At 39.2% G+C, this 72,089-nt stretch overlaps 2 protein-coding genes and 1 long non-coding RNA gene across 8 annotated transcripts in view; all 3 read left to right on the top strand.

Moving 5' to 3' along the window:
• LOC116756049 overlaps positions 1 to 3,952 on the top strand; it is a 6,540-nt gene extending 2,588 nt beyond the window's left edge. Inside the window, exon 3 of the long non-coding RNA XR_004350514.1 lies at positions 3,860 to 3,952. This is a non-coding gene — a long non-coding RNA (uncharacterized LOC116756049). The remainder of the gene's footprint in view (positions 1 to 3,859) is intronic.
• A 44,017-nt stretch (positions 3,953 to 47,969) lies between these two features.
• On the top strand, positions 47,970 to 59,040 carry NDUFB6 (NADH:ubiquinone oxidoreductase subunit B6). Of its 3 annotated transcripts, XM_032634885.1 has the most exons (4): positions 47,981 to 48,287; positions 50,223 to 50,315; positions 55,394 to 55,438; positions 58,862 to 59,040. In XM_032634885.1, the coding sequence occupies exons 1-4, from the start codon at positions 48,108 to 48,110 to the stop codon at positions 58,928 to 58,930; spliced, it is 387 nt and encodes a 128-aa protein (XP_032490776.1). In that variant the 5' UTR covers positions 47,981 to 48,107; the 3' UTR covers positions 58,931 to 59,040. The 3 variants fall into 3 exon arrangements, with proteins under 3 accessions (XP_032490777.1, XP_032490774.1, XP_032490776.1); XM_032634886.1 differs by lacking the exon at positions 50,223 to 50,315 and having other exon boundaries at positions 47,970 to 48,287; XM_032634883.1 differs by having other exon boundaries at positions 47,970 to 48,287; positions 55,394 to 59,040.
• A 679-nt stretch (positions 59,041 to 59,719) lies between these two features.
• On the top strand, positions 59,720 to 70,697 carry TOPORS (TOP1 binding arginine/serine rich protein). 4 transcript variants are annotated; one of them, XM_032634881.1, is made up of 4 exons: positions 60,185 to 60,383; positions 61,526 to 61,720; positions 66,351 to 66,463; positions 66,906 to 70,697. In XM_032634881.1, the coding sequence occupies exons 3-4, from the start codon at positions 66,422 to 66,424 to the stop codon at positions 69,840 to 69,842; spliced, it is 2,979 nt and encodes a 992-aa protein (XP_032490772.1). In that variant the 5' UTR covers positions 60,185 to 60,383; positions 61,526 to 61,720; positions 66,351 to 66,421; the 3' UTR covers positions 69,843 to 70,697. The 4 variants fall into 4 exon arrangements, with proteins under 4 accessions (XP_032490770.1, XP_032490772.1, XP_032490773.1 ...); XM_032634879.1 differs by lacking the exons at positions 60,185 to 60,383; positions 66,351 to 66,463 and adding an exon at positions 59,720 to 60,049; XM_032634882.1 differs by lacking the exon at positions 66,351 to 66,463 and having other exon boundaries at positions 60,187 to 60,497.
• The last annotated feature ends 1,392 nt before the right edge of the window (positions 70,698 to 72,089 follow it).

Genomic DNA, 72,089 nt, shown 5'->3' with positions numbered 1-72,089 from the left:
TGATTTGCAGTGTTGTGTTAGTGTCTGGTGTATAGCAAGTGATTCCGTTTTATATATATATATATATATATATATATATTCTTTTTCATATTCTTTTCCACTATGGTTGAAAAAATTAATAATAAATTACAGGATATTAAATATAGTTCCCTGTGCTATACAGTAGGACTTTGTTGTTTATCTATTTTATATATAGTAGTCTGTATCTGCTAATCCCAAACTCCTAGTTTATCCCTCCCCTACTCCCTTTCCCATTTAGTAACCATAAGTTTGTTTTCTATATCTGTGAGTTGGTTTCTGTTTCATAAATAAGTTCATTTGTGTCATATTTTAGATTCCACACATAAGTGATATCATATGGTATTTGTCTTTCTCTGACTTACTTGGCTTAGTATGATAATCTCTAGGTCCATCCATGTTGCTGCAGATGACATTATTTCATTCTTTTTTGTGCTAAAAGCCCTAATTTAACTGATGATGAGATTATTCCAAATAAGTAAAGCATGTTTGAGCAACTGGCTTATCAATGAAATTCACATTAATTGCCTTGGAGGAAAATTTGTAAATCTCATGTTGGTATAATAAATAGCACCTTTTCTGTTAAGCTTGATAAATGTTATTTCTTTAAAAAAAAGAAGAACCATTTTCACTTTATTAATCTCATTAGTCTACTGAAATAGCCCAATGACCTGAACATTGCTCACTTCATGGCTTTACTTGTACCTCTGAGAACTGGTGACCATGCTTCCTTCTTGAAACACTTTCTTCGTTTGGCTTGAGACATCACTTTCTCTTGGTTCTCCTTCTATTCCACTGGCTGGTCAATTCCCCTTTATCTTCTGACTGCTAAGTGTTAAAAATTTCAGGGTGTAGCCCTAAAACCTTTTCATTTCTTGCTCTTTATTTATTCCGTCTGTAATACCATCCCCAGTCTCTTAGCTTTGAAAGCATCTATACACCAATGATTCCCAAATTTACATTTCTAGCCCTCTTTCCTAAATTGAGGTCTCATGGTCAACCATCTACTCAAATCTTGACTTAAATATCTAGTAGGGATCTCAAACTCAACCTGTCCAAAATCAAACTCCTGATTCTCCACTGACATCCTTCATCTCAGGAAATGCTAGCTCTGTCTTTCTAGCTGCCAAAACCTTATTTTCTGTCTTCCTCTGACACTCCACCTCCATCAGTAAATCCTATTGGCTTTACCTTGAAAATACTATTTATCAAAAATCTGAGCACTTTTCACCACTTCCATTGCTATTTTCCTGGTCTAGGCTTCCACTGTATTTCACTCCCTCACCTGAAGTATTTCAAAAACTCCCCAACTGGACTCCCCCCGACTACAGTCTGTTCTCCACATAGAAGCAACAATGATCTAAATTGCAGGTAAAATCAAGTTACTCTTTTGCTCAAAACTTTTAATGGCTCCTCATCTCATTCAGAGTAAAATCCAAAGGCAATATGACCTGCAAGGCCCTACATGACCTTGCCCTCAGCTACCTCATACTTTTATCTCTTGTTGCCTGCCTCCTTGTACATATTCTGTTCCAGACACACCCCAGATTTCCTAGAACAAATACCTCTCTCACTTTTCAAGGTTATTTGCTCCTATGTTATCATTTTGGAAATATCTTTCTTGAGTACTCTTTCCCTCCTCCCTGGTCTTCCTGTATCCTTTATTCCACCTTATTTTTCTCTATAGCGCATTTTACCACCTGACACAATATATATTTACTTGTTTATTTTCCCCATTAGAGTATTAGCCTATATTCCAGATTCCAGGACTGGCATACTAGATGATTCCAACCAAGCCTCCCAGTTGAAGGCAATTTAAAAAGCTGAAACACACACACACACACACACACACACACACACACACACACACACACACACACACACATTCTTACAAGCATCAGAGACCTACCGAGATATTAAGAGATTAGAACAAGGAAACAATTAGCATTAAAGAGGTGAGTCAAAGCCTTTTTGGACAGGATGATTTACTGATGATGAGAAGAAAATTGACAAGCAGAGGTTCACTGAGACCTTGGGAAATGACCCACTCTGTAACCCAAAGGCCAAGAGCTGAAATTTGGCTCTGAGGCTCTTTGGCAACTCACTGGAAGCAGTTGAGACACAAAGCTAAGCTTTTGAGGACTCAGATGCGTGAAGATTTGGAAACTGGCATTCATCTCCTTCAAAACAGAGAGGCCGTAGTATAATATCCCTTTTTCTGACTTGAAACACTCAAAGGCTACATCCTGCAGGCATGGGATCTGGATTTTAGCCCAATCTGCACAAAAACTCAAATCTTGGTCCTAGACTGCTAATCTACTTAGGTGTTTTGCAGGGGGAAAATACACTGTGGAGGAAAATAACATCATTCTAGGTCTTAAATTATCACCAAATGTAATTTTAATTTGTCCAGCAAAGTATCAAAGGTTATAAAACAAATGAAGATTCAAGACAAATGCCAACTAATGTAGTTCCAAACCACCTATCCACTCAGCATATGAAAAGGTGCTCAACATCATCAGACATCAGAGAGATGCAAATTAAAACCACAACAACATATCACTACCCATTAAATAAAAAATAAAGGAGCTGCTGATAACACTGAGTGCTGGTGAGGATACAGAGCAATTGGAACTCACATGCATCACTGGTACTAGTGTGAAACAGTACAGACACTTTGGAAAACAGCTTGGCAGTTATTAAAGAGTTCAATGTACACTTACCATATGACCCAGAAATCCCACTTCCAGATACTTACCCAAGAAAAAGTAAGATATATATCCACACAAAAACCTGTTCACAAATGTTTACAGTGGCTTTATTCATACTTGTTAAAAAATGGAAATGTTTATCAACTGGTAAATGGATAAACAAACTGCTATAAACATACAGTGAAATAGTACTCTAATATTTGCTGAGTATATTATTTAATAAGTATTATTAAATTATTAAATAAGTATAATATTTAACAAGTATTAATATTATATCTAAGTTTAAAAGGAGAATTCCTTTTTAAAAAGCCACATTGACCCTTTCAGCACTGGTCTGACATTTCAGTCACCTTTGTGGACAGCTGACAGAACATATGGAAGTTTTTTGAGAGCCGGAGAATGATGGACCTTTAATTCAGAGAGGGCAGAAGGCTTATCACTTCACATTTCTCCCTTCCATTTGGCTCTCTTACTTCCTCATCTGATTCAGTGCTCCTTTGGTCCTTCCTTCTGTCATCAGTGTTTGGGCTCATGGTCCCCTCTGATATGGCCAGACAGCCAAGGATGTTCTCACATGAAGGGCATTTGCCGTGGGCTCAGCTGCCTCACTAATTTGGCTGATGTTTTACATCCCCTGGAGCAGGAGGGAGAAGTAGACTTGTAACTTGAGGACAGGACCTTGTCTTGCGCTTCTGTAGTGACCCACCATGGCCAAGCACAGAGCCTTAGACGTGGTAGGTGCCCAATACATGTTTGCTTTGTGTACAGATTTGGTTTTTTTAAAGATACTAAATGTAGTTCCTAGCATCCTCAAGTGTACTGAATGCAAGTTAAAATTACTCTGGCAGGAGTCATACTTAATTCATTGGAAGAGAAATAATAACTTTGATGTCCTCAATTTAAGAATATCAGCTATGTAATATATTTTCATTCATTCATGTATTCAGCAAATATTTATTGAACATCTACTATGTCCTAGATTCTATGCTAAATTATTTAAGTTAAAGGGATACATATCCAAGAACAAAAATCAATTGTTAATTACAAGTTTCAAAGATATATATTGGTCTTTGCATATTTTGTTTCCTGGTGAATTTATTTTTCCTTTTCTTTTTTTTTTTTCCTGTAAGGAAAGAAGTAGATGTTATACACAGATACCCTGGAACAGTGATTGGTGGCTGTCTCTTCTGTCCCAGTATGCTTAGAGGAGTCAGTTCATTTCTGTGAGTAACAGTAGCTTTCCATCATGGGGTATCTAAATATGGGCAGATTGTTGGGGGTGGGAGTGAAGTATCAGAACTCAGGAGAGTTAGGGGAGCCTGTGTAGTTCCAAATTACTTATCCAGCACCCCCAACCCTTCCCGCTGCATCCTCCTTACCGCCGCCACGCTGTGAGGATCAGCTTTTTTTAGTATCTGTTTTGTCCTGAGGGAAGAAGTTTCCCACATTTACTTTCTTTTTCTCAGTGGGAAAGATTCTATTGTTTGACTCTCATGTTTTTGCTACTTCATGTTTTCATTTAAACAGTAACTGAATTCAGGAAATTAAAGATACACAGTTAAATTGTCTGTTACTAACTGTAGTTTGTTTCCATCCTCCCTCTCTCCCTCTCCCCGGAATGCAAGTACTTCTTTCTTCTTGTGTTTTGATGGTTTTGCTTTGATTTTGGTTTGTTTAGTTTGGGGTATTGGCATTGATTTTTTTTTTTTTTTTTTTTTTTTTAATTTATGTATATTTATTTTTGCCGTGTTGGGTCTTCGTTTCTGTGCGAGGGCTTTCTCTAGTTGTGGCACGCGGGGGCCCCTCTTCATCGTGGTACGCGGGCCTCTCACTATTGCGGCCTCTCTTGTTGCGGAGCACAGGCTCCAGACGCGCAGGCTCAGTAGTTGTGGCTCATGGGCCCAGTCGCTCTGCGGCACGTGGGATCCTCCCGGACCAGGGCTCGAACCCGTGTCCCCTGCATTGGCAGGCGGACTCTCAACCACTGCGCCACCAGGGAAGCCCGGCATTGATTTTTAATAAAATTATGGTTGGGATTCCATAGAAATGAAATATCTAACAATGCTTAAAGACTTGCATGTGGATGATAGAATTGCGTTCATTTTTATTGATGCTAAGTGGTGACTGAATCACTTTGGAGAATGATAAATTTTGTAGTTGATAAATTTTGTTTTACTTAAAAAGAGAGTAGACAATGTAACATGACAGAAAACAAAAATTTGTATGTTTCCATTATAAATCTCCCCCAAATTTTCTAGTTTCCACTAGCATACGTGCTTTAATTTATCACAGCTATGATCTTGGTGGTTGTGGAGTGCACAGTAGGAAAAAAGAGGAATGGAGGGAACGTTCTAGATTGAGCCCAAGTGGTGTTCATTGCTGGGATTCAGGTACTTCCGGTATTTCCATCTGGAGGATTGTTAACACGGTGCATTAGGGGCCTTCTGAAGAAAAAAGTCCTAAGGAAAGAGCAAAACCAGCGACGAGTTTGGCCAGTAAAAAAGGCTGCAGCAGTCAGAGGTGAGGTGGGTCTTCTGAGGATCATGGAATGGGGAATCGCCAATTAGTGAAGCAGTAGGCTTTCGGTCATTGGAATCCAGCCTTCTAACGGCCATCTACTGCTACTCAAGCATTCCCAGGAGGAGTCGAACCTCCAGACCTCACTCGAGGTGATTATGTTACCCAACCAAACTTGGGTCCCTTTGCCCACTTGCAGTAAAGCCAATCTATTGACACTGGGTTGTGATGAAGAAAAGTGTAGCATTTATTGCAGGGCGCCAAGCAGAGTTCAGGCAGCTAATGTTTAAAAGGCCTGAACTTCTTGCTTGGCGCCCTGCAATAAACAGTACCCTTTCCTTTACCACAGCCTGTTGTCAATAGATTGGCTTTACTGCCTGTGGGTGAAGGGACCCAAGTTTGCCTGGGTAACAATTTTGGCACCCCAGATGGGATGGCAGTCCCGAGTGGGCACCTCACCCATGGCACATTGGCTCCTGGCCAGTGGCAGCTCTTGGATTCAGTCCAGCAGCAACCTGAGCACCTTTGTCTCAGGGACAGTCCCAAGTGTTCGCCACCGACCAGGTGCTGCTGGCCCACGGCACTGTGATGAAGGAAGCAAGAGGAAGGCGATATTCACGGGGGACAGTTTGTCCTGGGAAGGCCCCATAGGGCTCAGTTACAATTATTATTCATTAAACAAAATATATCTGCTCATATGGGTAGAGAGAAGATTCTCCTTCTGGGAAGGTAAGCTGATCTCTGTATTGTAATGTATACAACAGGCAGAATAGCGCTACATCTCTGAGAAGAAAGCATGCCAGAAACACTCCTTTCCAGCTACATGCTGAGCTTAGGCTCCCCTGACCTCTGAGAACACCACTGACACTGTGTGATTGGTTTGGGATCTGTGTGCTTGTTTGTTTTCATGGGAAATGGGTTCATAGCTTCCATTAAATTCTCAAAGGTGTCTGAAACCCCACAAAAACTGACCACTGTTTTATATGTGGTCTCTGCTCGGTCTCATCAACACACATAGCTTCATTTGTTACCTACCTAATGATTCTCTCAAGTATATATTCCCAAACCATTTACTCTTCAGAAATAAAATCTGTAGATAATATAACCATTCTACAAACACAAAACTAAGCTTAGTGCCTTAACTGTAAAGTAAAGGCAATATCTTAAAATGAATTATGATAAAAATTGTATGCATTTCATGCTGGAGAGGGTGTGGAGAAAAGGGAACCCTCTTGCATTGTTGGTGGGAATGTAAACTGATACAGCCACTGTGGAGAACAGTATGGAGGTTCCTTAAAAAACTAAAAAATAGAATTACCATATGACCCAGCAATCCCACTACTGGGCATATACCCAGAGAACACCATAATTTGAAAAGACACATGCACCCCAATGTTCATTGCAGCACTATTTACAATAGCCAGGTCATGAAAGCAACCTAAATGCCCATCGACAGACGAATGGATAAAGAAGATGTGGTACATATATACAATGGAATATTACTCAGCCATAAAAAGGAACGAAATTGGGTCATTTGTTGAGACGTGGATGGATCTAGAGACTGTCATACAGAGTGAAGTAAGTCAGAAAGAGAAAAACAAATATCATATATTAACGCATATATGTGGAACCTAGAAAAATGGTGCAGATGAACCGGTTTGCAGGGCAGAAATTGAAACACAGATGTAGAGAACAAACGTATGGACACCAAGGGGGGAAAGCGGCAGGGGGGTGAGGGTGGGTGATGAATTGGGAGATTGGGATTGACATGTATACACTGATGTGTATTAAATTGATGACTAATAAGAAAAATAAAATTGTATGCATTTCAACCACAAATGCTTGCCCATGACTACATGGGAGGACATAGTGAAGTGGTCAAGGGCCAATGCCAAAATGCCGTGGACGTGACAGCTACACATACAGCTGAGCATTTGTGTATTACTGGCAGCTCAGATACCACAAGAAGCATTGCCACTGGTGACAAGATTTTCCAAAATGGAGACAAGTCTTGGTAAAGCTCTAGACAAAACAAAGTTCCCTGATTTATAAGGAAGTTTCATTCCTGAAAAATCTAGTGTACGAAATCCATACAAAACAAACAAAACCACGGCCACCACTGAGTTAGGTTCTCAGCTCAGACCATTATAAACAGATGTACTGCCCATGTGAATCCTCCTGAATCCTTCTGAATATGGAAGAGTTTTTCATTGTGTGCGAGTGTCCCTCTCATTTCAGGATGCCCAGCATCCTTGATTCTTGTCCACTAAATAAATACCAGTTGCACATCCCCTCCCATCATTTTGACAACCAAACACTCCATACACAAAGTCCAGAATGCCTCCAGGGAGGTGATGTCACCTCCACTGAGAACCACTGACCTACCGGCTACAGTTGAGACTCTTGAGCTTTGCACACAGGTCCTTCCTGATCTGGCTTCTGTCTCCCTCTCCATTCCCACCATTCATGCACCCTCCATCCTGCATTTCAGACTGCAAGAAGTTCCCTGACCTGGTGGGCCTTTCCTTGCACATGTGGGGTTCCCTTTGCCTGGGAACGCCCTTTCCTAGTCAAACTTGTCATCCCCTCTTCTCCAAAGCCTCTCAGAATGCGTTGGTACTCCCTCATGTCTCCCACTTTGCTTGCTTACCTCTCTACAACCCTCAGCTCATTTCTTCCCAGCTCCACGCCCAGACTGAGAGCAGGAGCCAGGTTTCCTGTGTCTTTATAGTCTGGGGTGGCCCGCCCTGGGGGGTTCAGTTCATGTTGGTTGTTGGGTGACATCAGTGTGCTGAGAGGACCCTGGACTTCTCTCAGTTCCAGGCTCTGTTCTGCTTCCAGGTCTCCCACATGGTGTTCCTTCTTCCTGGAATGTGCTCCTTGTTCCCTCATCTCCTACCTCAGCCCAACTAAATCCTACTCTTCTTCATGTCTCTTGTTAAATGCCACTTATTCAGGGCTGCTTTCCTTGACCCCCTCAGCTGGCTCACCAATTATATTATTTGCCCTCACAGTACTCTGCACTTCTCTTTCTTTTTTTTTTTTTTGCACTTCTCTTTCTTAACACTACACAGATGATCACCAGGTTCCTTCGCAAGGACCAAGCCAGAATCCTCCTTTTCATTGGATCCTGTAAGCCAGAGGTTCTTCAATCACCCCTAAATGACTAATAATGACTTCTTAGAGAATGAGGTTCTCAAGCTCAATTTATCTTGATTTGGAAAAGCAAAGAAATATGACCGTCTTTTTTTTTTTTTAATATTTATTTATTTATTTAATTTATTTTGGCTGCCTTGGGTCTTAGTTGCGGCACGTGGGATCTTTGTTGCGTCATGTGGGATTTTTAGTTGGGACATGCGGGATCTTTCAGTTGCGACATGCAGGCTCTTAGTTGCGGCATGCGAGCTCTAGTTCCCCAGCCAGGGATCGAACCTGGGCCCCCTGCATTGGGAGCGCAGAGTCTTACCCACTGGACAACCAGAGAAGTCCCAGAAACATGACCTTCTTGCTGGTACATTTCTTGGTCTGAAACTAGTGTATAATAGAGGATCTATATAGAAGTTTAATCAATAAAAAGTCAGTCACAGGTTCAAGTAGACTTTTTTATATGACCCAGAAAAGGATACAGGCACTCAGATAACCAACATGTGCATCTGATCCTGCAGAAATCTCAGTGCTAATGAAAACATTAGCATATAGAAGGGAAATGGACTGCATACAACTGGATAAATAGAGGGGTAAGCACTTTATTGTTGAAAAAATGATTAAAATTATATTTGGAGGGCTTCCCTGGTGGCGCAGTGGTTGAGAGTCCGCCTGCCGATGCAGGGGACACGGGTTCGTGCCCCGGTCTGGGAGGATCCCACATGCCGCGGAGCGGCTGGGCCCGTGAGCCATGGCCGCTGAGCCTGCGCGTCCGGAGCCTGTCCTCCGCAACGGGAGAGGCCACAACAGTGAGAGGCCCGCGTAACGCATAAAAAAAAAAAAAAAAAAAAAAAAAATTATATTTGGAGATGTGTAAATTTTTATTTTATTAAGTAAAGAAAGAAATTCTGCCACTCTATCCTCAAGACTTCTCCACCTGGGAGGCGGGGGGCAGGAAAGCGGGGCTCTGATTTACCTGCCTAAGGGGTCAGCCATCTCCATTTCTCAAAGTTGGAGGCTGCTTGTTTTGTGTGCCTCATGTGTGATCCTTGGAACTAGTCTAGGAGTTTGAACTTTCTTTGAATTTTTGTCTCTATTATTCTTTTTCGAAAATACTTTATATTGGTTTGCCATTCAGTGTTCAGTTCCATATATGCCAATCATTCTGCAATTCCAGAAAAAAGTTCACATCCTAAGTGATCGAAAAAAAAATGTGTTAATTCTAAAAACTCTTTAGCAGCCTACAGTCAGTTGCTATTAAGAGTTCTTTCTTATTATATTAAAAAAAAGAATGCCTCTTTAAAACAAAGCAGCATGCCTCACTAATGATATCCCTGGGTTTTATCTTCCTGCATACTTCATGTCAAAAAGCCCAGGCAAGCTTTTTCTGAGGTTTTAATCTCAATGTAATTCATGCTTTTTTCTTATTTTCATTGCTGTTATTAAAATAAAATTTTAATGTATATACAAAGTGAGGAATACTGACTATGCCTAAAGTTAGATATAAGTTCTTGCTTATCAATCTAAAATAGAAATTGCTTTCATTATACATATATCAATTAGCCATCCCAAAATATTTACACATGGGATACATGCAAATAATCACTAATAATGCATATATATGCTTTAGAAGATGACTTTCCTGAATAATCTGGAAGTGCTTCAATTTATAGATTAGGAAGCTAACATACTTTGGAGCTGAGTTAAACAAAATAATTTTAAAAATCAATTATTCCCCATACATAGAAGTAAAACATGACTTACAAATGTATAGTCAACTTACATGTGAATATTTGTAAACCATGAGTGATTTTAGAAAGAATGGATTCTATTTATGGATTAATTAACACCACTCTAATGGATGATATTTATATTTTTAAATGGAATTTTGCAATAAAGAAAAATTATGAGAAATAATATTGTGGAGAATAACAGAAGAATCCCACAAAGAATTCCCTATGAATTCCTATTTACATGGTATATGTATACTAATTACCTTAAAAAAAAAACTAACTAACTAACTACTTTGTCTAAAGAGTTATTTTCATGATTAATTGTTGCTAACAGATGATTTTTTAAGCCATCTGTAGGTCATTTGATTTAATACATATTATTAATTTCCTAAAGGAAAAGGAGAAGCAATTCTGAATATGTTGTTAAGCACAAAAGAACAAGAAGCAAAGAAATTTTTCTACAAGTACAATAAATGAGGAAAAAGACTGATGGAAGCAATTTTCACATATTGAGATATGGGGAAGTCTTTTTGGCTTATACATGATTTGGCTTAAACTTTATGCTAACTAGAACAGCCAGTTTTGTAGTCTTTTAAACATGCATTCTGTATCTGCCTTAACCATTAAAGAAAAGAATGCTTTTAAAAATAAAAATGAAGTAACTGTGGTCCAGGTGTCCAATGTGGAGCCAGGTGGCCATTGTGCATGTGATTTCAGGCACATTCCTGCATCACCGAGAACTTCTAGTTCCCTCATATCTCCCTGGTTCTTGATGTCCAGTGGGAGGTGAAGATGATAACTGGCAAGCTTGGGACATGGGTCATCTTTGGATGAGGGTCTCTGAGTCAATAAATGCTTCCTTTAGCTTGTTTGGTAAGGTCAGTTGATATCCTTTCTATACCACTTGACATCACAGAAGGTTGACAGCCTCCAGTTATGACCGTGGGAAACTTTTTGTCAGTCTCTACCCCCCGGGGGCAACACTGCATCCCTCAGGGAGGGTCAGCACTTTGATAGCCATCCTGTGTGGTTTTTATATTTTATAGTATAATTTTATATATTATTATTACCGGCAGAATGGCTCAGGGAGCCCAGATTCCGACATAAATGTGGTTACCTCCTGTTCTTGTTCAGCCCAGGCTCTGGGAAAGGTGGTGGGACATGGTGGGGAGGTAGGAGGAAGGCCACGTGACAAGCCACCCTATCTAGGGAAATGGAGAGGCGAAAATGGGTTCCCATACCTTCATTATGCTCCTACCCAGTCTCCCCTAAGTAAGGGAGCCAATGAATCTGAGGAGTTTTGGAAGCACTGCCACTGTTCTAGAAGCTGCCGGCCAGTAATATTTAAGCTGGAGTCGGTTTCTGCCACCAGGTGGCGCCAAACTGAAGTTAGGACTAGGTTGGATTTGGGTCTCGAAACTGGACCTCAGCTCCAGATGGCATCACTTTATTAACCTCACAGTAAAGGAAACTCACATCTTGGGCTGCTGAACTTTTTAGACTCTACTTACCATACTAAGGTGGAATTTTACTGAATGTGTTTGTATGTATATTATCATTTTTTAGAAACAGAAATGTGATAATGTTGTGTGTATTGCTTTGCATCTTATTTTTCTCCCCACAAATATGTCTTGGATAGCTTTCCATAATGTAAATCAATTGTTTTTAATGGTTGAATTGTATCACATTACATAAATGTAGCATCATTTACTTGACTCATCTAACAATAACAAAATTTTTTTCTACCTTTGTGACTGTTTTTGCTGTTATTACAAATAATGTAATGAGAATTCTTGAATATGTCTTTGTGACATTTGAAAGTATAGCTGTAGGACAAATTCTTAGAAGTGGGTTAGAGATACTCAATGGAGAGAACAGGACTCTCCATAGGAGTTGACAAGGGAGTGGGGTGTCTCCAGTCAGAGCCTCCAGGAGCATCATGTGTAAAGCACAGGAAAGGAAGACACAAAGGTAAGGGACAGGGAACTGGTATCCTAAGAGAAACAAAATCAAGGAGCTAGAGGTAGGATGGTGAAGACATTGCTTAATGATATAGATTCAAAATTTAAGTAAAGAAAAAGGTCTTCATATTATGCTGTTAATTCCAGTGCTGTCTAAGGGGTGCAAAATTTTTCTGTTTACAAATTCTAACTGTAGAGGGCATGTATACATACATAGTTATATCTCTGGATGCCAAGAGATATTTATAAATTGAGAGGCAGATGGCTGGGATATCAGATGCTGAACGATTGAATCCTAGTCTCTACCAAATACTGGTCCCTGCATGGTCCCAAGAGGAAATAACAGATACTATGAGGTGAGTTCCAAGCCCCAGAGCAGAAGTCCAGTTAGGCTGAACCATATGGAGGACTCCTTTTAAATACTGTATCTTTATTTTTTTTCAAATTTAAATACTTTCTCTTTATTCTTTTATAAAAGTAATATATGATTGGGGGAAGGGGAAAATGTTAAGCAGAAAGTGAAAGTCCCCCCCCCAACTCTAGGCCTCAGGGATAGACATATAACCAACTTGGTTTATATCTTCCAGGCATCTCTTTTAATAACTGGTGTAATGCCATTGGAGGGATGCGTGTGTTTTATTTAACCAGTCCTATGCTGATGAGCATTTAGACTGCTACCAGTTTTTCTCTGTTACATATAACTCTACAGAAAATATCTTTGTACATAGATCATCGTGCCCTTAATGGGTTATTTCCTTAGAAGGAATGCCTAGAAGTGAAATTTTTAGATCATGAGTCTGAAAATTTTATATTTGGATGCATATTGCCAAATTACCTTTCAAAAAGGTCACACAGACTCTGCACTCAGCAGTAGTATAGCAATGTTGGTTTCCCTATGCTCTACTTGCAAGATTGAAGATTCATTTTTATGTATAGATTAGATATTTTCTTTTTATGTGGAATGTCCGTTCACATGTTGCTGAGCCATTGTTCCAGTTATCTATTGTTGTTTAACAGACTACCCCAAATAAAACAACCACTGTTTTATTATATGTCATGATTTTGTGGGTTAGGAATATGGACAGGACTCAGTCAGGTGACTCTTCTCTCTACATGACGTTGAGTGGGGTCACTTGATGGTATGGAGCCATGCCTGGGGTGGTCTGGAGGGTCCAAGATGGCTTCATTCATTGTTGGCGTCTTAGTGGGGATAGCTAGAAGGGTGTACACAGCCAGACCCTGGTTCTTCTCCATGTAGTTCTCAGAGCCTTTCTGTGTGGACTCCCCAGTAGGGAAGTCCATCTTCTTACAGGTGGTTCAGGTATCCAGGAAACCAAAATGAAAGCTGCCAGTCCTCACAAAGCCTAGACCCATAACTGTCATAGTGTCACATCCACCATTCTAAACTGGTCAGTGTGGCCAGGTTGTCCCAGATTCAAGGGGAGGCCCAATAGACCCTACCTCTCATTGGGAGGAGCGTCAAAGAATTTGTGGCCATATTTAGTCTGTCTCAAATGCTATTATTAGTATGTTCCCATTTCTTGGGGAAATTTTACTTGGACATGGTGAAAAGTCCCTAAAAATGTTCTTTAATTTCATTTGTAAGTATTTTACCCAAGGTTTTTGCATCCATATTGATATATAAGATTGGTTGTTGTTTAGAGTTATTGTTTTAAGTTTTGGTACCAAGGTAATTTGGTACCAAGGTAATTTTTTTAAAAATAATTAATTAGGTAGTTTTCCATATTTTTATCTTTGAAGGAGTTTACAAAGGATGAGAATCATGTGATTTCTGAACATTTGAAAGGCTTACTCACGAAGCTATCTGGGCCAGGAGGTTTCATTGGAAAGAATTCTCTGATCATTTTTTAATTTTGTTATTGGCATGCAGATTGGATAACTGAGTTAGTTACAGTCATTTAATGTTTTTTTCATTTTAAGTCTAAAATTGTGCATTGTGGCTTTGTATGTGAACTTGGAAAGTACTTTGTAATATTAAGGAAGGGAACAAAGTGCTCAAGAAATGTGGAAAGGTAGTACCTTCTGGTATATTGCAGGTACAAGAAGCTAATTTTAGCCCTCATCTTATTGTTTTCATAAAATTCAAGGGGATACAGACTCCTTGAAATTAAAAAAAAACATGAAAGGAGAATTTATAAGATACTGAGATGAGACCTGAGCTTGAGAGGCAGGCAGAACAAGAAGCCAAGTCAAGGCTCTTAGGAGCATCCTTACTCCTGGCAATAGGGGGGACAAAAGCATATTAGTTGCTGAATATGTGAAGGATGAATCAATGAATAAAAGATTAGGAATATCAGCGTGGTTTGGTCTCATGGAAACTGTAGGATCGTGAGTGGCCATCAGAGACCTTGGGAATATACTCTGCCTCATGCTTTTGTTGCATGCTTGGCTCACTCTACCCCACATCCCCTGGAGCTGTCACGTGTTTATTCTCCAGGCAGAAGTCCAGCATGACTGACTCTCGGTTTTCCCATCCCTGAGTGTGGCACAGGCTATGGCTGTTTTTAACCGCTTAATTTCCCCAGCCACGAATCAGGTGTGTCCTCGAATTCTAGATTTTCTCAGGCTACACAACAAGTGAAAAACACGCTTAGATACATGGAAGGCTGTATCTAGCTGGAGGAAACTGCTGAGCTGATGGTAGGAGCAAGATTTATTTAAGAGTATATTTCAAGAGGCCTGAGTGTGGTTATCAGAAAACAAAAGACCTCATCTGAGGTAAAGTTATCAAATTAGAAGGCAGCTGTGCTATGAGGATGGACACGTGAGAAGTAAAAAATCACGAACCTAAGATCTGAGCCCTTTGCAAGCTGAGAACAAGTATTTTCTTCTCTGGTACCTCCAGTACCTACACTGTCCCTGGCCCAGCCTGGCCTTGCTCATTTAGCCTATTGTGCCTGCCAGTTAAGGATATATATGCTGCTTCCACTGGCGTTTTAAATTTGTACAATTCAATAATTCTTAGTAAATTTACAGAGTTGTATAACCATTACCACAATCAAAATTTTAGAACATTTCCATCACCACACACACACACACACACACACACACACACACACACACCCTCAAGCTTATTTGCAGTCAGAATTCTCGCACCCCACCCCACCCTACCCCTACTCCCATTCCTACCCCCAGCCCTAGGCAACTACTAACCTACTTCCTGTCCTTATAGATTTGCCTTTTCTGGGTATTTCATATAAATTAAATTATACAATATGTGGTGTTTTGTCTCTGGCCTCTTTCATTTAACACAACGTTTTTGAGATTCATCCATGTTGGAACATATTATCAGTACTGGGTTACTTTTTATTGCTGGAATAGTACTGCACTACATAGATATACCACATTCTGTTTATCCATTTGCCAGTTCATGGACATTTGGGTTGTTTCTACTTTTTGGATATTCCTGTCCATGTTAATGTTCCTATAAACATTCACATACAAATCTTTGTGGGGCATGATGTTTCATTTCTCTTGGGCAGATAACTAGGATTGGAATTGCTGGGTCATACAATACCTCTATGTTTAACATTTTAAGAAACTGCCAGATGTTTTATAGAGTGGCTACACCATTTTACATTCCCAGCAGCAGAGTCAAGAGTTACAGTTTCTCTACATTCTCACCAACACTTGTTAGTATCTATCTTTTCATCTATTGGCTTTGTGAATATTGTAAAAACTGTGTGGAACCCCATACCACCTTCCTAGATCATTACGTGGAAGCTGCAGTCCTGAACCATATTTTAAGAAATAGATTAATTATCCTTTGTAGGCACTTAGGACCTATGTATACCTTCCAGCTGTTGTATTAAACTCTAGAAACTTTAGTACATTTGTAAAAACATCAAACTACTTAAAGCTCATTGTGTGTGTGAATCAGAGACTGTTAATTATACGCCAATATCCAGTTTTCCCTTTTTACATAGAAATAGAATTATCGGGTGGATACATCCAAAAAGTACATTTCCCATCCTCCTTTGCAGCTAGATGTAGCTACAGAACTAAGTTCAGGTGAATGGGTTGTGAGCCAAAATGTTATGTGTTCTTAGAAAAAAGTAGTGAGCCGACATTTACCCTTTTCCACATCTTTCCTGGAAAGTGGAAATGATGGTAAAGGCTGGAGTTGCCCTCTTGTACCAAAGATGGACACCATCTGCTGAAGTGGGCAGGGCATCAAAATAGAAGCCTGGGTCTCTGATGATTGCAGGGCCACCATACCAGCCCAGATTGCTTAGCTGAACTTTAACAAGAGAGGTAAATGTCTTGTTTAACCCAGAGCTATTTTGAGGCTCTCTGTTACAACAGCTAAAATGTGAAGTTACTAACATCTAGAAAGTCCCTATAGAAACATGGCTACAATATGAGAGCCTCCACTGATGAATATGATCACACAAAGAAAGTCAAGGTAATGTATTAAAAAGAGCACCGGACTCAAAATAAGGTTACTAGAGGTTTATTAGTATTGACTTTACTTCTAGTCAGCTTTGTGACCCCAGGGAGGTCTCTGTATTTCTTTGAGTCCTCATCCATAAAACCAGGTGGTGGTTTTATACAGTTAAAAATAAATTTTTAAAACTTGAAAATAAAGAGCATATGGTTTCAGAAGTACTTCACTATATTCGTGTTCATTGCTAAAGCAACTCAATAGAAATTTAAAATGTATAATCTTGAACCTTTGGTACCAGACTTCTCTAATAAAATAGTGTGATGATAATCATGTTCAGTGGCTGTGTCATTTGCACAGGGCTAATAATTCCCTGTAGATTAGCTTGTTTTTAATCTTCCCAATGGGTGCCATTATTATCCCCATTTTACAGATATGGAACCTGATGAGGGTAAGTACCTAGCTCTGTCATGCAGTTAGTTAGTGGTGGAGAGACTTCCCTGGTGGTCCAGTGGTTAAGAATCTGCTTTCCAATGGAGGGGACGTGGGTTCGATCCCTGGTCAGGGAACTAAGATCCCACATGCCACGGGGCAACTAAGCCCGCGTGCTCTAGAGCCCTCGCACCACAACTAGAGAGCCCATGTGCTGCAACTACTAAGCCCGTGCACCACAACTAGAGAAGCCCACACGCCACAAGGAAGACCCGATGCAGCCAAATAAATAAATAAAAGGAAAAAAAAACTTAGTGTTGGAGACAGGAGCTCAACCACTGCCACCCTGCCCCCATAACTATACATAACTAGTCATTGTGAAGCATATGAGGAAATCAATGGTATTTATTGGCCGTTGGCTCACACAGTCTCTTTAGTCACCGTGACTAGGAGGCATTCGTACACTTTAAAATGAATAAACAGCTCTTGCAAATGTGCTCACTAGGTTAAGGTGACATGTGGAGCAGTCATTGTGAATCATCTAAGGAACACAGGGAGACTTGAGCTAATGGTGAAGCACATCTGCCAAGTGCTGAAAAGAGGATAAGCAGCTCTGAAGAACCGGTGACCTGCAACACTGGGCAGCGTGGTCGCTGGACTCCAAGGACCAAGCCTCCTGGGTCTGGCTGGCAGCTGTAATTCAAGGGAGGTCAAGCCCCAATATGTGCTGTTTGCTGCCTGATGCACTTCGCAGAGGCACATCAGAGAAGCTAAGCCTGATGGACTCCGAACACTGGTTGGTTTTTTGAGTTTTTTTTTTCTGGCAACAAAATTAAAGCTGCACCTAAGGATTTATCCACCCTTTTGCTTATCTCTATGTGAACTGTGCAGTGAAATCCCTGTACACAGCACTGACTATCTCCCAGGGTGTTGCTTAAAATGTGGCTGAGCACAAATGGAAAACATCAAGTCTTCTTGAAGTAAGCACACAGAATTAATCTCTTAAAGTGATAAAAGACTTAGTTTCACTCTGTAAGATAAATAAATGCAAAGTATGGTAAAGTCAGAGGTGCTCAGCTCATCTGCTTTTAGAAGGAGACATCTTGGGAAAGGATACTGTGTACTTGGGACACATTTTAATGCCACTCTGATACCTTATGTGATTGTGAAAATGCTTTGAATTTCTTTTTTAAATGTATTTAATATATGAGGCTTTTAACCTGCCCCTATTCACCTTCAGTGCTTTTTAACATTGGGAAAGGTAAAAGCAAAGTGTCCTGGCTTTTTTCTTAGCTCTTAAGTATAATAAGTATATTATTTAAGTAAATATGATATTAGGAACCTTCTCACTATTTAAAGCCAATACAAAATAAGGCTCTCTGCTTTCCACCCCATCCTTAATTTTATTTTTACCTTGACTCTGAATTTCATGCTTTGTTTTTTTTCTAAGTTTGGTTCATGAACCATCCACTTGGAATCACCAGTAGTGCTTGCTGCAAAGTTGTTCTGAAACTTTGGGGTAAAGGAAATAAGATCAGAGAACATTTCTCCCTCAATACCTAATGAAACGAACAAAAATATTTTTCAAAAGGCCAAAAATTCAGCAGCAGCAATCAAAATTGAAAAAGGATAAAACTTCATGTAATAAAGTTTGAAAAGTAGCTCTTAACCTTGCTTACCACGCCCGCTCCTCAGAAAGAGAACTGAGAGAGGTGAGTCAACAAAATTCTGATACTCTGAATTCACCTTGATTTGAAGAGAATTGGCCAGAAGGGTGAGTTACTGTGGAAACTCTGAGCATAGGAGCCACTCTGCACCATCGCAAATCCTGGCTGAGGAAAGAGGGGTTGACAGGGCCTGCCAGTTCTCCAAGGTCATTGCTGAGTTGGAGGAGCCAACCAGAGCCCATGGATTAGGAGATTCCTGGCCCTCACTGGGAAGACTGGCCCTGGTAAAGGACATTCGCTGGGACTCAGAAGAGAGAATGCAGTCGAGGATCCCAGCAAGGGCTGCAGGCAGGTCCAGAGGAGCTCTTCTCCTTCCCCTCTCAAGTCTCCTGCTGCAGGAAAGTAAATAGAAAATGACATCCAGCCCCCAAGTTGCTATCCACTGGGCTGATAGTTTCCGGGGAAGGTACAAAGAAGGTCAAGGAGAAGTACAGTAGGTCAGAGAGACTGGAGAGTATACAGAACTGCCCAACTGTAGCTTGAGCAAAATGAAAATAAATGGCATGTCCCAAAAAAAAGGCATGTCAACCTTGTAAATGTGCCAGAGAGAGAGACAGAACCAGACACAAAGGAAACAGCCTGGAAGAAAACAAAACCCCCAAAACAGAAGAAAACTCCCCCAGATTGTCTTGTGCTAAAGAAAAACTTTAAAATATGCTATCAATAAATAAGAACTCAAAGACAAAATGCTGATACAACAGAAAGAGATGAAAGAGACTTGCAAGGCTGAGGAAACCCATCAGAACCAAAATAATACTATTACAGATCTAACAAATAAATTAGAAACCAAAGAACAGTCTAGACACAACTGAAGAGTTACTGGCATTGAAGAATGACTTAAAATAATCACAATGAACACAGCAGAAAACTACAAAGAAATTAAAACAATTAGAGACAAAATAAGATGTTCAGATCTAGATGATACAAAATACAGATAATTATTGTCCCTGAAATAGCATACTCAACAATAGAAGATAAAAATTATTCAGAAATACAATGAAGGAAAATTCCCCTGAAATGAAAGAATGAAATCTCCTATTGAAGTGGTGGTACACCATATACCCAGAGATTATTTGATGTAAAACAATAGACATTGAATAAGATATTTAACTTTAGGGATAAAGAAAGGTTTCCTGAGGCATTCAAGCAGAAAAGGCTATCTACCTACAATGGGGAAAGGTCAGGCTGTCCCCCTACTTTTCCACAAAAGACAGGTGAGCAGTACCTACAGTTTCTGCCAGAAAGAATGTAAGACCCAATGATATTATACCAAGCCAAATTGTCTTTCGAGTTGCAAGGCAAAAGGCAGACATTTCTAAACACAAAAGAAAATAAAGAGGGGTGTGTGTGAAGAAAACGGAAGGAAGGAAAGAAGGAAACAAGGAAAATAGAGCCCTAAACACACGTGCACACACACACACTTCTTTGACAATAAAATCAAGCCAATCAAGAGATAAGGTTAAAGCACCTAATTTTTCTATCAACTTTTTTTTTCTGAGATTGTCAAGGATGATATTTTCAAATTTCAAAGGAAACCTCACCTACTTCAGGGCATCAAGAAGGAGGAGGATCAAAATGTTGGGGATAAGGGAGTGGGAAATAGGTAAAAAGGAACAAAAGCATAAGAGCCAATCTTTAAGTTGACAGTTTTGCCAAGGGTTAACCCTCCCTGTGCTTCATAGCCTCATTGGTAACATGAAAATAATAATCTCTGCTTCATAGGGCTGTTGCGGGGAGTAAAAGAGAAAAAGTTTGTAAAGACCAGACCACAGAACCTCATACATTCTAACTGCTCAGTAATTGTAATCTCTTTTCCACCCCCATCCCTTTCTCAGAGCCCTAAACACAGGTGTTTGCTTTGTTTTGTTTGTTCACTCAGGCTTACTTTATATTATGCAACTGTAGTTTTCCAGGTTGAGTAATTTATGGCTTAACACTAAGTATTTTCTAACAAACTCTTCATAAAGCAGCATGGCGAAAATCATGTGGCATTAGAACTACGTTTCAGTCCTGGGTTGCCTCTCTCATACACATAATGAGAAAATCTGAAGGAGAAGAAAAAAAAGGAACAGAAGCAATATTTGAAACAATAATGACTGACAATTTCCCCAAATTAATGTCAGACAGAAGACCACACAGATCCAGGAAACTCAGAAAACATCATATAGGATAACCTCCCCTGTCTGCCTATAAACCACCTAAGCATATCTTATTCAAACTGCAGCAAACCAACATAGAGGGAAGAAACACCTTACCTGTAGAGGAGCAAAGATAAGAACTACATCCAACTTCTCCTCAGAAACCAGGCAATCAAAAAGAGAGGAGCGAAATATTTAGTGTTGTGAGAGAGAGAGAAAAAAACAAAAAAACAAACAGCAACCTAGAAATCTGTATCCTGTGAAATTATCCTTTAAAAATGGAGACATCCTTTCTTAGATGAATAAAACTTGAGGGAATTTGTTGCAAGTAGACTTGCCTTGCAAGAAATAGAAAAAGCTCTTCAGAGAGAAGCAAAATGATATAGATCAGAAACTGAGATCTACATAAAGAAAGAGCATTAAAAAAGGAATAAGTGAAGGTAAAATAAAAACTTTAATTTTGTATTCTTAATTTATCTAACAGATAACAGTTTGTTTGAGAAAATAATAGCAGTGTATTTGATGATTATAGTTTATGCATAAGTGAAATGAATAACAGCAATGATACAAGAGATGGGAGGGAGGATTTGGGAATATTGTGCTATTATAAGGTACTTGCACTACCCGTGAAGAGATATGGTGCTATTTGAAAGTACACTTGGATTAGTTGTCAATGTATATTACAAACTCTAGGCCAACTACTAAAAAAAAAAAAACAATAATAAAGAAGTAAAATTGGGGCTTCCCTGGTGGCGCAGTGGTTGAGAGTCCCCCTGCCGATGCAGGGGACACGGGTTCGTGCGCCGGTCAGGGAAGATCCCACATGCTGTGGAGCAGCTGGGCCCGTGAGCCATGGCCACTGAGCCTGCGCGTCCGGAGCCTGTGCTCCACAACGGGAGAGGCCACAACAGTGAGAGGCCTGTGTACCGCAAAAAAAAAAAAAAAAAAAAAAAAAAGAAGTAAAATTGATATCAATTATAATTGATATAATTATTAAGACAGGAGATAAAATTGTATAATATAAAATGCTGAAATAAAACCACAAAAGAGGGACTTCCCTGGTGGCACAGTGGTTAAGAATCTGCCTGCCAGTGCAAGGGACATAGGTTCAATCCCTGGTCCAGGAATATCCCACATGCCATGGAGCAACTAAGCCTGTGTGCCACAACTACTGAGCCTGCGCTCTAGAGCCCACGAACCACAACCACTGAGCCCACGTGCCACAACTACTGAAGCCCGTGAGCCTAGAGCCCATGCTCCACAATGAGAAGCCACCGCAATGAGAATCCCGAGCACCAAAACGAAGAGTATAGCCCCTGCTCACTGCAACTAGAGAAATCCCACAAGCAACAACAAAGAACAAATGCAGCCAAAAATAAAAATAAATAAATTTATTAAAAAAACCCACAAAAGACAGAAAAAGAGTGGAAGACAAAAATAAGAACTAATAATAAGGTCAGTAAATAGAAAATAGTAACAAATATGTCAGATATTAATCCAACTGTATCAATAATCACTTTAAAATGTCAGTGGTCTAAGTATACCTGTTAAAAGGTAAAGATTGGTAGAGTGGATCAAAAAAAAAATACCCAACTATATGTTGTTGAAAAGAAACCTACTTTATTATTTTTTTGACCACCTGGATTTTTATTATTTATTTTTTTATTGAAGTATAGTAGATGTACAATATTATATAAATTATAGGTGTACAAATATAGTGATTCACAATTTTTAAAGGTTATACTCCATTTATAGTTGTTATAAAATGTTGGCTATAGTCCCTGTGTTGTATAATATATTCTTATAGCTTATTTTATACATTATAGTTTATACCTCATAATCCCCTACCCTTATATTACCCCTCCCCCTTCCCTCTCCCCACTGGTAACCACTAGTTCATTCTCTATATCTGTTCCTTTTTAGTTATATGCACTAGTTTGTTGTATTTTTTTAGATTCCACGTATAAGTGGTATCATACAGTATTCATCTTTCTCTGATTTATTTCACTTAGCATAATACCCTCCAAGTCCATCCATGTTGTTGCAAATGGCAAAACTTCATTCTTTTTTTATGGCTGAGTAGTATTCTTTGCATGTATGTGTATGTGTGTGTGTGTGTGTGTGTGTGTATACACACACAAATGTATATATGTATATATACCACATCTTCTTTATCCATTTATCTGTTGATGGACACTTAGGTTGTTTCCATATCTCGGCAATTGTAAATATGCTGCTACAAACGCTGGGGTGCATGTATCATTTTGAATTAGTGTTTTCATTTCTTTTCTGGATATATACCCAGGAGTGGAATTGCTGGGACGTATGGTAGTTCTATTTTTAGTTTTCTGAGAAAACTCCATACTATTTTCCACAGTGGCTGCATCAATTGACATTCCCACCAACAGTGTATGAGGGTACCCTTTTCTCCACATTGTTGCCAACATTTGTTATTTGTGTCCTTTTTGATGATAGCCATTCTGACAAGCGTGAGGTGATATCTCACTGTGGTTTTGATTTGCATTTCCCTGATGATTAGCTATGTTGGGTGTCTTTTCATGTGCTTGTTGGCCATCTGCATGTCCTCTTTGGAAAAATGTCTATTCTGGTTTTCTGCCCATTTTTTAATCAAGTTGTTTGTTTTTTTGATGTTGAGTTGTATGAGCTGTTTATATATTTTGGATATTAATTCCTTATCAGTCATATCATTTGCAAATATTTTCTCCCATTAAGTAAACTGTCTTTTCATTTTGTTGATGGTTTCCTTTGCTGTGCAAAAGCTTTTAAGTTTAATTAGGTCCCATTTGTTTATTTTTGCTTTTATTTCTTTTGCTTTGGGAGATGTTTCCAAAAAATATTGCTACGATTTAGGTCAAAGAGTGTTCTGCCTATGTTTTCTTCTAGGAGTTTTATGGTTTTCAGTCTTACATTTAGGTCTTTAATCCATTTTGAGTTGATTTTTGTATATGGTGTTAGGTAATGTTCTAATTTCATTCCTTTACATATAGCTGTCCAGTGTTCCCAGCACCACCTATCGAAGAGACTGTCTTTTCTCCATTGTATATTCTTGCCTCCTTTGTCATAGATTAATTGACTATAAGTGCATTGGTCTGTTTCTGGACTCTCCATTCTGTTCCATTGATCTGTGTGTGGCTGTTTTTGTGCCATTACCATACTCTTTGATGACTGTAGCTTTGTATTATAGTCTGACGTCAGGGAGTGTGATTCCTCCAGCTCTGTTCTTCTTTCTCAAGATTGTTTTGACTATCTGTGGTCTTTTGTGTTTCTGTACAAATTTTTAAATTATTTGCCCTAGTTTTGTGAAAAATGCCATTGATATTTTGACAGGGATTGCATTGTACCTATAGATTGCCTCGGGTAGTATGGTCATTTTTTTTTTTTTAAAGAAGATGTTGGGGGTCGGAGTTTATTAATTAATTTATTTTTGCTGCGTTGGGTCTTTGTTTCTGCATGAGGGCCCCCTCCAGCTGCGGTAAGTGGGGGTCACCCCTCATCGCGGCATGCGGGCCCCTCACTATCGCGGCCCCCCCCCACTGTGGAGCACAGGCTCCAGATGCGCAGGCCCAGCAGCTGTGGCTCACGGGCTCAGCCGCTCCGCAGCATGCGGAATCCTCCCAGACCAGGGCCCGAACCTGTGTCCCCTGCATTAGCAGGCAGACTCTCAACCACTGCGCTACCAGGGAAGCCCTGTATGGTCATTTTAACAATATTAATTCTTCCAATCCAAGAACACGGTATATCTTTCCATCTGTTTGTGCCATCTTCAGTTTCTTTCACCAGAGTCTTATAGTTTTCCTAGTACAGGAAACAGGTCTTTTACCTGTTTAGGTAGGTTTATTCCTAGGTATTTTATTCTTTTTGATGCTATGGTAAATGGGATTGTTTCCTTAATCTCTCTTTCTGATAGTTTGTTGTAAGTGTTCAGAAATGCAACCAATTTCTGTGTATTAATTTTATATCCTGCAAGTTTACTCAGTTCATTGATGAGCTCTAGTAGTTTTCTGGTGGCATATTTAGGATTTTTCATGTATATTATCATGTCATCTGCAAACAGTGACAGTTTTACTTCTTCCTTTCCAATCTGGATTCCTTTTATTTCTTTTTCTTGCCTGATTGCTGTGGCTAGGACTTGAATAAAAGTGGCAAGAGCAGCCATCCTTGTCTTGTTCCTGATCATAGAGGAAATGCTTTCAGTTTTTAACCATTGAGTATGATGTTAGCTATAGTTTTGTCATGAAAAGAAACCTACTTTAAATATAAATATAGATTAATGTAACCCTGCTCTGTCATCCTGCTCCCAACCCCCCTCAACATTTAGACATTGCCAAATTTGTTTTGCTCATTGGTTCAACATCTCCAACAAAAAGTATTGGAATCCACTCTTTGATTCCCCTGCCTACCAGTATTCTGGCTCAATTCTCTCAAGACAGGCACTGTTCTATTTTCCTAAACATCCATGTGTATGTTTCCTCCTCTGGTTGCTCCTGAAATCTTAATTACTCCCCATGTCTCCTTTATTGGCAAAGTTCTTGTGCAGTGGTCACCAGCTCTTTGAGTTGCTAGCAGTCATATTCCTTGTTTCAGTTAATGGCTCCACCATCCACCTGATCATACAGGCTATAATCCAACATTGTTGCTTTCACCACCTGTGTTGTATCATCCAAGAACTTCAGGTAAAATGGATCTCACAGCACCACAGATTGTGACCTACCAATAGCCTAGCTTCATAGGGTGACCTCACCTAATTAGAGTTGATGGTTCTGCTATGATTCTCCTGGCAGCCTGTTAACAAATGATACTTATTGTTGGATGTGTGCATTTCTTTTAGCCTAACTTTCTAGGGGCCTGGATGCCCCTCTTAATGCCCCTCTCTCCTTCACACACGGTCCATTAGTAAGTCTTGTGGGTGCTACTTCCGAAACATCTCACACATATGTCACACTTATGTCTCCTTACCTTAGAGGAACACTTAACCTCCTTGTGGGTGGATTGTTGTATTTGCCTCCTGACTGGTTCTTTTTGCTTCCAAGCTCTTCTTTCTCTTGGCTGGCCTCTGCATTGTTGGGTACATTTTGTTTTTACAAACAAACCCTATTACTCTGATCATAAAACTTCATGGATGGCTTACAGGAAAGTCTAAACTCCTGGTATGCACAATTACTCAGTGTCTACCATATCAGCCTCAGCACCCATCACTCTCTCATGTACCTTCCAGCCTCACTGAACATCTCTCCTTTTCCAGAATACTCCATGTAGCTTTAGGCCTCTGTCCTCCTGTTCACACTTTGTCAAAATACCCTTTCCTTTCTTCTTCACCTAGATAATTGCTCATAATTTCAAACCTCATTAAGAAGTTTTCTACTCTGATAATGCCCAGGAAGTCTAATTCAGGAGTTCCACAATGCACAGTCCTGGGCCTTGCCCATTATCTCTACTCTTTTCCTGAGTGATGTCATTCATAACAAGGCTTCAATTATTGGCATACATATGATCCACAAATTTATATCTCTCACACAGACTTTTTCTCTGAGTTCCAGGCTTATATATACAACCACCTACCTGACATTGCCTTTTTTATATTCAAGAACACTTTTAATCTTCATAAAAATTATGACATAAGCACTATTATTATTCTCCTTTTGCAAACTAGAAAACTGGGGCTCAGAAAAGTGAAATATATTGTGTAGGTTTGCATAACTGATTAATGTTTGATGGAATTGGAACCCAGAACTCTCTGCCCTCAAACTGTTTTCTTTTTTTGGCCGTGCTGCATGGCATGCGGGATCTTAGTTCCCTGACTAGGGATGGAACCCATGCTCCCTGCAGTGGAAGTGTGGAGCCCTAACCACTGGACTGCCAGGGAATTCCCTCTGCCCTCAAACTTTATGCTTTTATCTAACATATTGTTATTGCCTCTGAAAATTTACATCAGGGAAATGGAGGTAGCTTGCTTGAAATAATAATAATTATAATAGTAATAATAAAGCTACTACTGTTAAAAAATGGAAACAATTTGTTTGAATAGGAATAAATCAACACTCTAGACAATTCAAAACTTAGACAATATAATAGAACCTTAGGGCTGGATGGCATTTTGAAGGTCATTCAGCCCATCCATCTTTCTTTCTTACTTGATTCTGGGACCTTTTTGAGGTCCTAGTGTTTTTTTTAAGAAATATTTTTCATTTGAATGGATTAATATTACTTTTTCTGAGCAATGAGGAGAGAAAATGAATCACCTTAATATTATTTCAACTCTGACTCCAGTTGTGTCTGATGACCTACCTCCATGATTTCTTCCTACCTTGCAATTTGTGCATTACTAACCCTTCATTATCCTTTTTTTTTTTTTTAACTCGTTTGGGCTGAGATTCTCTCATTTACTTGATATTGCCTTTTGGGTGTCTGAAGCCATTTCATGGTAAACAGGTTGAATACTAAAACAAATTATTTTCTCTGCCAAACAGGTCCTCTCGCTGTGTTCCCTTTCCCAATGGTTGGTACCACCATTAGTCCAGTTATGCCAGTCAGAAACCTAGGAGTCATCCTAGATCCACTTCTCTCTCACTTCCCACATCTGGCTACCATCACAGCCTGTCCTATATACCTTCTACAGAACTCTTGACTATCCTTGTCTCTCCACTTCTACTGCCACCACTTGAGTCAACCTCTAGCCTGGATCATTGGAGTAGCCAAGTAACTGATCACTCTACTTCCTTTTCTTGTTCCTTCCATTTTTTTCTCCAGAGTGCAAGTAATCTTTTAGACACACAAATTCAATTATCTCATTCCTTGCTTAACATCCCACAATGGCTTCTTATTGCACTTGGAAAAGTCAAAACCTTCAAACATGGTCCTCAAGGTGCTGAATGGTCCACCCTACTTTCAGTGCCTGATATGCATCATGCTCCCTCCTACCGTGGGACCTCAGAACATGAAGTTTCCTCTTCTTGGAACACTGGTGAATGCAAAATGTTGCCTGTCATTTCGGTAAACAAAGAATGTTGCAGCCATAAGCCACTACCACCGCCCCCAATGGTGAACCTGAGGGAACTCAGGGTGGAAACAAAGAGGATGCCCACCATCAAGCCCTCAGCTACTACAGCCACCCCCAACGGTGCATCCTGAAGGGACTCAGGATGGGAAAGAAAAGGATACTGGCCCTAGATAGCTAAGGTGCATATCAAAGGAATTATTTCAATGAGCCCAGTCTCTTGCATGTTCCCATACATAGAAAAGTGCTAAATTCATTAACTTGAGATGTCTGGTTTTCTTTAATTAACAGTAATCTTTCGATGTTCCCACTACCTGGTCTTTGTTGCAAAACTCCTATAAATCCTGGCTCCTCCCTCACCTCTTCAGGGCAGTCCCTCAAGGCAATCTGAGAGGCTGCCTCTTGGGCCTGAAGTCCTCTGAAAGTCTGCCAAATAAAACATAATTCTCAACTTTTAGGTTGTGCTCTTTTTTTGTTGACGCACTCTTTTCTATTAACAAAGACTCTGCCCCCTAGTACAAAAAACCAAAGGGGGAGAAGACCATTTCTTCTGCCCACATCCAGGCAGGCACATGATCTAAGCCTGGACAAGCAAATAAATCTTGAGGGAAAGTTGCAAAAAGCACAGGGCTGATTAGAGGCTGGGCAGAGGGAGAGTTCAGTGTCGTGGTGGCAAGTATCCATGGGTGGCAGTCATTAGGGGCAGATGCTAGTTCCTGTAGCAGAGTCTTGACTATGCCTAGCCTCTCTTGGTTCCTGCCTTAGTCTGGCTCTTTAACATTTCTATCAATTCTGTGAGTCATCTGATACTCTTGCAGGAGGTCATTTTTCTGCTTAACTTAACCAGAGTCAGTGTCATGTTTATAATCAAGAATCCCAATGAGTAGTGCAGTGTGATTCCTTTATTAATGGCCGACTCATCTGTGGGAGAGGGAGTTCTGTGGCTATTTTGCCCATCATTGTGTTCAAAGCCCTTCATACAATGCCTGGAATATAATTAGGACCCAATACATGTTTTTTAGATGAGTAGATAGATCCTTCTCGATATTTCAGCAGCACTTTGCGCTGATGACTTTGTATTGTAATCCTGGTTTTGCCTTTAAAGACACATGCCTTGTCTTATTCATCTTTATGTTTTGCCAAGAGACTGACACTGCCCGACTCACAGTAGGTGCTCTAGGTGTATATGTTGATTAAATGGGAACCACAAATTAACTTGCTTTGTAGAGCTGGCTGGGAGATGCTTATCTTAGCATTGCATTCCAAATCCACGTCTCTTTCTTCCCCAGCCCACCCCATCTCAAGCATCTGAAGTAGGTCGCATACCGGGATACCCTTTGTACCTTAGTTAGTTCACTCTACACTTTCCTTTCCTACCAGCATAGGTCAGATTAAAGATTCCAATTGTCTAGGGAACTCAGCATTGGAATTCCAAAGAATGTATGTATATTTTTGTCACCATCCTTATGCAGTGGACTTTGTGGATTTTTCACCTCTCTATATTTAAAAAAAAAAATCAAAAATAAAACACTTCATTGAGGTATAATTTATACACAATAAAATCCAGCAATTTAAAGTATATACTTTACTGAGTACTAACAGATACATACTGTTATGCAGTCGCTACCACAATCACAATACAGAACATTTCATCACGCCAAGACGTTCCCTGTGTCCCTTTGCAGTCAGTCCTCACCTCCCAGCCCTTAGCCCCTGACAATCATTGATTTGCTTTCTATCCCTATAATTACACCTCTTCTAAAATTTCAGATAAGTGGACTTATACAATATGTAGTCTTTGTGTCTGGTTTCTTTCACTCTGCATAATGCTTCTGAGATTCGTCCAGGTTGCTGCTTGTATCACTAGGTTGTTCCTTTTATTGCTGAGTGGTATTCTGTTACCTGGACATGGCACCATTTGTTTATCCATTTACCAGCTGATTCATTAGGGTTGTTTCCAAGGTTTGACTGTTATGAATATAGCTGCTATACATATTTGTATGGACACATGTTTTAATTTCTTTTGGGTAAATCTAGGAGTGGGATTGCCAGTTCATAAAGTAAATGTTTGTTTAACTTTCTAAAAAACTGCCAAACTGTTTTCCAAAGTGGCTATGCCATTAGGCATTCCCACCTCCAACATATGAGGTTGTGATTGCTCCACATCCTTGTAACATTTGGCATTATCATTCTTTTTAAATTGCATTGTGTTGTGGGTTTTTTGCTGTTGTTGTTGTTTTCATTTCTCTAATGCCTGATGATGTTGAACATTTTATTATTTATAACTCTTCTTTGGTGAAGTGTCTGTTTCAGATCTTATACCCATTTTAAAAATCAGATTTTTTGTGTTCTTATTATTGAGTTGTAAAAGTTGCCATGCCTATTAAAAATCTGCTGGTATTTGGATTGGGGTTGTATTGGCTCTATAGATCAAGTTGCAGAGAATTGTCATCTTAGCAATATTTAGTTTTCTGATCCATAAACATGCTGTATCTTTGCATTTATATAGGTCTTTAATTTCTCTCAGTAAAGTTTTGTAGTTTCTCAGTGTGTAGCTCTTGCAATTATTTCATTAGATGTATGCCTAAGTATTTAAGATTTTGGTGTTCTTATAAATCATGCTTTTAATTTAAATTTCTAATTGTTCATTCTGGTATATAGAAAAACAAGTGATAGGACCTTGTATCCTGCAATCTTGCTAAATTATCATTTCCAGTAGCTTTATTAGACTGCAGATAAAGATGGTTTTAGTTCTTCTTTTCTGATTTGTTTATCTTTTATCTCTTTTCTTAGCCATGGCACTGGCTAGGGCCTTTAGTACAATATAGTACAATATTGAATAGAAATGGTATGAGTGGGTATCTTTGCCTTATTCCCAATCTTAAGGGAAACCATTAAGTCCTTCTCCATGAAGTATGATGTTAGTCATAGATTTTTCATAGATGCTGTTTATATGGTTTAGGAAGTTCCCTTCTTCTAGTTTCCAGAGAGTGTGTGTGTGTTTATGTGTGTGTGTGTATTTGTGTTTTAAGTCATGAATGGGTATTAAATCTTGTCAAATGTTTCTTCCTCGTCTAGTGAAGTGATTATGGATTTTCTCTTTTTTTATATAAATTTATTTTATTTTATTTTTGGCTGCGTTAGGTCTTCGTTGCTGCGTGTGGGCTTTCTCTAGTTGCAGTAAGCGGGGGCTACTCTTTGTTGCAGTGCACGGGCTTCTCATTGCAGTGGCCTCTCTTGTTGTGGAGCGTCGGCTCTAGGCACGCAGGCTTCAGTAGTTGCAGCTCTTGGGCTCTAGAGCACAGGCTCAGTAGTTGTGGCACACGGGCTTAGCTGCTTCGTGGCATGTGGGATCTTCCCGGACCAGGGATCGAACCCGGGTCCCCTGCATTGACAGGCAGATTCTTAACCACTGCGCCACCAGGGAAGTCCCTGGATTTTCTCTTTTAGTCTGTTAATATGATGAATTCCACTGACCAATTTTTAGAGAATAAACCAAAATTGTATTCTTGAGATAAGCCCTATATGGTCATGATGTTTTTATCATTTTATTGGGTTGACCAAAAAGTTTGTTCGGGTTTGTCCATAAGATGGTACAAAACCCCGAACGAACTTTTTGGCCAATCCAATATATACTAGAGGAGGTGATTTGCTAAAATTTTCTTCAAAATTTTTGTATCTATATTATAAGGGATGGTGGTCTATAATGGTGTTTTTTCTTAATGTCTTTGGTTTTGTTATCCCTCATAGAATGACTTGGGAAGTGTTCCCTCCTCTTCTATTTTCTCAAAGAGTTTGCATAAAACTGATGTTACTTCTTCCTTAAATGTTTTATAGAATTCACCAGTGAAGCCATATTAAGCTGAAATTTTCTTTGTGGGCAGTTTTTAAACTACAAATTCAATTATCTTAATAGATATAGGGCTACTCATGTTATTTCTTTGTTACTGTGTGAGTTTTGGGAGCATGTGTCTTGCAAAGTATTTGTCTATTTCATCCAAGTTGTTGAATTTATTGGCATGGCATTGTTCATTACACTCTGTTATCTTCATTTTCATGTATGCAGGATCTGTAGTGACATCATCACTTTCATTTCTGATGTTGGTGAATTGTAACCTCTCTATAGTTTTTCTCATCAGTCTGGCTAGAAATTTATAATTTGCTTTTTATCTTCTCAAAGAACAAAATGTTAGTTTCATTTATTTTTCTCTACTATCTTTCTGTTGCCTCTTTCATTAATTTCTGCTCTTTTTTCACCTTTTGCTTACGTTAATTTGCACTTTTAAAAAAATTTCTTAAAGTGGAAAATTAGATAATTGATTTAAGGCCTTTCTTCTTAAATATTATTGTTTAATGTTATAACTTTCCCTCGGAGCACTGCTTTAACTGTATCCCACAAATTTTGATGTGTTTTTTTTAACATCTTTATTGGAGTATAATTGTTTACAATGGTGTGTTAGTTTCTGCTTTATAACAAAGTGAATCAGCTATGCATATACATATATCCCCATATCTCCTCCCTCTTGCGTCTCCCTCCCATCCTCCCTATCCCACCCCTCTAGGTGGTCACAAAGCACCAAGCTGATCTCCCTGTGCTATGTGGCTGCTTCCCACTAGCTGTCTATTTTACATTTGGTAGTGTATGTATGTCCATGCCACTCTCTCACTTCGTTCCAGCTTATCCTTCCCTGTTCCCGTATCCTCAAGTCCATTCTCTACATCTGGTCTTTATTCCTGTCCTGCCACTAGGTTCTTCAGAACCTTTTTTTTTTTTTTTAGATTCCATATATATCTGTTAGCATACGGTATTTGTTTTTCTCTTTCTGACTTACTTCACTCTGTATGACAGACTCTAGGTCCATCCACCTCACTACAAATAACTCAATTTCATTTCTTTTTATGGCTGAGTAATATTCCATTGTATGTATGTGCCACATCTTTATCCATTCATCTGTCGATGGACACTTAGGTTGCTTCTATGTCCTGGCTATTGTAAATAGAGCTGCAGTGAACATTGTGGTACATGACTCTTTTTGAATTATGGTTTTCTCAGGGTATATACCCAGTAGTGGGATTGCTGGGTCGATGTGTTTTGTTTTTTACTTTCAGTGAAAAGTGTTCCTAATTTTTTAATTTTTCAAAAAAAATTTCTGATTTTTATTGTGATTTCTTTCTTGATCCATGGAATATTTAGAAATGTGCTGCTTAGTATCTAACTAGTCGGGTATTTTCCAGTATTTTTTTCTGTTATTGATATCTAATTTAACTCCACTGCAGTTACAGAATATATTTTGTATGATTTTGATTCTCTTAAATTTGAGACTTACTTTGTCACCCTGAATATGGTTTATCTTCGTAAATATTCCACATGCATTTGAAAAGAATGTGTCTTCTGCTACTGTTGCATGGTATGTCTTATAAATATCAATTAGATCAAGTTGTTTGGTACTTGATCACTCACTGTGTACTCACTGATTATCTTGATATTTGTTCTATAAACTACTGACAAAGGAGTGCTGAAGTCTCCAGCTATAATTATATATTTATCTGTTTTTTCTTCCATTTCTTTTTTTTTTTTTTTTTGGCTGCATTTGGTTTTTTTTGGTTTGCAGCACACGGGATCTTCAATGAGGCAATGCAGGATCTTTCGTTGCGGCGCGCGGGCACTTCATTGTGGTGTGCAGGCTTCTCTCTAGTTGTGGTGTGCGGGTCTTCTCTTCTCTAGTTGTGGCACGCAGACTCCAGGGCATGTGGGCTTTGTAGTTGTGGTGCACAGGTTCCAGAGTGTGTGGGCTCTGTAGTTTCCAGCATGCAGGCTCTAGTTGAGACGCGTGAGCTCAGTAGTTGTGGCACATGGGCTTAGTTGCCCTGCAGCATGTGGGATCTTAGTTCCCTGACCAGGGATTGAACCCGCGTCCCCTGCATTGGAAGGCGGATCCTTTACCACTGGACCACCAGGGAAGTCCCTCTTCCACTTCTATGAATATTTTCTTGATGTATTTGAAGCTCTGTTATTAGGTACATACACATTTGTCATTATCAAATGTCTCTTTTTGTTCCAGATATTATTCCTTGTTCTGAAATATACTTTGTCTGAAAATACTGGTGTCTTCATGGTTTATCTTTTCTATCCTTTTACTTTTAATCTATCTGTGTCTTTGTGTTTATACTGTTACAGTTTATGTGGGACTCCAGTTTCACATATTGATATTGTCTCCCAGGACACTGATGCTCTGTTTATTTCTTTCAGTATTTTTCTCTCTGTGTTATTCATTTAAGACAGTTTCTATTACTGTGTTTCAAGTTCACTGATCTTTTATTCTACAATGTTTAAGCTGTTGCTAATGTTGTATTTTTCATTTCACTGATTGTTGTCTGATTTTCTAGAAATTCTATGGTTCTTCATTTATATCTTTCAGTCTCCTGTTCATTCTTAACTTTCTTCTCCCTTCTTTAATATATGGAGCATTTTTACAATAGCTTTTTAAAACATCCTTCTCTGCTAATTCCACTATTTTTGTCATTTTTGGCTCTGGTGATGAAACTTATTTTTCCCCCCATTATAGATCTTAGTTTTTCTGCTCCTTTGCATGCCTGGTGATTTTTTTAAAAAATTGAGTTCTGTACATCATGTTGTTTACTTTGTTGGATGATGCATTTTGTTGTGTGCCTTACGTAGTGTTGGACTTTTTTCCTGATATATAATTATGTTACTTGGAATTAGTTGGATTGTTTCAAGGCTTGCTTTAAAGCTTTGTTAGGATGAATCCAGAGTAGCCCTACTACCAAGAAAGCAATACGCTCTTCAGGTCATTACCTGATGTCTCTTGTATTCTGAGATGTTTTCACTATTGCTGGTAGGGAACATGAACTGTGTGAGCTGCAGGCGCTGTTTGGTGTATGGCTTCCTTGGGTTTCTTTCTCTGGACTCAGGTGGTTTTCCCTCACACATGCATAGATCATTACCCAGCTGAAGACTTCAGAGCTCTCTCTCCACTAGCCCCCTCCTCTTGGAAGGAAAATCTAGCTGCCTTGGCCTCCGCAGACTTCAATCTCTATCTCCTCAACTCAGTGAGACTGCTGCGCTCTAGATTATCATTTTGTGTTGTACAACGTAGAAACTTCTTCCAGGCAGAAAACTGGAGGAATTATAGTGCTCGCCTCATTCATTTCCCTTCTCTTGGGGATTATAGTCCTATGTTGCCTAGTGTCCAATGTCTGAAAACCATTACTTTTGTTGTCTGATTTTCTGTTTAAGGCAGAAAGGTAAATCCAGTACCTGTTACTTCATTGTGGCCAGAGGTGGAATTACATACACATTAGCTTGGCCAAACTTAATCCTTCAACTCTCTGGACACACAAATGTGGAATTTTTGTGGTCTAGAATTTAATGGTTAAGGATATATATGACTGCCATAAGTTTGGAAGAACCAGGATAGGAAATGTTTTCAATATAATGTCTAAAATAACTCAGATGACTGCAGTACTGGTGGGAAATTATTCTAACCTGAATGTACTGCTCTGATTTCTTGTCTACAATTGTGGATATATATTAGAATGGTTTAGTAATGTTGAGTGTAGTGTGACAGCACCATTTACGTATAGGAAGCATTTTGAAGGATGGTAGGAGGGGAGGAAGAAGGCTCTGGTCTTGGCTTCCTTTGTTTCTGGGAACAAACCAGTGTTGCTATTATAAGATTTGTTAGAGGGATTATGAGAGCTGAAGTGGTAGGAGACCCCACCATTGGTCCCTTTGAGCAAGACTGAAGGTTGGAGAAGGGCAGGAGGGAGAGAGTCAAAGACCACTATCCATTTCCTTGACTTTCTTTATTTTTAATCAGATGAACTCATTTCTTGCACTGAGAGCTAGCTCCTGATACAAAGGACACCAGCTTTAATGGATGCTCAGATAGAAAAAAGAGATACTAGTTCTCTCTCGTCAGCAATTCTGGAGATGCCTTATAATGGCAACTACCAGGCTCTGGTTGCTAAATACTGGGTTTGCAGCTTTTTAGTATAATCATCCCATTTTAGTTTCAGAGCATATTCTAATTGGATGGTTTTGACTTATTTGGAGTTGTCAGAATCCATATAACATAGCAGAATAACCTTAAGGATTTTGAAATGTGTGTCTCAAAATAGAGCTGGAATAAAAAGGAGTAGAATCTGTGTTGGTTTTAAAATCCACTTGGAGCAGAGGAAATTTACAGCTTGGGCTGCTTTGTGGACTCTCCCGACATCACTGCTGATTCTGCACTTTGGGGAACAGGTTGTCATTTCAGTGTTGCCAGGTTGTTCATTTTAAATGATCTGTTCAGAACAAAATACGCTCTGTTAAGAAAACTTTGGGCTAAATTCTTTTACCAAAATAGTTTCCATGTCATACTAAAAGATGAGATTTGCCACATCAATAGTATTTTAGGAAAACCAGCTACAATTGATAATGAAGTGCCCTAAATACTTGAAAAGGTATGAGAGTTACAATTCATCAGGAAGCCGTTCATCTCCAGCTTTGTAATATTTTGAAACAGGGCCATCTAGTGGAATTCTCTAACTATGAAAAAATGGATGCATCCTCTAAGATCTTACATTCAAATTTTTAAAATAAAGTAAAAATTTTTTAATCTCAAAATAAAAATTTAAAAATTCTTTGTAACGCCTCTAAATCCAAATTAACTGTTCCTTATATAAATAGTCTGCTCAGAAATAAATATCTTTCCACTCAAATTCCTGTGTTGATTAATTTGATATCATAATCTTTGGGTACACATTCAATTGTTTCTAAAAGTTCTAAATTGTTTACTTTTTTCTCTTCCTATGAAAAACAGCCCCTTCTAGCCAGCCTCCTCTCATGCCTCCCCACCCCTCCACCTCCTCCACCCCTTCCACCAGGAAATCTCATTGAAGAATTAAGGAATGTAAATGTGAGACAGTCTGAGAATTATACAAGACAGTGTATGACGTAGGATAAAGATGTTTGTTACAAATGTAACTGCAGATGAACGATCAAACACATTGTTGGAATTGTATGAGGTGTCAAAGGGTGTTTCCTTGGACTGACTGGAAAGAACAGGCCCCTAAGGAGAGGTATATACAAATTTCTCCCTAACCAAATGGGATGGAGGGTTTGTTCACCAAACACATTTTGTTCTGTTCCTGGAAACTTAGCTAAATTACATTTCGCAGCATCCCCTGCAATTCAGTGGGGTCCTGTGATTGAGTTCTGGCAAATGGAACGTGGATGGATAAGATATACAGCCCTTCCAGTCCTGACTCTTAAGATACCCTGCACCAACCTCCATGTTTCTTTAGTCTCCCTATCAATCGCCATCTGGTGGGTGTCATTGCCCCCGTGGACAACAGGAACCTTTATCAACTTGAGTACTTCAATGTCTGTGTGGAGCCTACCCCTGCCCTCTGATCAACCTATAACAACTGTGACATGTACATGAAATATGCTTTTATCATTTTAAGCCAATTACACTTGAGGATTTTTTGTTGATTACCCTGATAAATACAGGAGAGAAGAAACAATGGAGGAAAGAAAGAAGGTAATGTGAGAGAAGGGCAATAAGGTCCAAATTTCCTTCAGAGACACTGGGGAGCATTCTGACTCTTCTCCAGGTTTCAGAGTAAGCACATGGTTGAGGAGTTCTGAAAACATCTAGCAGAACAGCTGGAAGGAGAAACACAGAGTGCTTCCAGATAGGGTTTGAGGTGATGGGGTCAGAAAGGCGGGCTGTGGATAGAGATGATGAAGCTTGGACAGAGATGCTCCCCACAGCTTGAGACATGGTGACTGCAGTGTGAAGTGTTTACAGTATGAGAAATGGAACAGGGCTTGTCAGCTTTAGCCATGAGGCATTTACTTATGTTATCACGTGTTGTTTCAGGCTAATTAAAATTCTCAGTTAACTCTTTTCCAAGATGTCCCACAAGATGTGGTTACGTGCCTGACTCCATATAGTAATTGGTGTTCCAGGTATATTCAGGCTGGGCAGAGTGGGATATAGGAAAACCCTTCACCTGAGCCACTAGTGGAAGCAGTACTTGGCACACGTTTAACACACAAGGAGTCCTTTATTTATTTTTAACATCTTTATTGGAGTATAATTGCTGTATAACAAAGTGAATCAACTATACATATACATATATCCCCATATCTCATCCCTCTTGCGTCTACCTCCCACCCTCCATACCCCACCCCCTAGGTGTACACAAAGCACCGAGCTGATCTCCCTGTGCTATGCAGCTGCTTCCCACTAGCTATATATTTTACATTTGGTAGTGTATGTATGTCCATGCCACTCTCTCACTTCGTTCCAGCTTATCCTTCCCTGTTCCCGTATCCTCAAGTCCATTCTCTACATCTGGTCTTTATTCCTGTCCTGCCACTAGGTTCTTCAGAACCTTTTTTTTTTTTTTTAGATTCCATATATATCTGTTAGCATACGGTATTTGTTTTTCTCTTTCTGACTTACTTCACTCTGTATGACAGACTCTAGGTCCATCCACCTCACTACAAATAACTCAATTTCATTTCTTTTTATGGCTGAGTAATATTCCATTATATATATGTGCCACATCTTCTTTATCCATTCATCTGTCGATGGACACTTAGGTTGCTTCCATGTCCTGGCTACTGTAAATAGTGCTGCAATGAACATTGGGGTGCATGTCTATTTTTGAATTATGGTTTTCTCAGGGTATTTGCCCAGTAGTGGTATTGCTGGGTCATATGGTAGTTCTGTTTTTAGTTTTATAAGCAACCTCCATACTGTTCTCCATAGTGGCTATATTAATTTACATTCCCACCAACAGTGCAAGAGTGTTCCCTTTTCTCCACACCCTCTCCAGCATTTATTGTTTGTAGATTTTTTGATGATGGCCATTCTGACTTGTGTGAGGTGATACCTCATTGTAGCTTTGATTTATATTTCTCTAATAATTAGTGATGTTGAGCATCTTTTCATGTGTTTGTTGGCAATCTGTGTGTCTTCTTTGGAGAAATGTCTATTTAGTTCTTCCACCCATTTTTGGATTGGGTTGTTTGTTTTTTTGATATTGAGCTGCTTGTATAGTTTGGAGATTAATCCTTTGTCATTTGCTTCATTTGCAAATATTTTCTCATATTCTCAGGTTTGTCCTTTCCTCTTGTTTATCGTTTCCTTTGCTGTGAAAAAGCTTTTAAGTTTCATTAGGTCCCATTCATTTATTTTTGTTTTCATTTCCATTTCTCTAGGAGGTGGGTCAAAAATGATCTTCCTGTGATTTATGTCATAGAGTGTTCTGCCTGTGTTTTCCTATAATATTTTTATAGTGTCTGGCCTTACATTTAGGTCTTTAATCCACTTTAAGTTTAGGTTTTAGGAAGTGTTCTAATTTCATTCTTTTACATGTAGCTGTCCACTTTTCCCAGCACCACTTATTGAAGAGGCTGTTTTTATCCATCGTATATTCTTGCCCCCTTTGTCAAAGATAAGGTGACCATATGTGTGTGGGTTTATCTCTGGGCTTTCTATCCTGTTCCATTGATCTATATTTCTGTTTTTGTGCCAGTACCATACTGTCTTGATTATTGTAGCTTTGTAGTATAGTCTAAAGTCAGGGAGCCTGATTCCTCCAGCTCCATTTTTCCTTCTCAAGATTGCTTTGGCAGTTCGGCGTCTTTTGTGTTTCCATACAAAATGTAAAATTTTTTGTTCTAGTTTTGTAAAAATTGCCATTGGTAGTTTGACAGGGATTGCATTGAATCTGTACATTGCTTTGAGTAGTACAGTCATTTTCACAATGTTGATTCTTCTGATCCAAGAACATGGTATATTTCTCCATCTGTTTGTATCATCTTTAATTTCTTTCATCAGTGTCTTATAGTTTTCTGCATACAGGTCTTTTGTCTCCTTAGGTTGGTTTATTCCTAGGTATTTTATTCCTTTTGAGGCAATGTTAAATGGGAGCGTTTCCTTAATTTCACTTTTAGATTGTTTGTTGTTAGTGAATAGGAATACAAGAGACTTCTGTGCATTAATTTTGTATCCTACTACTTTACCAAATTCATTGATTAGCTCTAGTAGTTTTCTGGTAGCATCTTTAGGATTCTCTATGTATAGTATCATCTCATCTACAAACAGTGACAGTTTTACTTCTCCTTTTCTGATTTGGATTCCTTTTATTTCTTTTTCTTCTCTGATTATTGTGGCTAAAACTTCCAAAACTATGTTGAATAATTGTGATGAGAGTGAACACCTTGTCTTGTTCCTGATCTTAGAGGAAATGGTTTCAGTTTTTCACCATTGAGAATGATGTTGGCTGTGGATTTGTCATACATGGCCTTTATTATGTTGAGGTAGGTTCCCTCTATGCCCACTTTCTGGAGAGTTTTTATCATAAATGGGTGTTGAATTTTGTCAAAAGCTTTCTCTGCATCTATTGAGATGATCATATGGTTTTTATCCTTCAACTTGTTAATATGGTGCATCATATTGATTGATTTCCGTATATTGAAGGATCCTTCATTTCCGGGATAAACCCCACTTGATCATGGTGTATGATCCTTTTAATGTGCTGTTGGATTCTGTTTGCTAGTATTTTGTTGAGGATTTTTGCATCCATGTTCCTCAGTGATATTGGCCTGTAGTTTTCTTTTTTTGTGTGACATCTTTGTCTGATTTTGGTATCACAGTGATGGTGGCCTTATAGAATGAGTTTGGGAGTGTTCCTCCCTCTGCTATGTTTTGGAAGAGTTTGAGAAGGATAGGTGTTAGCTCTTCTCTAAATGTTTGATAGAGTTTGCCGGTGAAGCTATCTGGTTCTGGGCTTTTGTTTGTTGGAAGATTTAAAATCACAGTTTCAATTTCAGTGCTTGTGATTGGTCTGTTCATATTTTCTATTTCTGCCTGGTTCAGTCTCAGAAGGTTGTGCTTTTCTAAGAATTTGTCCATTTCTTCCAGGTTGTCCATTTTATTGCCATATAGTTGCTTGCAGTAATTTCTCATGATCTTTTGTATTTCTGCAGTGTCGGTTGTTACTTCTCCTTTTTCATTTTTAATTCTGTTGATTTGAGTCTTCTTCCTTTTTTTCTTGATGAGTCTGGCTAATGGTTATCAATTTTGTTTATCTTCTTAAAGAACCAGCTTTTAGTTTTATTGATCTTTGCTATTGTTTCCTTCATTTCGTTTTCATTTATTTCTGATCTGATGTTTATGATTTCTTTCCTTATGCTAACTTTGGGGTTTTTTTGTTCTTCTTTCTCTAATTGCTTTAGATGTAAGGTTAGGTTGTTTATTTGAGATGTTTCCTGTTTCTTAAGGTAGGATTGTATTGCTATAAACTTCCCTCTTAGAAATGCTTTTGCTGCATCCCATAGGTTTTGGGTCGTGTTTTCATTTTCATTTGTTTCTAGGTATTTTTTTATTTCCTCTTTGATTTCTTCAGTGATCTCTTGGTTATTAAGTAGTGTATTGTTTAGCCTCCATGTGTTTGTATTTTTTACAGATCTTTTCCTGTAATTGATATCTAGTTGCATAGCGTTGTGGTCGGAAAAGATACTTGATACGATTTCAATTTTCTTAAATTTACCAAGGCTTGATTTATGACCCAAGATATGATCTATCCTGGAGAATGTTCCATGAGCACTTGAGAAAAATTTGTATTCTGTTGTTTTTGGATGGAATGTCCTATAAATATCAATTAAGTCCATCTTTTCTAATGTGTCATTTAAAGCTTGTGTTTCCTTGTTTATTTTCATTTTGGATGATCTGTCCGTTGGTGAAAGTGCGGTGTTTAAGTCCCCTACTATGAACGTGTTACTGTCAATTTCCCCTTTTATGGCTGTTAGCATTTGCCTTATGTATTGAGGTGCTCCTATGTTGGGTGCATAAATATTTACAATTGTTATATCTTCTTCTTGGATCGATCCCTTGATCATTATGTAGTGTCCTTCTTTGTCTCTTGTAATAGTCTTTATTTTAGTCTTTATTTTAAAGTCTATTTTTTTTTTCCTTTTTCTCCTTGCAGTACGCAGGCCTCTCACTGTTGTGGCCTCTCTCGCTGCGGAGCACAGGCTCCGGACGCGCAGGCTCAGCGGCCATGGCTCACGGGCCCAGCCGCTCCGTGGCATGTGGGATCTTCCCGGACCAGGGCATGAACCCGTGTCCCCTGCATCGGCAGGCGGACTCTCAACCAGTGTGCCACCAGGGAAACGCTAGGGTGATTTCTGATTGGCATCACTTGCCACTGAAAGTGCAGGCATCCAAATAGAAGTACAAACTTGAGCAATGGACATTGTTGTGGACTACTAAATGCTTAAGATATCAAACAACTTAGTCTGCTCTACCAGTCTCAGAAGGAAATTAAGACACTGTAGTCATGCCAACCATGCTCCATAGATGGAAACTATAATGTTAAACTAAGGTTTCAGCTCAAAGCTTTATCTGTGGCACAGGGTGTGTGATATTCTGCCTCTGTTAGTAATGAACTTCACCATGAAGTTGCTCATCATATTAGTTTCTGTACACCCCTGAAACATTGGTTTAAAAAAAAAAAGCTTCAGAATAGGGATTTGTAGGAGAATGCCCCCTCTTAAGCACCTTCACAGATTTTTCTGACCAACATAAGCAAGCACCCTTTTCCCCTTTGCTGTTTTGGAAATAATGATGCCTTGTATGGTAGGATGATACAGTGTTTTTCTTTAAAGCAGAAGTACAAGATGAAAGAATCTTACTGGGAGATAAAGGAATTTGTAGGGAAATTAAATATTTTTTCAACAGTAGCCTTAAGCAGTACTTAAAGTGAAGACAGCACAAGGGTTTTTAAATTTTGACTGAAGGAAGGAAAGGGAACTTTGATGTGGAACACTCATCTCAATTCCTGCTGGCAGACTCAGACTCGTGTGTGTGTGTGTGTGTGTGTGTGTGTGTGTGTGTGTGCGCACGTGTTGGGAGGGAGGGGAGGTCCTGCACACAGTTCAGCCTTCTGTCCCACATCACCTGAAATCCATGGCCTCAATCTCATGTCTTCCCCTAGTGCACTCTTGCAGGGGTCAAACTGAACTGGCTTATAAAAACATAGCTGGAAGTATAGACCCTTATTAGACAGATCTAATGTTGAAGAGGTAAGTTTACTGACAGAAGACAACTTCTCGCTTTATCCCCTGGCCCCTTCTTTTCCCTGTCCACCATGCTTTAGCTCTTTCCAAGTTTTATGCGCTGGTTAATTAGACCTTATATAAAACCTAATTTAATTGATTTTATGATTTTTCAGAAAGTTAGAGTGCCCTCTTGTGGGAATATCAAGTAGTTAATCCAGGTGCTGCCAACCGTCTGATTTTGTGAGTCCATTTCCTAGGTGTGTTGAGCTGGACATGCTCCCCAATTGTGCTTTATTTTTCTTAAACTCATCTTGATGGATTTCACAGCCATAGGTAAATGGGAAGGGGTGGAAATATGTTAGGCAGTAGCCAGTGGTATAGGAATATATTTTCCAAAACAATGTTGATTTCATTTCTTTGTTTTCCTTTTTAAATGTGGTGATGGTGGAAAGTAGGGGAAAGTGTGGTAGGACTCCAGAGCAAGTCAGCATGAAGGCCCCAGATTCAAGAAACTGCTAGGGGTCTTTTAACTCTACTCACAAAGGAAACGCTTATTTGGGCTCTCAAATGCCTCACTGCGGACCTAAACACAGCCCTTCTGGAGATAATTAGCACTCAGGGACTTACACTTGTTTTTTGCTGTTGTTGTTTGTGGCTTTAATTCTTTTTAAAAAATTTTTTTTATTGGGGTACAGTTGATTTACAATGTTGTGTTAGTTTCAGGTGTACAGCAAAGTGGATCTGTTATACATGTACATATATCCACTCTTTTTAGATTCTTTTCCCATATAGGCCATTACAGTGTATTCAGTAGGGATCTCATCATGACAGAGTTGAGAGCCTAACCTAAGTCAGCTGCATAAATCTTTAAAATTCTTTTATTTGGAAGAATTTCAGACATATGCAAAATAGTACATGAGAGGAGAATAATCAACCCCTACTTACCTATCAGTCAGCTTCAAGAATTACCACTCATTACTAATTTTATTTTCGCCATACTTCTTTCCTCCCTCTTCCATTATTTAGAAGAAATCGCAGGCATCATGTCCTCTCATTCATAAGTATTTTAGAAGGTATCTCTAACAGATAAGAACTTCCCTTTAAAAATATAACCACAATATCACCACCCATAAAAATGAACAGAAATTTCTTAATATCATAAAAGATTGAGGTAGTGTTCAAATTTCTCTCATTGTCTCCTTTTTTTAAAAAATAATTTTTTAGAGCAGTTTTAGGTTTACAATAAAATTGAGAGAAATGTATAGAGATTTCCCACATATCCCCTGTTCTCACACATGTGTAGCCTCCCCCATTACCAACACCACTCACCAGAATAGTACTTTTTTTTTAAACAAGGATGAACCTACGTTGACACATCATAATCACCCAAAGTCCATAGTGTTCACTCTTGGTGTTGTGAATTCATGGGTTTGGACAAATGTATAATAACATATCCGTTGTTATAATAGTATCATACAGAATATTTTCACTGCCCTAAAAATCCTCTGTGCTCTGCCTGTTGATGTCCCCACCACCCCCTTGGCAACCGCTAATGTTTTATTGTCTCCATAGTTTTGTTTTTTAGAGAATGTCATAGAGTTGGAATCATACAGTATGTAGCCTTCTCAGCTTTGCTTCTTTCACTTAGCTATATGAAATTAAGAGTCCTCCGTGTATTTTCAAGGCTTGAGAGCTCAGTTCTTTTTGTCACTAAATAATATGCCATTGTCTGGATGTACCACAGTTTATTTAACCATTCACCTACTGGAGGACATCTTCGTTGCTTTCAAGTTTGGCAATTATGAACAAAGTTACTGTAAATATTTGTGTGCAGGTTTTTGTGTTGACGTAAGTTTTCAACTCCTTTGGGTAAATACCAAAGCACAAAATTGTTGGCTTTTATGATAAGGGAATGTTTCATTTTGTAAGAAGCCTCCAAATAGTCTTCCAAAGTAGCTGTGCCATTTTGCATTCCCACCAGCAGTGAATGAGAGTTCCTGTTCCTTCACATCCCTCTCCCACAGCATTTGATGTTGTCAGTGTTCCAAATTTTGGCCATTCTAATAGGTGTGTAGTGGTATTTCATTGTTTTAATTTGCATTTCCCTGATGACATATGACGTGGAGCATCTTTTCATATGCCTACTTGCCATCTGTATATCTCCTTTGGTGAGGTGTCTGTTAAGGTCTTTGGCCAATTTTTAAATTGGGTTGTTTGTTTTCTTATTAAGTTGTTTCTCTTAATCTATAGGTTCTCTCTCTTTCTTTCCTCTCCATATATTTTTGTTTAAGAAACTAAGCTGCGTGTCTAAAGTTTCTACAATATAGATTTGTCTGAATGTATCATTTTGGTGTCATATAAGGAGTTTCTCTCTCCCCTATATTTCCTTTAAATGAGTGGTTAGATTGAGAAACTTGATCAGATTCAAGTTCAATTTTTTGTTTGGCAAGGCTACTTCACAAGGCAGTGAGGCAGTCTTCCACCAGGGGGTGCAGTTGCTCTCTTTTTGGGATGTCAACCTCCAGATAATCAGGGGCATTGATTGATTAATAAACCAACGGTTGCAAAACAGTGATATTCTAACTGCATCCATTCTTCTTTTATTAGGTTTTTATGATCCTTTAAATAAATTTCCCCTCATCAACTATTTTGTTACTTTAAGATGTTACTTTAAGATATAAAGAGGACAGAAAAATGCTTGATTTTTCCTGTACTTATCAGTTTTCAAAATAATGAGTTGGTTCCCTAATACTATCAAGAAGTGATCAATAAGTTTTTTAAAAATCATGAAATTATGTATGTGAATGTATTTGATATTTTTCATTCCACTGAAGTCACTATACTTATTGACCAACGTAAGTCTATTGAAGTTCTCTCCTGAATCTTTTTGACATGACGCTACTAGTCTTTAAAAACTTCCCTGCTTTCTGCTAAGACAAGCTGTTCCAGGCTTATTTTATATTTCTTAACTCGAACCTGAAATTAGCTATTTCTCCAAGGTTATGGTTCTCACAGTGTGAGATCCTTTCATGGGGTTTGTGAGGTCAAAATTATTTTCATATTAATACTAAGGGCTATTTGCCCTTTTAAACTTTCATTCTCTCACAAATATATACAGAGTTTCCCAAAGGTTACATGATGTGCGATATTATGATTGAATGCAAAAGCAGTTCTAAGAATTCTGCTGTCATTTATTAAGCCAGACATTAAATAGATTTACAAAAATGTAAAACAATTGTACTCTTCTCACTAATTTTTGTTAATAGATACTTTGTTATTTTGAAATGTTTTGATTTCTAATTCAGTCAACATCAATAGATATAGCCCACATAAATAAAAAGTCTTTGGGCCCTCAACAATTTTAAGAATTTAAAGAGATTTGGGGAGCAAAATGTTTTGAGAACTGCTGCTCCAAGGAGTCTTGGTTCCTTTTAATGGAAAATGGTATTTAGAGATCACAATCTAGGAGCTAAAGATGTTCATGGTTACTGGGTTGGCCATAGTTTTTAGGCCATTTCATAGGCAGAGTTAAGATAAAATTATATATTTATTTAAAGATAAAATACATCATGAGTTAATACTGTTTATTCCTGTCCAAATTTAGGACTACAGAGTTTTTACTTAAACTCATACAATTTACATTTGTATCTCCTTTCTCCCACAACAAAAATCCCGGCATAGGGCTTCCCTGGGGGCGCAGTGGTTGAGAGTCCGCCTGCCGATGCAGGGGACACGGGTTCGTGCCCCGGTCCGGGAAGATCCCACATGCCGTGGAGTGGCTAGGCCCGTGAGCCATGGCCGCTGAGCCTGCGCATCCGGAGTCTGTGCTCTGCAGTGAGAGAGGCCACAACAGGGAGAGGCCCGCGTACCGCAAAAAAAAAAAAAAAAAAAATCCCGGCATAAATGTTTATTTTCAGTGTCACATTAACAATAGCACCACTACCATCACTACCAACAATATGATCACTTAAAACAGTTTGACTGCTTTCTTTTCTTTTTTTTTAGTTCTTTTTTCTTTGAGGTATATCTCTCTATGGATGTACAGTAATTTGATAGTTTAAAGTTACCTGAAATGGTGTGTGTTTTTTAAAATTATGCCAACAAGCAGATCAGTTAGACCCATGTATTTTTTCTTTTGATTTTTAAAGGCTGCTTTTTATAAATTCAGAGAAGTTTAGGTTCTATCTCTGTCTCTTGTAGCCTACTGCCTTCCTCTCTTCCTCAAGTAACATTAAAAAAAATCAGTAATTTTCCTGTTATTTTTAAACTTTAAGCAAATATATATATATATAGTATTACTAGATATAGTATATGTATATATATATATACTTATTTAGTATTACTACCACCCTCCCCTTTTTGGATGAAAGGTAGTATACTATATACACTTCTTTCCACAGCTTTTTTCAATTAACAGTATATGTATTCAGGAGCTCACTCCAGTTGTATATAGGGCACTTCATTGCATTATTTTACCATAATTTATTCAAGTAGCCATTTACTGAGGAACTTTGGGAGCAATTTCCAGTATTTTATTACATATGGTGCTGCAGTGAATAGTCTTGCACATACTTTTACCACGATATCTTTAGGACAGAGTTCTAGAAGTGGGATTGCTGGCTCAAAGTGTGAATGTGTATAATTCTGCTAGATACTGAGACTCTTTTTACTTCTGCAGTACAGATGGAGGAACAGACTGACACAGCTGCTCAAGGTCACCTTACCAGTCACTGACAAGTCTGGGGTTTAAGCTTAGATGTAACGGGTCTCCACAGACTCTGTAGGTCACGGGAAGAGGATTTGCAAGATGGGAGAGGCAAAGGAAGAATTTTGCATTTGGAAGTCACATTCACTGAATCACATATTCTCACGCTTCCAACTCCCAGCGCACCAGTTCTTCCTTATCAGAACCTCTAGTCCTCTGAGCTCTCATACTTTCTCTCATTCATCACTTTCCTCCTCATCCGGTAACTGAGGTATCACTGCCGCCACTGGTAATCTGGGCCAGTAAACCCGGAAGGTGTGTGGAGGGCTTTGCGCATGCCCAGCCACTACGCGAGATTGGAGCCACTCGGAAGCAGGACCAGAGTGACGTCATAACGGCGCGCCGCTCCGTGGCGTCCTAGCAAGGTCGCTTTGCAGTGCAAGTGCGCGCGTAGGTGACAAGACCCTGGTTCGGGGGCGCGCCGTATCCTGCTGCCTTGGTATCAGCGGCGACATGTCAGGGTATACGTCCGACGAGAAACTGCGGCTGCAGCAGCTGCGAGAGCTGAGAAGGCGATGGCTGAAGGATCAGGAGCTGAGCCCCCGGGAACCGGTGCTGCCCCCGCGGAGGGTGTGGCCTATGGAGCAATTCTGGAATAAGTTTTTGCAGGACGGGGCCTCCTGGAAGAACGTGGTGAGTGACAGCCCTCCCCCACTCCCACCCTGACTCCCGCCCCGTCGCGGACCCCGGCCTGGCTGCTGGGACGCCTGCTCACTGTAGCCACATTAGGGACTGACTCGCTCTACCCCCGAAAGATTCCCAAGGGAGAATCAGATTCTACCGAGACTTAGGTTTAGCTGGGACGCTCACTGGTCCCAGGAATCATAGGCTGGGAGTCGGGAGTCAGGAGTCAGAGTCCGGAGCTTGTATGGCTTCGGGATGGTCTTGTCCTTTGGCTGTCAAATGTGATGAGAAGGAGGCGAATCTTCGCTTGGGTTTTACAGGACACTGCAGGCTTGCTTCTCTTTTGACTGTGGAGACCTTCCCTCAGAATGATGGCCAAGGATTCACCAGAGTTAAAATTCAATGATTTTAGTATTTGAAGACACTTGTCTGATTTTTGAGGTTGAGATTATAGAGACCAACTAACACTGCACTCGACTACCAGAAGGCACAATGAGCCTCTAACTGGTTATACAGCTCTATGTAATGACCATTAAAGAAGCGGTCCTATTGGTATGCTGAGTGAGTCATATTCAAGAGCCCCCTTTCTTAACCGCTACTACGTACGTTGAACACACGCTTTCATTTAAGAATGCCCTTCCTGGACTTTGCAGAAAGTCACTCACTCAAGTGCTATCTTTATTTTCAGGGTCTCCTGACATTTTCTTGAGGTCGTTAATTAAATCACATCAATTATGAATGATGAATGCTGTATCTCAGAATTCCTTGCAACTTTGGCTAATAATAATGGTAATAATATAAGGAACACTTCGGTGCTTACTTTGTGCCTGGCACTTTGCTGAGGGTTTTACACGTGTTACTTTATTTATTTTTTTACTTCCATAAGGTAGAAACCATTCCTAATCCTCGTTTTAATTATGTGGAAACCGAGACCTGCAGGAATTCAGTGATTTACCTGTGGTCCCAGGGCTAGGAATTGAAGAAGTTCACTTTGAAATCCATGTGTATTTTATTGTGCTACAAAGTCTGGTGCAAATTTTTCTAAGAAAGTGGTATTAGATACTTATTTATGATGGTAAAATTAAACTCTAATTGAACTCTCCTCTCTTCTCACCCTTTGTATCTCTGGCATTACTTAACTGATTTGGCAGCCACTGGTTGAAAGTTGACATCCCACCCGTCAGCCAGTGATGTAAGGAAGTAAATAATCATTTGTTGAAATCTGTCTTAACTTACTTTGAGTTAACTTTTTCTTTCATAATCATATCTGTTACAACACTTAGAATCTAGATTGTCTTTTCCCTGACAGGATAGGTCTGTTTCAGTCAAATTGGCTGCCATGGAAAAGTCCCATTTTTAGATGTCTTTTGCCTTTCTTTTTAAAAATACTGTGTCTGAAGGCATCTCAAAGTGAGCTTGGAACACCCTTATCCCAGTATGTAAAACATTCTTTTTCCAGCATTAGTGCACTCAAGGTTGTCTGCCCTACAGGTAGAATGATACAAGTGGTGTTTATTATGGATATCTGAAATTGATAAATTAGGGAAATGACTTTACCTGAAAATTCTGTAGTTCTGATTACTCTGGTTAAATTGATTAGAATTATTTCATTATTTATGCCATGTTTTATCTTAAACAAACTTATAATAAGGATATTTTTAGAAGTCTTTTAAAAAACATATTTATAAATACAGTACTATAGTTTTGCAAAATGCTGCTTCTCTTAAGCCTCCTTTGCTTTGAACTCTGTAGGTGTCACCTAGCAGGCACTATGTTTAGTAAAAATATTCGGTGTATGAGGTTAGCTACAGACTATATGGAAATACGTAGCATTTAGAGATTTTACAATAATCGTGATTTTTTATATCACTGATGCTTTTTTTTTCTGCCACAAATGTATAAAAAATAAGATATCTATTTTGTGTATGTTTTTTTTTCCCCCAGATCTATAAGACGTACCGACACAGTATCTTTGCTTTTACTCATGTACTGATCCCTATCTGGATTATTCATTATTATCTGAAATATCATGTGAATGTAAGTGTGCTTTAAGTATGTATTTTTCAGAATTTATTTTTAATATTGTACAAAATTATTTCCTATGTGGCAATGCCTTACCCGGCTCTATTTAGTGGAACTAACCTGCCACTTATAACTGATTTTGAATTACTTTGAATCCTTTTAGGTAAAAGGTTTAATGAAATTTAGGTAATGTATGGTTTTTCAAAAAGTTGATCTTTATATTAGTTGTTTACAACTTGAATTGCATTTCCTCATGAAACAATGTTTAAATGATCAGAAATGTAGTTGACCTAATAATACTGGTGCAAACTCGGCGTCCTGAGTTGGAAGGGAGAAAATAATTTCTGCTCCTTTTTTTTGAGCACAGATCTGGTATAAGATAAAATTCACAATAGATAAAGGTTATCTTTGTCATCATTTCCTTTTCCTTTGCTCTGTCTGGTTTTTCACAACTTACTTTCTTTAGAATTCAGCATGTCCAAAAGCTTGAATTTTTTTCACTGAAAGATCTTGCATTGAATTGAGTCTGTTGCCATATTTTAAAGGCTAGGGATACCCTGGTGTAGGGTGTTAAATCCCAGGCAGGGTGAGGAAGGAGTGCATTTTGGGGAGTGGCATAGAAGGGAGAGTGGTGGTAGTTGCCCAGCATGGAGTTTTGTAACCCAAAGAGTGAGGAGGGCATTCTTGTACCCAGTGAGGAGGCTTAAATCCTGAGTGGGTTGCTGAGTGGGTAAGGGGGCAGGGAATTGGTGAGTGTACTTGTTTGGAGGGCAGCAGTGTCAGCAACCTGGTGTAAGATATTGGAACCTGAGTGAGGGGAGGAAGACATCAGGAAGGAGTGTGGTTTGGGGCAATGATGGAGTTGGCAACCCAAAGTAAAGTATCAGAAACTGAATGAGGTGAGGAGGTTATTTATACTGGAGTGTGGTGGTGGAGATGACAGGAGATTGGTTATATACAGGAAGGTCGATCAAATGAGAACATATGTTGATGATACTGGAACCCTGAATTCTCATTGTCAGAAAAGGGAGTTATGCATATGGAATACAGGGAGAAAACCTTGTGGTACTGGAATGGAATTGGAAGTATTGGTGTGACTCATGATTTTTAGTATGTATTGATAAATATAGAAATAAATATAGCTGTAAATGCAGATTTACCTAGCTCTGTCCATTGATAGGGCCTGTGAGCATTGCTACCCCATGGTATCAATAACTAGCACATCTAGCAGCTGGGCTTACTTTCTAAATATAGTTTTCCACTGAAAGGATCCAGAGCTCCTTGGAGAAATGGCTGATTCCAGGGCTGGGGCAGGGAAAGTAAAAGATGAGCTTGTGCCAGAAAGTAAAGAACTGTGTTCAAAGAATGATGGAGATGAATCAAAAGGACAGAGTCAGCTTGAAAAGACTCCCACTGGAACAAATTTGAGCAGCAAAATAAATGATAGTAATAGATGAGAGCCAGCTGGATAAATAAAATGCAAATCCATGAGTCCATGCTCATATAAATTAATTAATTAATAAATAGAAGAGAAAGCTTTTTTTTTGTACAGTAGAGTAAATAAGAAATGGACAAGAAAAGTCACCATTTGGGAATCATCATAGTAATATTTTATTTAGCCAGGGAACATCAAAAGTTGCTAACATTAATCCCCAAATTCCTACCTTCAACATACTTATTTGTTACAAAGGGAAAAAGAGTAACTTTGTAATGGAGGAAACCTGGCAGACATCATCTTAATCAAGAAATCTAAATTACATTACCAATAATGGGACAGACTGAAATTGTGTACTACTTGATAGGATGCAATAAGAAGAAAACAATATGTTTTGCGATGTTCCTGCCAAAAATGTATAAGCTGAATCTAATTGATGGACTCTTCTGCATAATAATTGGCTTGTTACCTTCAAAAATGTCAAGATCATGAAAGTTAAAGAACCGTGGAAGATTTGTTCCAGATTGAAGAAGACTAAAGGGACTTGTCAACTAAATGTGAACTTGATTCATGGGCACAATCTGCTTCGTCAAAAAAAAAAAAAAAGAGATGGCATTGGCAGTCAGAACTTTAAACAGCCTACACGAACTGGTTATATAAGGGGGGATTTTTTTTTATAAGGGGGGGATTTTTTGATAACTCCAAACAGTTATGGAGACAAGTGATAAAATTTGAATGGGTTCTTCAGACTAGATAGAAGGTATTAATATATCAATGTTAATTTTCTGATCCTGATGGCTGTATTGTGATTATTTTAAGAATATTGTCCTTATTTGTAGGAAGTACACACTAAAGTAATAAACCAGTCAGCAATTCACTATGAAGTGATTCAGTAAAAAAAAAGTTTGGGGGCTTCCCTGGTGGTGTAGTGGTTGAGAGTCTGCCTGCCAATGCAGGGGACGCGGGTTCGTGCCCCGGTCTGGGAAGATCCCACATGCCGTGGAGCGGCTGGGTCCGTGAGCCATGGCCGCTGAGCCTGCGCGTTCGGAGCCTGTGCTCCACAACAGTGAGAGCCCCGCCTACCGCAAAAAAAAAAAAAAAAAAAAAAAAAAAAAAAGTTTGGGACTACCTAACAAATTGTAGCTAATCCAGTTGAGGTTTGCTTTCCTGTAGCCTGATGAAAGGAGAGTGAAACAAATAAGTGGGGTTCTCAGAAAATTCACTCTTATGTCACTTGTTCTCTGTTGACTGTGTGGGTTCTTTAAATTTCTGATTGCTGACAACACCTTTGTTTTCTTCACTAAGATTACCTCTGTTGATCATCAACTGTGGAATGCCTAGTATGTCTTCCTTTATTGCTGTGGAAAGAATATATAAGACGAAATTCCTGACTTCAAGGAGTTTATAATAAAGTTGGAAGATAGGTATGATTTGGGTAAAAGTATGGAGGAGAAAATCTGTTCCAGTTAGAAAAACAAGGAGTTAGTAGTTAGCATGGTCTTGTTTACCGAAGATAGGATTGCCTGGAACTGCGAGTCTCTTGGCTTAGTAGGGTGGAACCAATAAATGGAAGGTCCTGAAAGCTAGGCAGAGGAGGTTGAACTTTGCATGGTAGGCAGTGGGAAGCTTTCCATTTTTAAATAGGAGAGTGAGTTGATAAAGTGATATATTTAAACATAAAAAACATTGATATGTAGGGTGAATTGGAGGGAGGAAAGTATTGACATCAGGCAAATCAGCTGGAGGCTGTTGCAGTTTAGTAGATATTAGTTGATGAGAATCTGGTTAGGGCAGAGATAACAGGAATGAAAAAGTAAAGTGAAGCCAGAAGATACTTTTTCAGGAAGAAATAACTCAAATTAAGTTAAGTTTTATTTTTAAGTATTTATAGGACATATTAATGACCCTAAAAAGGAAAATCTTTTTAAACTTAAAAATCATACATCTAAATCAATTATGCATTTTAACTAGAATCCTAAAACTAATCTTTTAGAATCTCTAATAGCCTGATTATCTTAAACATTACAGATACTCTATATCAGAATATATGGATTGTCCCAGTGTTTTCAGAACTTATTAAATTTGACATTCATCTGTGTATACCCTGGGTTAATTTACCTTGTCATATCTGTATTTAACTAAATATTTCTAGGATTAAAAAAAACACTTATCTCCTAAGAGAAGAAAATTTAACAAGCTGAAGTTACTGGGTTGACAATTCAAGACATTAATATGGCTGCTTACCTGAGGGATTCATACTTCTAGGTGATTTTTCCTGAGCCACAGATGACGTAGTTAAAGGTTTTATGTCAGTAGATGTCCCAAAGCCTCTCTTTTACCTTATTCTTTGTCTTGGTTTGGTTAGGCCTGCATCCTCTACTGTTGTACCCAGTTTACTTCAGCTAATACCTTTATGCTTAATTGAACTTAACATTCTCTCTGAAGACATTTCAGTATCTTCTTGCCTCTGGCCACAGTTTTTAGAGACATTTGAATGTCCTCACATTGTATTCTGAGTTTCTCTCCTGCTTTTGGCTCCAATTTGCCTGAGTCTTAAATCATGCCAATAATCTTTTAAATTTTTTGGTGTGGTATCTTGTACAGATGTGTATGCTTAATAAGTACATTTAGCACCTCCTATGTGCAAGGCACTGTTCTTAACACAGAACAGGGATATAGCACTGAACAAGGCAGATTGAGTTCCTGTCTTCATGAAATGTTTAGGGAGACTGGCAATAAGCAGATAAGCAGAGAGGTATATAATGTTATAGGAGGTGATAAGTCTATAGAAGAAAAGCTAAGGGTAAAAGACTAGAGAGTGACAGGAACTGCTATTTTTATTAAGCTTCTTTGAGGAAGTGCTATTTGAAAAACACAAATGAAATGAGGATCTGGACCAAACAAGTATTTAGGAGAAGAGCATTTCACGTAGAGGAATCATTAAGCATAAGGGCTCTGAGGCACAAGCAGGCCTAACTGATTGTATTAATACAAAGAAGCCACTGCAGCTACAGTTCAGAGACAGAGAGAGAGAGAGAGGATCAGAGAGGTAGGCAAGGGCCAGATCGTTTCTTAGAGATCACAGCAAGGACTTTGGCTTTTTTTTTGGAATCATTATGAAACTTTGTGGAGAGGAGGAACAGGAGTGATGCATCTTAAAAGAATCACTCTACTCTGCCTGCAGTGTGGAGAATAGACTTTAGGGAGGGCATGAGCGGAAGATGGGAGACTAGTAGGTGAAAAAATGATAAAGGCTTGGACAAGGGTAGTAGTACTAGAGGTGGTGAGAAGCAATTAGATTCAGGATAAAATCTCCTCCTGCTGAGGAGTCAGGGTTTTGGGCCTTCGTAAGTAGGAGAGTGAAAATGCCATTTACAGAGATAGGGAACAGTTTGGCACTGAGGGACATTAAGTGTTGGACCTGATTAAGTTTGCAATGCCTGTTTGATCAAGTAGAGATCTTGAGTAAATAATAGGATGTATGAGTCTGGAGCTTAGTGAAAGTTTGGGGCTTAAGTTAAAAATTTGGGATATGAGAAAAAAAAAGGAAAAAAAATTGGTGCCAGCGTTTCTACTGAAAAAAAAATCGGGATATGATCTATTTTATTTTAGAAGAAACTCTAAAACTATAATTAACAGAGCATTACTTTTATTGCAGACAAAACCATATGCCATCGTTGAAAGGAAGCCCAGAATATTCCCAGTAAGTCTTAAAACATCTCTGGTTTTTCTTCTGTTTATTATATTTCTCTTTCCTTTCCCAACTGATCATTAGACTAAAATTTTCCTTTCTTCTCACTGAAAGTTTAAATGCCTGTTTTGTATATTCTTAAAAAAAAAAAAAGAGGAGGAAATAATGTGAGGTAGCAATTACAGTTGAACCTGGGATGTGGGCACATTTCTTTTCACCCTGGCTGTAAAGCTTGTGCGACCTTTGTAGTCCTAAAGTGAATTGAAGGTACGAACAGTTTTTCACTGGTTCCATTTCACGTAGGGTTAAAGACTTAGGGCACTAGCCTGAGCAGACACCTGAGCATTGTAACAGCAACTATATTCCTCTGTTATTATTTCCAAACTATCATTTCCTATGGCAGTTTGACCGTAACGTCTCCATCTGTAAATTTATAATCTGTCAATGTGTGCTTTAAATTTTATGTTATGAATATGTAGGCTATTATCCTAATTTAAAATAAGTCTTCATCATTAAAAGATTACTTATTAGTCCGTTGGTATCTTACTAGCTGTTTGTGAGGTTATTGTTTAGCAGAGTCAAATACATGTTATGTTCTTGTTCCATTTCTAGTCACAGATAATGAACTACCATCAAGCTCTAAGTTATATAATTTTAGAAAACAAAACATGATGTAGATTCTTGCTTCTATCAAATGACATGGTCACAGTAATCCATTGACGACTGCAACAGAAGGGAATTTTAGGGAGAACTACCAAAATTGGCTAACTCTTCCAATTGGAATTCTGCTTTAGGAAATAGTAGGGGATTTCTTCTGTATTTCATTGTGTATAATTGATGTGTGTCAGGGCCTAGGTAGGCTCAATTATCTTGTTGGTTTCAACAAGTTAGGTAATTTATTTATTCTTCCATTTATACATTTGTTTATTGTTTATTTTGCCATTACTGTTCAAAGGAAAAGAAGGAGGACTCTCTTTAGAAGACCATATAGTGATTCCATAGCATCTCTCCTACTTCCGTATTTTTTGCCACTGTGGTTCTTTCCTGTTTCTGTACCATTGAGAAGCTGCCCCTTTGAAGACCTGAAGAATGCTCATCTGTACATACCTTAGAATAGGATAGACAGTAACAAACAAACCCCCAAATCTCAGTGGTTTAACAAAAGTTTATTTTCTATTGACATCACAGACTAGCATAGGTCAGACAATTATAGTGAGGCCATTGGGACTATGAGGCTCCAAGATCACAGGGAAAGAGAGGGCTGGATGTCTCAGGGGATGATTTTAAGGTCTAAGCTTGGAAGTAGCTTACATCACTTCTCTTCATGTCCTGTCGGCCAGAACTCATTCTCATGATCCCACATGTCTTTGTGCTTTTTTATGTTTCTCAGCCTCCCATACCTGGAGTCTCTGCCACAGTGTATCCTTCTAGTCAACAAATAGCTCTTTGCTTCCTTCTTCCCACACATGTAACACAATTCCCTTTCCTAGAGAGAAACCCCAAGGTCCCATTACATCACTGCAACCTAAGATCTTCAGATGATGTATAGTAATATCCGTCAGGGTTATTCTTGGAGATTCTTCTCTTGGAGATTTGAGGATCAATGGCAAGTAAACTGTATCCCTTGCCTCCCAACCACGACCATTATTCAACGATGGAATTTGGGCAGCATAGCAGTCACTTGGCTCTGAAACCCCAGTGGTCAAACACTGTAAAGCCTCCTAACCCCTGTGTGTGGGAAGTTACTTGAACAGGAACTGATTTTGCTTCTGGAAGGAACACCTTTGTTCATTGTTCTTCCTGGCCCCTGGCTCAGTCTAGGGGGATTCTTTCTTTTCCATTATCAACCTAGACCACATCTAAAATGAGTACTGGGAAGTATGCCCTCCTTAGGGTTGTACAGCCTTTAAAATCTACCTTCTGCTCACAGAAGGTTGAGGGCCACAGGTTGTTTTAATCAGAAACAGTCACAGGCTTTTATTGTATGTTTGGTTTCTTTGACCATCTAGTTCTCACATTTGGCAGGCATGGAAAGAAAAGTACTTGGTAGGAGTCTAATCTTTTTGCTTCTAGTCAGTCCCACATGCCAGTATCTGTGGTTTCTATACATAGTTATCAAGTTGTCTCATTTCTTTGTCCTTATTCTACTGCCTCTCTCAACTCAGTTGAGAGGCAGCTATGTGGAAGCCACCAGAAACACACTCTAGTTCAAGGGCTACCTTTGTTTCAGTCTGATCTTTGCCACGGTGCTGGGTCCCTCTGTTTACTGAGTTTTATTGGGCTTCTGTTTCTCAGAGTCTTTTCAGTGTTGTTACTGTTTAGAGATTCAGAAACAATCAATCTGATTTTCTAATATTGCAATGTCCCGAATTTTTAGATTCTTATTTCTCCTCTCAAATCAGCCACTTCTTACCTGAGCTTATGTTTCTTAAAATACATTACTAAGGCAGCCACTAGTAGTTAAACACATACTATAACGTTTTTTCAGGTACTTCTCCTAGAACCTCAAGTTCATTAGACAGTCTGCTTCTAAGTTATTAGTGCCTTTTGTTTCCATCTTTTAGCCTCCAATGCCAGTGTCCTTGTAGCCCCACTGCTAAGCCAGTGCCATGTGGTTCAGTTTTTATTACAGCAGCATTAGTACCACTTCAAGTTATTAATTTCTGTGTTAGGGTAATGCTAGCTGTGGTAACAAGTTTTCCCCCAAGTATATAATGGCTTAAACATAATACAAATTTATACAGTCCTGAGCCATACCAGGTCAAGGAATGGTAGGTGGTGATGGGGATAATTCTACTCTACTAAGTCAACTCATGGACTATCAGGCTGATGGAACCTGCTGTCTTAAACAGAGAGCTGAAATTAAAGCTAAGTACTTTGCCTAAGATTATACAGCTTGTCAGTGGAGGGTTTCAGGATTCACACTATTTGGTTCTGGCTTTAAAGTCCATGCCCATTCTGCCATACACACTGCATCTAGGTTTGGAAAGACACCTGAACCAGCTGCCCAAGGAAAGTTTGCATTCTGTTTCTAATATCCATTCTGAGCCAAATGGTAAACTGGTGACTACCTAACACATTCAGTTGCTGGGAATACATTACCGCCTTATATTGAAGATGTTTACCTGCAGCTTTCTAGGGCTTCTATTTCTTGGGGCCAAGCAAATAAAGATTATCCTTTTATCACTTTGTAAAGACAACTTTCATGTCCTTTCTAGTCATTTTTGAGTGAAACTTCCCCTATTCTCTCCCTTATACCTTAAGATTTTGAATACTGGTTGCTCATATTTAGACAGCTTCTATTTTGCCTCTGTCCCTTTAAAGTGTGAATGCCAGAAGTGAACTAGATTTTCCAGATGACCAAATGGAACTGACCAAATGGAACTATCACCTCTGCAGACAAGATTTTTCACTAATGCATCTTTGTTTTTCTAGGGTGATACAATTCTGGAAACTGGAGAAGTAATCCCACCAATGAAAGAATTTCCTGATCAACATCACTGAAGATTACTTTTAAAATTTCAAAGATGTTTGAGCCCAAGTTTGTTGCTACATTACCACACTTACTGAATATATTTTCTGGAAAAGTAACTTTAATAAAGTTTACTCAGATATGTGTTGTCTGTTTCTTCCCAAACTGTATGATTCCCTCTGTACAATTTGAGACTCTATGACTTATCTAAGTAAAAACTGGACATGCTAAAAAAATGGTATGGGCAATCACCTACTTTTTCTGGCCATTTTTAATTTGGAAAACAGCATGTAGAAAATTATTTAGTCACATGATAGTTTTTTCTTAAACAGTACTTAATCTACTGTGATGTGAAGGTATACAATGTAATGAAATGTTGCAATAAACAAAAGAACAGAAGTTCCACACACTTTTAAAGGCTTTCTGAAGCATTTGAAAAGAAGTATTTTAGAAACTTTAGATTAAAAGGCCTAGATGTAGGTTGCTTTGTTATGTGGGAACATAAAAGACAAATCTCTAAGTATATGAAAAAATAGCATATTAGTGGTTATTATAAAGGACAGTATACAAAAATGAATTTCGAAGCATTTTATTAAAGATTTTACTTTAAATCGAGACACGTGTCAGATAAGCATGAGGTAAAGAATTGTATATGCATGGAATCAAATCCAGAGGAATTACAAATTTTCATTCATCCCGACGATTTTGGGTATTTCTTCCTTAGCTGTCGTCGTGCAGCTACAGTTGATGCATAGATGACGTATCCCCAGGAGAGCAATACGACCGCGAGGAGCAACTAAGAAATGCAAGAGGAGGAGTAAAAGCAAAAACATGTGAGTGGCACTTCCTCCTCCCCTCATCAAGTTGGTGGGAATTTTAGTGACAAACTCGTATAAATGTGCTTCCGGAAGCGAGTACACCAAGCCGCTCTTACGTAAGAAGCGGAAGAGCGTGTCCTCCCGGAAGAGGCGGAGTCGAGGTGAGGGAGTGAAAGGCTTAATTCAGCAATGGATTTTGGAGTTTCTGGGCGCTGAAAAAATAGCGGGCTTTCACCCGCGGGCCCCAGGAGTCGACTCCGTGGAGCCCCTCCAGGCCCGGGACCTACCGCTGAATAAATCCGGTCCAGGGTGCGGCGACTCACTGGCTTCATGGTAAGGAGACGGCGGTGGTCCGCGGGCACGGGCGGAAGCCGCAGGCCCTAGAGTAACCTCCGGGGCGGTGGCTGCCGGGCGGTGGCGGCCATCTTTCAGCCGGGCGCGAGTGCCCGCCCACTCGCCTTCCGGTGCGTTTCCCCTCGGCTGGGCCGGCCTCTTCCGCCCGGAGCTGTGGGCGGTGTCACGTGACCCTGGGCCAAGCCCGCCTTTCGGGAAGGAGGTGAGAGAAACGAGAAAGTATGTTGGAAGTGTTTTTTGCCACTTAGAAGGATAGGCTTGACGCGTCAGCCGGTCTTCCTTCAGTTCCAGAGCAGTATTAATACGAGATAAGGTACCGTCGTGTGCATTTAAAAGTTTATTTGGAAAAATAATCCACGTTTTAAATGCTACGCCGACGCCTCGTGCTCAAAGAATTAATGTTTCCTCCCGGATCTGTTCCCACAATGTAGGTAGTTCGTGTATTCATCTTTGATGTAAACAAGAATACCACCCGCTTTTATATAACTGACGAATCGTTGTGGGAATCCCTGTTAATTGAGCTTTTCTTCAAGAAACAAGTCTTTGAGAATGCAATGGCTTGTTGATGTCAGTGATACTCTGAAGAAGAAATAACGTGGCATGAATTACTCGGCAGAATGTAGCTGCCAATCAACAAGTATTTATTGAACGTTTGTATGCTTAGGACGGTAGCACGATCAAATATTAAACCGAACGACAGAGTTTGGCACGCGGAGCCAAGTTCAGCCCTGGAATGTTTGGGATACTCACATTTGAGGCGAAGAATGGGGCAGAGGGCCGCTTTAAGCGCCAGACGTTATGTCTCTATAATCTCAGCTGTCGCCTAAGCAGAGTTTTAATGCAGATTTCGGAGAGTGGGGAAGGGTAAAGACGTTATCTGTTTTGGGAAGATTTCAAGGCCCTATTCTCTTAGGTTGAATCCCTGTTTACCCCTGTACTGGAGTTGATCTGTCTCTGAAAACTGTAGGCCTCTGATTTGGGTATTCCATTCGAATCCCGGTGTTGTTTCCTAACTCTGCAGCCGGAGGTAGTCCCTTAACCTCCGGGTAACTCGGTTCCTTTATCTATACACCAGATACAGCTTTAGAAACTTCTCACAGAGTTTGGTGAGCTAGTTATCGTGTCTTCCGGGTAAATTAGAAGCGAACTTTAAACTAGTGCCCCTGTAATCCCCAGAGATTAGTAGCAACCAGAGTGACGGTAAAATAGCGATTTCTGCCTCGGTGGGTCAGGCCTCTCTCATTCCAGGAGCGGAGGGGGTTGGGGGAAGGGCCGGCCTCGGGCCGAGCGCGCTAAGCCCCGCCTTCGGTGCCGGCGTCCTCTACCGCGCATGCGTTACGCAGGCGGGTGCTGTGTTTTGACTTGCTGGGGGTCGCGGAGTGGGTTTCGCTTTCTGCCACCGCTTTCTGCCACCACCCCCAAGCAACCATTGGTGATGAGCTCTTTACGTCGCAGGGGTCGCAGCAGCCGCCGGGGTCTCCGCTCTCTCGCGAGGAGGGTGAAGCGCCCCTGCCTACTCCCGCTCCTGAGGGCCGGCGGAGAAGTCGCCGGGTTCGCCTTCGCGGCTCCTGCCGTCACCGACCCAGCTTTCTGGGCCGTCGGGAGCTTGCCACGAGCTCCCCAGCCGGGCCTGCGCTGGTATCCTCCGAGGTGAGTGAGATCGGGAACAATGGGGCGCCGGGGTCGGAAGGGCTGGGCGATCTGGAGCTCCCCGCCTGCAGCTAGGCCCAGGGTCGAGGGAGCTGCGGTCCGGGCCTGAGGCGCAGTGGCTGCCCGGCAGGCCGGCGTCCCGGCGGCTCCCGCCGCGCACCTGTGGATCCGTGCGGGTGGGCGGGGGAGGGCTGCTTTCCGAGAAGCACTCCCGAGGGCGCCAGCCCAGCCGTGTACTGGAAGGAGATTGGTCTCCGGGGGAAAAAGCCGACACAAAACACAAAACGTTAGAGTCTGAGTCGTGGCATCGCCGCTGTCAGAGATGTGACCTTGGGCGGGCCCCTAACCTCTCTGAGTATGTCTGTAAAACGGGAGTAACGGTATTTTAGTTCGTTGTGATTATGTAAGGCACCCGGTGCTTATCTTAGATCCTGGCAGGTGGCAGTTCTCAACCAAAGGAAGTGACTGTCGCCGTGACTGTTGGAGTTTGTGCGCTGTTTACACCCCGTGAGCCTGTGACTTCTTCATCCATCAAGTCAGCGCCGCTTTCCTCACGGGCTGCTGATTGGTAGACTGGAAGGGGGCAGCACAGAGATGAGGCAAATAGTGATTTGAGAGGAAAAGTGAATAGAATTTTTTATAGGTAATTTTAAAGATTGTTTAAGATAAATTCAGAAAGAGTTACCGAAGATTTAAGTTAATAGTGGTGAGGGTTGGGCTTTTTAGCTTGTTTTTAGTCAATGACTTTGAAAGCTACAGAGTCAGCCAAAGCAGTCATGCTTATCTGGAATGAGTGGCTTTAGAGCGGAATGGTTCCCAAGCAATTCTTTTTGTTGCTGAAACTGGAATTAAAATCGTAGGGTCTGGTTAGTAGATCCTATAACTTGTTGGATTTCTTGGAATTGGTGATTAGATTGCAGTTCAGAGACGTACATGATTTCTATAAGGTCACAAAAGATTGGGCCCAAATTGTTTTTAATATTTGGTATATTTCTAGTTCATCCACTTGTGAACCCTTTTTAGCCACTTTGCTTGGATATATTAAGTACAATATTGATATTAATATGAAAATTATTTAGTTGTTATAGACTGTCATCTTTCTGGGCATTTTATAATCAGTTATGGATGATGGAAATGATCAAAATTAACTTTATTTTCACATAACATAGGAAAACAGTATTAAGTTCTTACTGCCCACCAAGCACTTTGCTACGGGTTTATGTGGAATATATCCCTTCACACAGGCACCTTTTCAGGTGGGTACTGTTACTCAGCCTGTTTTAGGATTGAGAAAATGTAAGATTTTGTGAAATAAAATAACTTCCTCAAGATCACGCCATTAGTAAGTGGTTTTGATTCTCAGCCCTGGCTCTACATTAGAATTAACATCACTCCGTCAGTGTAATCAGCCAGTGATTAAATTGTATATACGGTGATAATTTAAGGAATGCCGTAGAAGATGACTTTTATAGGAAGTCTGGTTTTATTAAATATTTAATTCTGCAGAGCATTCCTACTTTGTATCCCTGTGCAGTTTTTTAAATGTCCGGTTTGTGGTCTAATTTAGATTCTAGCCTCCTGACTCTTTATCACCCTCCACCTGTCCACCCCCACCCCCATCCCTTTTCCCTAGATATGTATGCTCATTGATTATCTGAAATTTCCCCCAACATGTGATATGGAGGGTTCTTATCCCTGTTAAGGCCAACACATTTGAAGATTTGGGGAAGGGAAGGTTTTGCTTAATCAATTTATTCTAAAGGTGGTAGACTTTACTTAGAATTTGGGAGGCAGTTAAGGAAAGGGGTTCAGAAGAACTGATTAACTTATCCCCTATGGGGAAATTAATTTGAAGTCCTAATTACTAGAGTGCTCGGATAGAGAAACTTTTTTTTTTTTATTGCGGTACGTGGGCTTCTCACTGTTGTGGCCTTTCCCGTTGTGGAGCACAGGCTCCGGACGCGCAGGGTCAGCGGCCATGGCTCACGGGCCTAGCCGCTCCGCGGCATGTGGGATCTTCCTGGACCGGGGCACGAACCCGTGTCCCCTGCATCGGCAGGCGGACTCTCAACCACTGCGCCACCAGGGAAGCCCGGGATAGAGAAACTTTTATCACAGGCTTCTTCTAGAACCTGAAGCACTAAATCTATCATCAGGTCCACTTTTGCTACCTGACCCGGAACTCTCCCGCAGACCTCAAATCTTAAATCTGTCTGCTAGCCATCCCTGTTCTATGCCTTAATTTGTATTTTTGAAACAGTTTTGTTGAGATGTAATTTATATTTCATCCATAAAGTTCACTTCTTTAAAATATAAAATACAGTGGTGTTTAGTGTATTTATGGAGTATATTTGTGCAACTCTAATTGAACATTTTCATCATCCTAGAAAGAAACCTCATACCCCCGCCCCCCGCAACCACCAGTCTGCTTTCTATCCATTTGCCTATTCTGTAAATTTCCTATAAAATAGCATACAACATGTGATCTTTTGTGATTGATATTTTTTCATTTAGCATAATGCAAAAACTCATCCATGTTGTAGCATGTGTCAGTACTTTATTCCTTTTTATTGTCAAATATTCCATTGTATGGAGATTCCATATTCATCAGTTGATGGGCATTTGGGTTATTTCCACTTTTAAGCTCTTAGGACAAAGACTGCTATGACTCTTCACTGAAAAGTTTTTGTGTGGGCATGTTTTTGTTTCTCTTGCATGGATAGGTGTGGAGTTGCTGGGTCATGTGGTAATTCTACTTCATTTGAATTAGTAAATATTTTAATTTTAGTATTTAGTGATGATTTTGAAAGAGTAAATCCTTTATATGATGATTTATATTCATTACCATTATTTGGTGTTTCCGATGAATACCATTCTTTGTACCGAAAGATATTCCTGTATAGAAATACAAAACAGGACTAATAATTTGTTCTTTTTTTACCTACTATAGATGATGTTACTCATCATTCTTTAGACTGCTGCTGTCAATTTGGTTAACAGACTTATAAAACTAGGGAAGGGAGGACTAAAATTCCATTTAAAAAATTATAATTAGTTGAGATTTTGTTTTATTTGAACTTCAAGTTATTACCAAATAATTTTTTTTAATGAATGCATTCTGGGTTGTAATTTTTATGTGAACTGGAAATGTTTAGTAAACACTAAAATTCTGTATTCCAAAGAAACAAATTAAGATAAAATGTATTAACTTGAATTTCACCAGTCTTTTTAAAATTCTAATTATCCCTTTTTTATATAGAAGAGCAAACTAAAGTCCAGAGTTAATGTGGATTTCTCCAGTTGATGGAGTTAGTTTTAGGTGAAACCTGGTCTTCAGTCCAGATCTGATAATCTCTCCAGTGCCCTGTTCACTCTTCACTCCTTCCCCTAATGCACATGCACAGTCTCTTATCCTAATGGTTTTTATTATAAAGATTTTTTTTCTCCTGAGTAGGAGAATTTAAAAATATTAGAAGTAGGGGGAAATGCTGAGAAATTTATATAATACTAAGGTTCCAGACTTTAAATATATTAGCAAAAATGCAATTAGTATTAATATATTTATAATTCTCTTCTATTTAAGAACAATGGTAATTTTTACATTTCCACTCTAGAAACAGAGGACTGGAAGTATTTGGAACCCCCTGAAGAAACTTGTTCAGCATTAATTGGTTTCCTATTAAGTTATAGCTCTGAGAAAGCTAAGATGCCCTAGATGAGCAAGTTTAATTTGAAGTCTATGGTGAAGTACTTATATTTTACAATAATATTGATAGGTTTTTATCGCGGGCTTTATTTGTTTTTGTTAGACCTAGGTATGGCCAGTGAGTTTCTTGTTTAGAAAATTGCAATTCTATTATTTGACTAGATAGCAGTTGACTCATGATGGGACTTTCTGTGATATTGGAGAAAGATCAGTAATATGCCCAGGAAAACATAAAGGAAGAAACTAATATATAACATCTATAAAATGATTAGTATAGAAAGCATCTAAAGAGGGATTTTTAAGATAACAAGGCCAAAATGTAATGCAACTAGATTTCAGCTCTGGAAAATTCATTTTGTAAGTTATGGGTCTATAAAACTGACAAATTTAAAGCAAACAGAACTAATTTTTAAGATTCTAGTGATCCTTGTGAGAAAAGGTAAGGAAGGAGGCTGAAAACATGATTTCAAGGTACTTAGTGACTGACTGGATTAAATAAAAAGGCAAAGAAAAGCTTCTTAGGGATGCTGAAAGGAGTCCGTGATGAACTGAAAAGAATAGTGTAGTATAACAGTAGTGTAGTAATAACAACAGCAACTAACATTTTTACTCAGCAGTTGCTATAAGCCAGGCACTGCCCATGAGTGCTTTTATATTTTGTTATTTCATTTAATCTTCACTAACAGATCCTTTTTTCTGTGTGAAAGAATCTTCCACTAAAAACCACAGAATTGGTTCAAATAGGTGAACTTTCTGGTATGCAAATTTTCTCCCTAAAGCTATTTTTAAAGATACATGTATAATACTACAAACAAAACAATTGAGTAGTCTGTAGTGCTTGGGGCATATGTATGCAAGATATAAAACCATGTGTAGAAATAACTCCAACTGAGAATTATGATATTTTTGGTTTTTGTTTTCTAGAGAAGGATGGCAGGGGCGGCGGGGAAGCACATAAACGGACATTTAAAAAAATCTGGAAAAACCATGAGAAAATGTTAGCTGCTAACTCTGAGTGGAGGATACATGGGTACTTGGTATATTTTCTTTTGTACTTTTTTGTATATATCAAATTATTTTTTAAAAAAGAATAATAGGATATTATATAACATTTGAGAGCTTACTGTGGACCAGGCACTTTTTCTAAGGGCTTTTTTTTTTTAAACATCTTCACAAATCTTGTGAGACAGATTCTAGTATCAGTGAGCTACAGATGAAATTGAAGCATAAGGACGGTAACTAGTAACTAATCCATAGTCACACTGGTAATGTGGCAGCAGGATTCAAACCCAGGAAATCTGACTTTAGAGCTTGTGCTTTAAGTACTGTATTACTATGCTACACTGCCCTTTTATGTTACAAAGACAATAACTACTTAACTATTTTTACCAAAGTATGTTTCACAGTCATTTGCATTTTTTTCAGATTTAGTCATTTCTTTTTTATCAGGTTACTGATGTATTTTTTTCCCTTTTACAGATAATGGCATCAGCCGCTAAGGAATTTAAAATGGACAACTTTTCACCTAAAGCTGGCACTAGCAAATTGCAACAGACAGTACCAGCTGATGCATCTCCTGATTCTAAGTGTCCTATATGCTTGGATAGGTTTGATAATGTGTCTTACTTAGATCGCTGTTTACATAAGTTCTGTTTTCGCTGTGTACAGGAGTGGTCAAAAAACAAAGCTGAATGTCCACTATGTAAACAGCCCTTTGATTCTATTTTCCATTCTGTGAGGGCAGAAGATGACTTTAAGGAGTATGTCCTAAGGCCTTCATACAATGGTTCTTTTGCTACCCCTGATGTTCGACGATTCCGCTATCGTACAACTATGACAAGGGAACGAAGTGCTTCTATTTATTCACCTAATAGTACCATGAATAGAAGAACAACAACTCCACCAGATAGTGGAGTAATATTTGAAGGGTTAGGCATTTCAGCAAGACCTAGAGATGGTGAAATTCCTCCATTTATGAGACAGATTGCAATACGGAGGCCAGCTACTGCAGATGAAAGATCTTTGCGGAAAATTCAAGAACAGGATATTATTAATTTTAGGCGAACTCTCTATCGTGCTGGTGCTCGAGTTAGAAATATTGAAGATGGTGGCCGCTATAGGGATATTTCAGCTGAATTTTTCCGTAGAAATCCGGCTTGCCTTCACAGATTAGTCCCCTGGTTAAAACGTGAACTCACAGTTCTCTTTGGAGCTCATGGATCATTAGTGAATATTGTCCAGCATATCATCATGAGTAATGTTACTCGCTATGACTTGGAGAGTCAGGCGTTTGTGTCTGATTTAAGGCCATTTTTACTTAATCGGACTGAGCATTTTATACACGAATTTATCAGTTTTGCCCGATCTCCATTTAACATGGCAGCCTTTGACCAGCATGCAAATTATGATTGTCCTGCTCCTTCATATGAAGAAGGTAGCCATTCTGATTCTTCGGTCATAACAATATCTCCCGATGAAGCAGAGACCCAAGAGCTGGATGTTAGTGTAGCTACTGTTAGTCAGGCACCATGGGATGATGAAACTCCAGGGCCATCTTATTCAAGCTCAGAGCAGGTACATGCTGCCATGTCTTCCCTTTTAAATACTTCCGACAGTTCAGATGAAGAACTTGTAACAGGAAGAGCCACATCTCAGATGCAAGCAGTACAAACCAGTGATGACATAAATAATGACAGTGATTCTTCTTCAGATAATTGTGTCATTGTTGGGTTTGTTAAACCACTAGCTGAGAGGACCCCAGAACTTGTTGAACTGTCCTCTGATTCTGAGGAGTTAGGTTCCTATGAGAAAATGGAGACCGTGAAGGCGCAAGAACAAGAGCAGTCTTACAGTTCTGGTGATAGTGATGTTAGTAGATGTTCATCTCCACACTCTGTCCTTGGAAAGGATGAACAAATAAATAAAGGTCATTGTGATTCTGGTACAAGAATCAAATCAAAGAAGGAAGAGAAACAGTCTGTATCATTGTCCTCTCCCAGAGACCTGAGCTCATCCATCAGAGGAGACAGAGTATATTCCCCATATACCCGCAGACACAGAAGGAGGGGAAGATCCAGAAGTTCAGATTCATGTTCCCAGAGTAGGAATGGGCATGATCAGAAGAATCATAGGAAGCATCATGGGAAGAAAAGAATGAAAAGCAGACGATCCAGAAGCAGGGAGAGTAGCAGACCTAGAGGTAGAAGAGACAAAAAGAGATCAAGAACTAGAGATAGCAGTTGGTCAAGAAGAAGCCAAACTCTATCTCTAAGTAGTGAAAGCACAAGCAGATCAAGATCTCGTAGCAGTGATCGTGGTAAAAGAAGGTCACGGAGCAGAAATCGAGATCGTTACTATTTAAGAAATAATTATGGAAGCAGATACAAGTGGGAGTATACTTACTATAGTAGAAACAAGGACAGGGATGGCTATGAATCATCTTACAGGAGGAGGACTCTGTCCAGAGCTCATTATTCCAGACAATCTTCAAGTCCAGAATTTAGAATTCAGTCTTTTTCTGAAAGAACAAATGCCAGAAAAAAAAATAATCACAGTGAAAGGAAATATTACTACTATGAAAGGCATAGATCAAGGAGCCTATCTAGTACTAGATCAAAGACTGCATCTACAGGGCCTGACCGGGTGAGAAATGAAAAGCCTGGTGGGAAACGAAAATACAAAACACGGCATTTGGAGGGTTCTAACGATGTGGCTCAACCATCTCGGGAATTTGCTTCTAAAGTAAAGGAAGGTCATTACTCAAAATCTTCATCAAAATTGGATGGAAGCTACAAAAATGAGAGTGACAGCTTTTCAGATAGCCGATCATCAGACAGAGAGACAAAGCACAAGAGAAGAAAAAGGACCCGGAGCCTAAGTGTAGAGATAGTTTATGAAGGGAAAGCTACCGATACAACTAGACACCATAAAAAGAAAAAGAAAAAACATAAGAGGAAGCATAAGAAACAACATGGCGATAATGCTTCACGTTCCCCAGTTGTGATTACCATTGACAGTGACAGTGATAAGGATTCTGAAGTAAAGGAGGATACAGAATGTGACCTTAGTGGTCCTCAAGACCCTCTACAAAACGAATTTTTGGTTCCTTCCTTGGGACCATTTGAAACTAAAGATGTAGTTACAATAGAAGATGAATTTGGTGTCCTGGGCAAGGAGTGTGACATTACCACACTTAATAACAACTTGAATAATGCCAACAAAACTGTAGATAATATTTCACCCCAGGCAGCTTCAATTGAACAGACTCTTGATGTAAGAGAAGAGAGCACCTTTGCCTCTGATTTGGAGAGCCAGCCCAGTAATGTCTCTTATCAAACTGAGTCATCAAGGCGATTGCCATCTCCACGGATATCATTAATGTCAGTGTCTCTTGGTAGAGACCATGATATGTCTTAAAACTGCCAAAGCGTCTCATTGAGAATTCTGGTGGTATAAAAAGGAAAAAAGAACAATGTCATCTACTGCAGTCTGTTTAAAGATGACACTTGGTGAAAACTCTTTTCCCCCTTAAAAATATTTTGTGTAGGGCTTCCCTGGTGGCACAGTGGTTGAGAGATCGCCTGCCGACGCAGGGGACATGGGTTCGTGTCCCGGTCTGGGAAGATCCCACATGCCGCGGAGCGGCTGGGCCTGTGAGCCTTGGCCGCTGAGCCTGTGCGTCTGGAGCCTGTGCTCTGCAACGGGAGAGGCCATAACAGTGAGAGGTCCACGTACAGCCAAAAAAAAAAAAAAAAAAATTTTGTGATTTTTTTTTTTTGTGTGTGTGTGTGTGTTAAAAATTTGTAAAAATCATTATTTGTTCAAAAAATATGTATGTCCCACCCTCAGAGATACGCACTTTTAAGTGAAGAAAATGATATTGCTAGCAGTTTATTTAAAACTTGGGATCCTTTTTAAATAAAAAATATAAATTTTAGAAGTTATTTCATAAAGCCATATGGTATTGACATATTTTTAAAGTAGTCAATGAGTATTTTTGAATTTTTTTTTGAGAGTTATTCTGGAAATGTGTTATAAGCTAGGAGAATCCCTTTGGACAGTCTTTATTTTTCTTCTTAAAAATTTGTATGATTCAAACCATTTCTTCAGGTTAAATTGAGGAATTTTATCTGCACAGTTTATCTTGACATCTGCCAAAAGAAAACTTTAAATATTTCCTTTATATACTTGTTTATCTGGACTGCCAGTAAAGCAAATGTGTATTCAACAAAAGAAAAAATAAAACAGTAACACTTTAAAATAATCCAAAAATTTTCCTTTGCAGTATTGATTGTTTTTTAAATCAAATTATTTTAGTGGAGCTAAACTCTTGTAAATAGTTAAGGATATCCTTGTGTTATAAATACTGAATTTCACAGTTTTAATGTGAACTACATTTAACCTCACAGTTTTAATGATTATTTTAGTTCTTTAATCTGATTATGAAGAGTATCTTAATTGGCTGTCTTCAGCAAAATGCGGTTATGTAGTATGTAGCTTGCTAAAAACAAAAAATCCCTTGCCTGACTTCTTCTATATTGGTAGTTCTTTTACACAAAGTGGCTGTGTTTGTTTATGTTTTATTCTGGTTTAGAGATGATAAAAACTGCTGTACCTCTATAGCCTGATGTAGGATTGCCAGTGAACAGCAGAACTTGGATGAGATCTAAATTTAGCCGTCACTTTGCCTTGCTCCCATGTTCATTCATTGTTCAACAGAAATTGGAATGTCTGCTGTGTGTGGCAGGTTTTTAGGGATTCAGTGACAGAACAAAGCAGGTATGCTCCCTTTCCTAATGGGAGATATATATATATATATATATATATATATATATATATATATATATATATATATATAAACATTACAAACTATAAGCTCTCTGGAGACAAAGTATAATTTCCTGTAAGAGCATACAGTGGGGGCCTAATCTCAGGTGGAAGTAGTGGTTGAACTGAAATCCAGAGAACAAGTAGATATTAACTAGGAGTAGAGTTGTCAGCAAAGGGGATGTGCAGAGATCCAAAGGCAGAAAGGGAGTCTGGCATATTCTAAGGACTAAAAGAAGCAGGCTTAGCTAAAGGACAGAGAGTGAGGGACCAAGCTTTGTAGGCCCCGCTAAGAGTTTGTGTTTATCCTAAGGGCAGTAGGAAACTGGTTTATAAAGTAATGAGAATCTAAAGTTGACACAATCTTAGTAAGCCCAGATGTTGAGACATTGTGGGATGAATATAGCTGATCAAAGAATATACTTTGAAATTATGAAATGACTGTAGTTTTTCTTAAGTATTAAAAATGTAAGAATGCTGTTGTATTCCACATTCTGCTTTTGCATGATATTTTAGTGAATACCCATCTTAATACATGGCACCATCACATCATCCTCTTAGGTGTTCAAGCCAAAAATTTCCAAGTCTTTGATTCTTCATTCTCCTTCAGCCCTGTCATCCAGTCACTAAATCTTGGTCACTAGATATTTTTCTAATATTTCTAATGTGTCTGTACCATCATCCAGTCTAGGCAGCCGTGACCTCTCACCTGTACTACCGTAATGGGTCTGCCTGCATCCACTGTTTATCTCCATCCATTCTTGATGTAGCTTTCAAAAGACCTTTAAAAGCATTTTTTCCCCCTTTCATTCTACTTAAAATCCTTCAGTAGCTTCC

Source organism: Phocoena sinus, chromosome 6 (genome assembly GCF_008692025.1).
Source record: "Phocoena sinus isolate mPhoSin1 chromosome 6, mPhoSin1.pri, whole genome shotgun sequence".
NCBI lineage: Eukaryota > Metazoa > Chordata > Mammalia > Artiodactyla > Phocoenidae > Phocoena > Phocoena sinus.
This window is presented reverse-complemented; position numbering and strand designations above follow the sequence as displayed.

Bases quoted from the DNA above. Each gene is read 5' to 3' on its own strand.
- NDUFB6 (XM_032634883.1), top strand. From the start codon at position 48,108: ATGTCAGGGTATACGTCCGACGAGAAACTGCGGCTGCAGCAGCTGCGA. The intron at 48,288-50,222 runs GTGAGTGACAGC...TTTTTCCCCCAG, and splicing joins GGGCCTCCTGGAAGAACGTG to ATCTATAAGACGTACCGACA. The intron at 50,316-55,393 runs GTAAGTGTGCTT...CTTTTATTGCAG, and splicing joins ATCTGAAATATCATGTGAAT to ACAAAACCATATGCCATCGT.
- TOPORS (XM_032634879.1), top strand. The intron at 61,721-66,905 runs GTGAGTGAGATC...TCCCTTTTACAG, and splicing joins CTGCGCTGGTATCCTCCGAG to ATAATGGCATCAGCCGCTAA.